The following is a 60,948-nucleotide window of genomic DNA, read 5'->3' as shown; positions in this document are numbered from 1 at the left end:
CCCAGGTCTAAACGTTCCTGTGGTTCATGTCATGGGCAGGGCCCAAGCATCATTTTTTTCGGGCCCGGTACAAACTAGTAACACGGGCTGCCTCCCACACACATACCCATGGGGGTTGCAGCCTGGGCCAGGGGTCCCCCAGGGCCTCGGGGCCCCAGTAAAGTGTACCCTTCCCCCACCCCATGTGGGGGCCCTGATCCTGGGGACACCTCCTGCACTGCAGCAAAGTGTCCCTGCCTCCAGTGGGCTCTGGGGGGGGTGTCTGTATATGGGGGGGAGGGGTAGCAAAGGGGGCTGAATGCTGGGGAAGCTTCAGGCACTGGTGGGAGGGAAGGGGGGAGATCTCCCTGCCAGATCTCACGGCTCTGTGAGGGAGGTCAGACCCCCCAGGAGCGAGTCCAACTGTGGGGCCAGCAGACGCAATCTCGCTGGGCGCCCTTGACTCCGCTGGGTGTGGGCTCAGGAATCTAGCGGAGAACGGAGCCCACCCAGCCGAGCTGCTCCGGCCGCTGCGAGAAACCTCCCTCCTCGGTGCTGCTCATCAGCCGCCAGCAGGGCCTGCCCCTCTGAACCTCCACCGGGCTCCACGCATACGCCTCGTCCTGCAGCTGCGGGCTGGCGGCCACCAGCGGGGTCCCCACGGCGCCCTGCAGGCTCTGCGGCGAGACAGGAAGTCCAGGTGATGTGTCCAGCTGTGAAACGAGTTTGTGGCGCTTAGTCTGGTGCCCAGCGCTCATGCCTCCACGGGATAAAAACCACTATATAACGGGGGAGGGCTGCTACATGGAGTACAGGCATGAACATTGCGGGAGTTTTCCTTTAAATCCCCCCCCCACCCAGCCTAAATCCCATTTCACTAGCTGGAGCCCCCAGAATAGTCTGTGAGGTCTGCAAACCTCAGGTTCCTGCTGATCTACCTTTTCTCTTACAGGATTTGCAACCCAGACCCTGCAGCATCCGGCCAGGACCCCACAAAGGGACCTCTCAGATGGAGAAGACACCCTGTGGGGCTCATTTCACTAAAGTGAATCGTGACCGGTTCACACTCAATAGTGAACCAGATGCTGCTCCTGGTGGGCAGGGAGCTGTGCTTCTCCTGCGGCGTCCCTGGCGGCACTGGAGCTGCGGTGTCTATAAAGGGGATTTTCTATCAAGGCTCCTGGACGCACGGACCTCTCCGGTTCTCCAGCCCCCACAACCTCTGGGTCTCCCTAAATCCCCGTCTGGGCAGGACAGTCCCGGGGTGGACGGTGCTTCCCTCTTACCCGGGGTGGTGGCTGCAGCTGGCTTTGCTGGCTCAGGAGGCTCCGTTTCTTGTCCTTGCAGCGCTTGTTCTGGAACCAGACGCGGATGACGCGTGGGCTGAGGCCGGTCAGCTCCACCAGCTGCTCCTTCAGCCCGGCGTCGGGGCGAGGGTTGGCCGCGTAGCAGGAGCTCAGGGTCTGGAGCTGCCGCTCATTCAGGACGGTGCGGACGCGGGTCAGCTTCCCTGAGCCGCCCCGGGCTGCAGGGAGGCCCGAGCCCGTCTCTGGGGGCAGGGAGAGAGGCGGGACGATAGACCCCAGCGGGATGGACTCCGGCTGAACGCCAGGCAGGGGGGAGCAATGGTATTCAGCCTGAACCGAGGGGAGCGGCTGGGTTGGGGGACTGGGAGCAGGCTAGGGAGTTCCCAGCAGATGGGGCCTGATCCAAAGGCCCCTCCCAGCCCAGAGGAAGTCTCCCAGTGACTTCAGCAGGCTCAGCATGGAGACCAAGGACTGACTGAGCCCTCCCAGCCCCGTGGTCCCCCTGTGGCGGGGCAGTGTGCACAGACGGGAGCTTGCATCCTGGGGGAGTCAAACCCACCCCCTTGCTCTAAACTGAGGTTGGCTGGGGCTCCCCCGGGAGCAGACAGGCTGTGCCAGGGCAGCTCAGTCTGGGGTTGTGCCATCACCTCTTCCAGGGCTACCCACGGGGAGCCCCCTTAGAATCAGAGAAGATGAGGGTTGGAAGGGACCTCAGGAGGTATCTAGTCCAACCCCTGCTCAAAGCAGGGCCAACCCCAACTAAATCATCCCAGCCAGGCCTTAAAAACCTCTAAGGATGGAGATTCCACCACCTCCCTAGGTAACCCATTCCAGTGCTTCACCACCCTCCTAGGGAAAATCTTTTTCCTAATGTCCAACCTAGACCTCCCCCACTGCAACTTGAGACCGTTGCTCCTTGTTCTGTCATCTGCCACCACTGAGAACAGCCTAGCCCCATCCTCCCTGGAACCCCCTTCAGGTAATTAAAGGCTGCTATCAAATCCCTCCTCATTCTTCTCTTCTGCAGACTAAATAAGCCTAGTTCCCTCAGCCTCACCTCATAAGTCTTGTGCTCCAGCCCCCTGTTCGTTTTTGTTGCCCTCCGCTGGACTCTCCAATTTGTCCACATCCTTTCTGCAGTGGGGGGCCCAAAACTGGACACAATACTCCAGATGTGGCCTCACCAATGCCGACTAGAGGGGAATAATCACTTCTCTCGATCTGCCGGCAATGCTCCTACTAATGCAGCTCCATAGGCATTTAGCCTTCTTGGCAACCAGGGCACACTGCTGACTCATATCCAGCTTCTTGTCCACTGCACCCCCCAGGTCCTTTTCTGCAGAACTGCTGCCTAGCCCGTCGGTCCCCAGTCTGAGCTGTGCATGGGATTCTTCCATCCCAAGAGCAGGCCACCCAGCCCAGCGCTTACCTGATCGGTGCCGCTTGGGCCGTGTTGATACTGGTATCTCCGGCCCTGCCGCCTCCTGCCCAGGCCACTGGTGCATGAGGCAGGACAGCCCGTCTGGCCGCAGAGTGAACTGCTCGCCGGGCAGCAGCCGTTGCTGGCAGAAGGAGCAGCGGAAGCAGGCCTGGTGGTATACAGCCCCGCGTGCCCGCAGCACCAGGTCGGAGGGCAGCAAGGTCTCCAGGCAGCGGGCACATCTCCTGGAGAAATGCCTGGGCAGCGGCAGAGAAGGGGACGCTCAGATTGGCATAGGGTGTATAGAGAGAGGGAGCGCATTACAGCGAGCCTGGCACGGATGGGCCTGGGGCACGGGTGGGGGGGCATCGTGGACAAGAGGAAGGCGCAGGGCTGATGTGAAGAGGCGTGGGCCAGAGAACGCCGCCCTGCCGGGACAGCTCGGTGCTGCGGCGTGGAAACCACCGACCGGTGGCCATCGCCGCGGAGGCCAAGGGCGGAATGGCCCAGCAGTGCTGAGCCCCTCTCTCGCCCTGACGGGACAGGGCAGAGGCACAACCCTGGGGCGGCACAACACGGGGGGCAGCTCAGCCAGCTGCTACCCATCATGCACCTGTTCTGTGGGGCAAGGTGGGGTTTGTCGCCCCCCCCCCCCCCCCCCCGGGGGCTGAGTCCCTGGGCTGGAGTGGGAGGCTCCCCCCAGGTCAGTCCCCGGCGAGGCGGGGCGTTACCTGCGGTAGTCGGCTCTGCAGTACACGCGGCCCTCGTGCAGGAAGCAGGTGGGGCTGTGAGCGAGGCTGAGCCGGCAGCAGCTGCAGCGGAGGCAGCCCACGTGCCACTCGGCGTCGGGCGCCACGCGGAGGAGGAAGGGGCCTCGGATCGCCCTGCCGCAGCCCGCGCACGCCGGGGCCGAGCCTGGAGAGGGCGGCAGCAGATCCTGCACTAGAACCGGGGCGCTGACAGGGCCCGCAGGGTCCCCTTGCAAGAGAGAGCCCCCTGCCTTTCCAGACCCCTGCCAGGCCTGCGTGCTGACCCAGCTCTTTTAGGTGCCTCTCTTTCGCTTTAACCACTAGGCCCTCCTTCCTCTCCACGAGGCAGGACGGCCGGGTTGGGTTAATCAGAGAGGAGCAAAACTGTGTGGCTAAAAGAAGAACCAACCCGGGCCGTCACCCGGGCGCTCTGGCGCTGGAAGAAGATGATGGCTTCGTTTGCTTTTTTTAAACAGGGGATCTGGCAGAAGCTGCGGCCTGAATCCAGTTCAGCTCAGCTGTCGCCGGGAAATCTGTTCCCACTGGGGGCCTCCGTGACGTGAGTTTGCTGGGCCTCAGCCCAATGCCTAGTGGACAGGCGTCTCCAGCACGTGCACCTGGCGCTGACTGGCCCCTTGGTGAGAGCGTAAGCGGAGAGGCCACAGAGCGACGGGTTCTTGGCGATGGAGCTGCCCTTTCCCACTAGCAGGGCTGAGCCTCAGCGGCGGAGGGAAGCTGGCTCTGGGGTGTACCTGCCCTGTGCCCCTTTGCTGTGGGATGGGGGTGCGATCAGACCCGGCCCCTGGACGCTCTCCCTACTGCTGCCCAAGGGGGGGGGTGTTTCCTCCCAGTGGCTGGGGGGACCTGAGGCCAGAACGCAACTGCCTCTGTGCCATCCGGGGCCCGATTCCCAGCCTGTAGGCTCTGCCCACGACACCCGCCTGGGCATTCTCAGGGTCACTTACCCGGGGAGCCCCTCTGTCCTTCCCTCCGCTCCTCCTTCCCAGAGGGGGGGGGTCCCGCCGGCCCCCCTTCCATGAAGCCAGCTCCCTGCCTTCTCTTCTAGGCTTCTTCCTCTCCTCCGCCTGCCATCTCTTCCTCCTGTCTGTGGCTCTTCCCTTCTCTCCTTCCTTTTCCTGGCCCCGCTCTGCGCCTCCTGCCTGGGGGCTTCCTCCCCCTCTTGGCTTTTCCCTTCACTTTCCCTGGCCCAGCCCGTCTCGTTCTTCCATCTTCTCCCTTCCCTTCACAGTCTCTCTCCCTGCCAGTCCAGGGGGGTCAGCCCTCCTTTATACCCACTCGGCCCCCATCCGTTAGGCTAATTCCCTGACAGGCCGCCCGCCCCTTCATTAAGGAGACACCGCGAGCTGCCTCCCTCTGATGAAGATTACCCTTCACGTTGCACAAACATCACTCCCCTTCCCCGGCATCCTTAGGCTGTGCTGGGTGCGCTGGCATTTGAAGGGCAGAGCAGAGATCCCGGACACACCAGGGTGAAGCGAGACGAACCCCGTCTCTGTTTGTCCAACCCTCGCATGCACCTTCCTCCCCATCCCCTCTCCCCCACTAGCCAGCACCCCCCACGCAACCCCTCGCCCCCAGGCAGATGCCCTGCCCCCTCCGCCAGCATGGGGACAGCACAAATCACACGCTTCCAGTCCCCTACGACTTCTCTTAGTGCAGGACTAGCTTCTGGGGTGGGGCCCGTTCTGGCTGTGCCGCCAGCCCAGGCCCTCCTGGAGCCCTGCTCGAGAAACCCTCGGCCTAGCGCTTCGAAGCATCGCCCTGTCCATGGCCAGACAAAAGCTTCGGCGGGCTCTGCCCAGCTGGCACGATCCCGACTGTGACAGCCCCGGCAGTGGACACGAGCCTGCAGTCCCCGGATCCAACATAAAACGTGACGGAGTCGATTCAAATGGCTCCTTTACAGGCAGACAGCTAGATTAGATGGTCAGGCAATAAAGGGGCCTGAATTTCAACAGCAGCTCCCACGGACAGCAATGCTGGGCACGGAGCACTGCTGAAAATCAGCCTATTTCACTTGAACGGGAACTGAGCTCTTCGGAAAGTCTGGCCAAGACCCCGCTGGCCCGTGGGGCTGATCCTCCTGGCTTTGAAGCGGGGCAGCTTTCAGTTCTGATTCCGTCTTCCTCGCTGTGTCCTCGCTTTCTCCCTCCATCCCCTTCTTCTCCACCCCTCTCTCTCTCTCCTTCATCATCCTCCTGCATAGGCCAAGCAGCTTCTCTTGCAGTGGAGAAAAGGCAGGCCGAGGCTGGTGAATAGAACGGGGATTCTTTGTTGAGGCTGCAGGATGCAGACAGACCCTGGGGCTGTCTCTGGCTCCCTCGGGGCACAGCCACGTGCTACAACAGAGGGGCGCCCTAAATCCTGCCGTCGTGAGACTCCGAGGCGTGGGGCCCAGCGCAGAAGAGTGGGTGAGTGGCTGATGTGGTCAATGTCGCTGGTAACTAGCCCATCACGCTCATGCGCGTGACCTGATTGCCATGTAATAGAATCCAGACCATGCACTGAACTTTAGGGGGTTAAGAGCGAGGGAAGGGGCTGGGGGGATCCCAGTTCTTCTCCTCGAACTTGCTGGGGATTATACAGGACAAAGCAGAGGTGGGTGAAGTGGCAAGCAGCTCTTTTGTCTCTGCTTTTGCTTTTTCCAACCCCCCACTGGGGGTGACTGGAAGAGTCCGAATCAAATCACAGCGTCAAAGGGCCGCCTCTCCCCCTTTGATTAAAGGTGCCGTCAGGCCGGTCACTGTGATTAATATAAATAAATAATGGGGAGCTCTCTTTGCCTTGCAAATTAAAACCACGCCTCAGCCCCTCCTGCCTTTATTGGAATTAGGCAAAGCAAGAGGTGGATTGGTTGGGGGGAGCGGACACAGAGACTTAAAGTCCAGGAGAAAATTACTAGGCGTTCCTTTCTCTGCTCGTTAGCATATGCATCCATCACCCAGGCAGGAATGAATCCCAGCGTGCTTTTAATTACCTGCTCTGCGTTGTATGGTGGGAGAGATGGAGGAGGGAGGGGAGAATGTCCTTTGCTTGTTACAGATCAACCTCTGAATATTAAATCCATGTCATTATTAGCCCTTGGCTTCAGTGAGTCATGGAGGAAGGCGGGGGCCCGGGGAGAGGGGGCTGGCAAAGTTGGAGAAGAAGACGAGGAAGGACTTTGCTAAGGTCGTCGTGCAATGGGGCGTCTCGTGGCATGACGGAAGGGGATGGGCCAGGTTAAGACGGCCTTTTCTGCATGGAGGCTCGAGTTTATGCGGGACATGGGTCCGGGCTTCAAAGGGCTGGGCCGTTCGGAGGCCTGGCTTCGGTTCCAACCCATCTCTAGCCACAAGTGCCAGGGGATCTTGCTGGGCTCAGCTTAGCACTTCTGGTTGCTGCATTGCCTTGCACGGTCAGCGGCACACGATTAGGTAGGAGCCTTGACTGTCTTCTCAGGAGAGGCCCCAGGCTGGAAAAGCAAGGGGTCGGTATTGAGGGGCATCGATCGGCAGTGCTGTGTGAGGGGAGAGGTACGATGGCAGAGTTGCAGGAGAGCCCAGAGCGGGACTAGCAAGGGGGCGAGGGGGCTGCAGATCAAGAGTGAGGTGCTCCTTCTCCAATACTCCGTTGCCGACATTCATTGCAAACCCCGATGCCTCCACGGTCCCTTGGAGGTTTAACAATGAATACGCGGCGAGAGAAAGTGGCGCGTGCTCGCCAGCCCTGCTGAGTGACACTGCAACCATCCCTGGGCCACAGCCTGACGATCCGAGAACACGCCTGCTGCATTTCTCCACAGCTGGGGAGGGATGGGGAAGGCACATCAGGGTCCGAGCTCTGTGCAGGCTGACACGCTCTCTGCACCCCCAACATTTGGCCCCAGATCCTCAAGGGAATTCGGGAAGGGGGTGGGGAGGAAGCTGTGTTAGAACAGGCCCGATTCTGCTCTCATTGGCCCATTGGGAATGGGGGGCCGGTGGAATTACACCCTGGTGGGAGGAGAATTGGGCTTGGTGACTCTCACCCAGAATTAGCCTGTGCCCAGTAGATCACTCACCTACCGAATGGTGAGCTAATGGGGGTTTGGTCCTTCGTTCTTGGTAGACCCACCATCCCCAGGGGTGCTGGGTTTAGCTCACTGTATGGAAAAGAAGCTATTTGCTTCAGGTCATCCCGCAGAGCAGTGACAGAACCAGGAGCGGAACCCAGGTGTCCTGAGTGCCTGGCCCGGGCTCTGTCTAGTGGGCCACCAGTGAAAATGCTGCTAGGCGGGGCAGCTGAGAGTGGCATTGGAGGGCGGCGCGGGGGAGGTTCTCATGGATGAGTAAGGCTGGATTTACAGAAAATAGAGTGCCCGGTGTTATTTTGCACGTGGACAGACATTTGTGGCTATTATTGTTGCTGTGTGTGTCTTGCAGGGCCCTAGTCATGAAGCAAGACCCCCCCCCCACTGTGCTAGGGGCTGTACCAACACAGAACAGCAAGACTGCCCCTCCATTGCCTGCCAGGGAGAACAGGAGTCCATCTGCCTGAACCATCATGACATCCCCCTCCAGCCTTAACTAACCCTGGATGTCGAGGACATGCCTATGGTCCTGGTCTGCTTGGCCCAGCAGTGAGGAAAGAGATCATCCCTCAGAATAAATCTGATCCCCTTCCAAAACGGCCAGCCTGCCCTACCCCTAAAATGTAGGTGTACCTAGCAATGTTGCTCAGGGTGTGAAAAATTCCCAGTCCTAGGAGACCTGAGCCGACCTAAGCCCCACTGTAGACCGCGCTAGGTCAGCGGGAGAATTCATCCGTCCAGCCCCGCCTCTCAGGGCAGTGGATTAACTACGACAGGGAAAAAACCATCTGATGCTATCGCAAGCGTCTACACTAGATTGCAACAGCAGCGGAGCTGCTGCTGTCCTGCTGTGGCACTTGTAGTGTAGACAGACCCTCAGTGAGAAGGAGCCTGTTGCAGGGTCAGTCTCTGGTGGGAGTGAATCTCACCCCGGGGGTGGGACAGTTACTGACCTCAGACAGAGGGGATGGGGGTGGGGGATGGCTGAACACAGAAACCAGCTGCTGTATAACTGGTAAGCAGCACAGGACCCATCGGGAGGGGTTTGTCGCATAGGCCGCCTCCTTCCTGCCTGGGGAGGCGTTTCAGCACCAGGTCTAGGAACAGCTCCATGAGCCGATCCCACGGGCCGCAAGCTGAGGGAATGGTACAAACATGCTGGGTTTGCCAGCTCTTTCTCCACGGGGATAATCCTACATCTCTGCGTCCCCTTGTGTTTTCACTCCCACCCGTTTGCTGTGCTGCTTAGCTTAGCCCATGGGTGCGTGGAGGCAGAGACAGCCTTTCCCTAACGTGGGCACGGCCAGTGCCTCGCACAATGGGGCGCCCTCGGGTGCTGGGTGCTGCACGGACATAGATTTGGGGCCAGCCCCCTGACAGCCTGACAGAACTCACAAGATAAATAGAAAGTGGGATGGAAAACAGGGCACGGAGAGCCTAAGTGACTTAGCCAAGGTTTTATAGGAGGATGGTGGCAGAGCCAGAAATAGAACCCAGGGCTCCCCAGGACCTGTCCCACTAGGCCACACTGAGGGATGCTCCCTCAGCCTGGGTTTCCCAGGGGAACAGAATCCCCCTCCCCATGGCAACTGCCTGTCTGCATCACTCTGTGTTCCATGGAGGAGGAACGGCAGGTGGGGACCCTGGCCAGGTACATGGTGATGGGAGCAGCAGGAGAGGAACAATGAAAGGGAAAGAGGGCAGACCCGGAGGGGGAAGGAGTCAGAGCAAGGATGTTTGTGGGACTCCAGCAGGAGGAGGCGCATTGGACCCCCACGCACACCCAGAGATGGGGGGACAGTCAGGGGTGACTGGGGAAGCCTCTAGACACCTGGGGTGAAATCGGGGCTCCACTGAAATCAGTGAGAGTTTTGCCATTAACTTCAACGGGGCCAGGATCTCACCCCTGCTCTCCACGGTCTTCTGATGGTTAACGTAGCCAGCAGCCTGCCTGACAATGGGACTGATTTTAAGGCAGCGTTTCAACGCAGGGGATTTGCAGGCTAGAGATGCCCTTACAGAAACTGCCACAGCTTGAGAGGCCTGAAATTGACATAATCATGTGTTACGGACAAACCCGCTAAGGCTGTAATTGTTGCTTTAATCTTGTGTGTTTTAGCCCTTTTAATCTGTATTAGTCTGATAGGCAAATGTCAGCTGTTGGACAGGGGCTGGGTAATTACTGTGTCTGCGATGAAGATTAACCAATAATAGGCCACATTCCGAGGTCTTTAAACATGAAAAACCACTATTGATTTCGGCGAAGGCTGTGCTCCGTGAAGGACCACATAATCACCATATAATCCTCCTCCTTGACTTGCAGTGGCCCTGAGAGCTCTCACCGAGATATTGGAGCCCGATTGCGCTAGGTGCTGCCCAAACACATATGACAAACATAGACAGTGCATCTAAAAATAACGTGATAACAATAATTGGATGTTTTGCTAAAGATCTGCTCTAGGAATTATTTTGGGGAAAGTTTTATGGCCTGTATATGCAGGAGATCAGACTACATTATCTCTGTGGTCTTTTCTGGCTTTGGAATCTATGAGATATGTATGGTTATATATTGTAATATATATAATGGTTGTGTTATTTATGTAATATATATTATATTGTTTATTTCATAGCTGATGCACCTAGAGAGTCCTGTCATGTCTCAAGGTCGTATTGTGCTAGGGGCTGTACACACATATAATAAAAATACGTTTATTATCATGATTGATTCTGTCGCCCTCTCATTGTAGCATGTTACTCCGTGGGGCTACTTAAGGTGATTCAAGGTAGCAGAACCGACCAAACACAATGCATTTTGCCCCGAGAGCCTTCTGATCACCATGTAAACCCCTTGGATCTGTCAGTCTCTCAAAAGCTTCTTTATCATCCCCTCAGACATGCAGTAACACGAAGCTGGCACCTGGAAGCATCTTGCATCATCTGGAAAGGAACTAAGCTCTGGAGCATTTACCGAGAAGCCGATTGCTATGGTAACTCATGCCCAGGCCTGGGACAGCGCCAGGGAGAGACGCATCAGTTATCTCGCCCGGTCAAAAGTCAATCACCAGATCATCTGCAACAGGTGAGTGCAGTTCTGCCCCGTTCCTAACAATAAGAGTGATCTCAGCCCTGCGTCTCCCTGCTTTCTCATCGCGTTCTCAGAAACGAAACCTGTGGATCAGATTCTGATCTCATGTACACCAGTGTAAATCTGGAGTCACTCCTTTGGCGGCAATGGACTGACTTTGGAGTCAGTCTGGTGTGGGTGAGATCAAAATATGGTTTAAGGTAGCTCTTGGATTCATTTAAATCCTGCTTCCATTATCGGCATATTCTACATGTCTGTTACTCTTTGCAGAAAATAATAATGCTTGGCACTTACATAGCAGCTTAGTGTAGGTGAGTGTTATTAACTAACCTCGTTTTATTGTTGTGGCCCAGAGAAGGGAAGTGACTTCCCTAGCTACATAACACATCAATGGCACGGCTGAGTATACAACCCATGCATCCTGACTCCCCAGTACCCTTTTAAGGTTCCTGGTGCCCTAGCTATAGGGTTTGTTCTCTAGTTTTCAAACCCATAAGCAGTACAGAGTTTAGCAAGCCCATCGACTTGTTTTGTAGGGCTCAGTCTGACGTGCGTGCAAAGAGCCAAAAGCAGCTAAAAAAAAAGCTAAGCAAAAGCAACCCATAGGCACAGAGAAGAAGGCCACGCAAGGAGTCAGTGACAGAGCTGGGAGCTGAACCCAGAGTTCCTGAGTCCCAGTCCAGTCCCTTAACTAGAAGACCATCCTTCCATGACTGACTTATTGCCTTCTCCGGCTACTGTCGCAGAGGGAATGTCTCTCCACAGGTAAACCATCAACATTTGGCACTGGCTAGATGGGCCATGTGGGCCAGTGGATGGGTCACAGAACGGGGAATCAGGAGCCCTGGATACTATCCCCGGCTCTTGCATGGACTTCTTGCGTGACCTTGTGTAAGGCTTTTAATCTCCCTGTGCTTCAGGGTATCAGTGCCCAGGTTGGAGCAGCCATGCGACCTGAGTTACTTGCACGGCACTCCCTATAGGGGTTGCTAGGACATCTGGGGGCACCTCCCATGGTTCTCCGTGCTGCAGTAAGCTGAGCCACGCTATGAATCCCAGTGAATTGTGGGAGAGCTAGGCTATCCTTCTGGGCACACCAGGGGAATTGTGGGAAGACACTGGAGGACTTATCAGCACTGGAGTGGTGCTAGCCCACATCCACATGGAAGATGAATCTGAACTCTAAGCTAACCCCCAGCTGGGCCAGCTCCCCCAGGCTGAAAGCACCTCCACCCTCAGGTGAGAGGGTTTTCTGTATGATGCTAGGGGCAATATCCAAGTAAGGGCCTGGCCTAACTGCTGTATAGACAGACCTTCAGTTTCCCCACTGCAAAATGGGGTTACTCGTGCTCACCCCCCTTTGTAAAGCGCTTTGAGATGCACACAGGAAACGTGCCCATGGAAGTCCCATCAATTATGGTCAAAGGGAACATGCACAGAGGTGGCATTCCCAGCATGGGCAGGTATACACAGCACCTAGAAATAGCGGTATTGGCTGAGTACATATCCAACGGGTCAGGCAGGATCCCATTAAAACCGATGACTTCCTTGGGAACAGGATTAAGGCCTAGATGAAGCTTGGGTTGAGAAGGTCTGAAGAATGGGACTAAAGTGTCATGTTTGCTGGGTGTTGGGTTGTTGTTGCAGGATTTCAGTATACTGGACGGATAAATTGCTTTCGAAGACTCACAGGTCCACAGTCCCTGGTAAGATGCCAATTTTGCTGCATGATGAGCTACTAACCAGAGATTCAATAGTATGGTTCAATGGTAAATCTAGGAGGAGTGGATGGCCCAGGGGACTGGCAATAGGACACTGAGCTTTTCCCCTTTGTAGGTCTCCAGCCTGAGTCTGTCATGTCCATCACGTGTAGGATGTTTGCTGGCCTCAGAAATAAGTTGTTCTTAGTTCAGGTCTAACAAGAGAGGATTGTTCTAGGGTCCCTAACATGTCATGAAGGGGTGTACCCTTTGCCAGCATTTTAAAACCGAGTGCTGAAGTCTGTTTCGTGTATCTTTCCACTGGAGTCTAATCTCAGCCTCACACTTGACTTCAGATGCATCTGTTCTTCCAAGACACTGTTAGGATGCTCAATGGCCAGAATCAACCCAGTGGGTTAGTGCTAGGGAGAAGCCAACTTATTTTTTTCCTAATGTCACACCCACTCAAGTACTGCATCTTCAAGAATCCAACCTGGAATTCAGCGTCATCACACTGGCGTGTGAGCAAGTTCAAAGCTGCCTTTCAAGATGTCTGCTTGCATCACGGGGCTTAAGTGGTAATTTTCTCCCCCTGAAATCAACGGGAGTGAGGTGCCTAAATACTTTTGAGGATCTGGTCCTAAATCTTCTAGGGCTTCAGTCAATAAGGCACTATCCTTTCAGCTAAGGACTAGTGAGAAGCTCCTTTCAGAGCCCATCTTTCATCAGCAAAAGGGGTGTTGTTTAATATTTAAGGCCCGGACCCAGTGTCAGATTTGCAAGTGCTCAGTATCCACAACTGAGGCCAGATTTCCAAAAGATCCCGGCACCCAACATACGCAGCTATGTTAAAAATCTGACCCTTCGTGTCATGAATAACCTCCTCCCTCTTGCTCTCAAATCCCTGCTGGCCCAGGCAGAGAGCATCTCGCAGCAGAAAGTGCATTCATGGCTCTCATGTGATGTTGTGCAGCTAGGGTGGTGGGTCTCCTTCAGAAAAAGCTGCATGGTTCACAGTTTACTTTTCTTCCTCCCCAGTCTTAACGCCAAGACAGGAGGAACTGTCTCGATCCAAAAAGATCTACCAAGGTTTTGAAGAAAACAGGTGCGGAGAAATTGACTAGAATGGATTCTGTGTCGCACGTGGATCCAATTGGATAGTTTTTAAAATTTGGCTCCATTAATATTTGCATGAATTAACCTTTGATTTGCTGTGAGGCCGTATTATTCAGTCTGTCTATCTGGGCAGCCATTGTTATCATGGTGTAAGTTCACAGATTGGCAGATGGCTGGATGATGGCGAATACTGGAAGTTTCGTGAATTTTCGCACAAATGTTTGTGTGAAAATTCACACTGGAAAAAGAGGTTATTTGTTATGCCCATGCTTAAGAAGGCTCAGCCATCCACTCAGGGAGCAGAAAGAATGCCATGTGATCTGAGCTCACCAATCATGCAACAGGAGTACCAGATAGTCGTAGCAAACAGACAAGACAGTGAAAATGGATCTGGCCAAGCCTCGAGTTGGAAGGCATAATTTCTGGCTTGAGGAGGCATACCCACACTAGATCCGGTGCAGCTAGCCCACTAAAAATAGCAGTGTGGCCACGGCAGGAGGAATGGTGGGAAAGGCTGCCTGCCCCGCGTGCATACCATCTGAGATACTAGACACGCACGTGGGGAAGATAGCCTCTCCCGCCACTGGCACCGCTGCGGCTACAGATGGTTTTTAGCAGGCCAGTGCGAGCAGAGTTTGCACGGGAATGTCTCCTTGAGCTGGGAATCACAGCCCCAACTCGAAGTGCAAACCTGCCCAAGGAGTCTTTGGAAGTGTTTGGCGAAACCTGACAAATATGGATGAGTGCATGGAAATCGGGGGTGGCTCACGGCTGATTCGCTACCCACACAACGGCTGCATTTGTAACCCAGTGTTATTTCAAATGAGCCACTAATGGGACTTTCAACATGGAGTTTATGAAACCGAGCCCTGGTCTACACTACAGAGTTAGGTGGCGTCTACACTAAAATGTCGCTCCTGCCCATGGGTGGCGCATGCACCCCCTCTTTGGGGAGGCTAGCCCCTTCCCCCGCCCCTTCTGCCCAAGGCCCCACCCCCACTCTGCCTCTTCCGGCCGTCCCCCTCCCCTGCTTTTGCCGGCTCCTGGAATAGCCCCAGCTGGTGCCCAGAACAGCCCTGAACCCCAGCTGGCCCCTGAAGCAGCACTGGCCAGTGCCCTGAGGAGCTCTGAGCCCTGTTGCGAGCTGCATGGGACGAGCAGTGGGGAGGGGAGAGTGGAATGGAGAAGGGAAGAGGTGGGTCCACCACGGCCCAGGCCTATTATACCCACCGCCCATGCTCCCACAAACGTAACTCGCCCGCTGCGCCGACTTAGTAACTCCTCCTCCGCGAGAGGCGTAGCGCTTAGGTCGACTCAGTGTCTGTGTGGATAGGGCGTTGCTGCCATCGACTGTTGCTGCCTTTCAGAAGCCATCCCACGCTGCCCCACGCTGCTGGTTAAATCGGTGCAAGCGGTCCTGAGGAGGACGTGCACCACCGATGCCCAGAGCAAAGTGCGGCCATGCGAAAGCCACTAAATTACTGTGGCAGCTGTATGTGCACATAACTCAAGTGGACATCATTTTGTAGTGCAGACGTGCCGTAAAGCGGCAGGAATAGCAGAACCCATTTGAACTGTGAGCGGTTCAGATCTTGCAAGTTAAGCAGCAGTGCTTTGGTGCAGTGGTTGCGTGGGTAACCTCTAAAAACATGGAGGGGGGGGCAGGAAATGCTGATCTCACGAGTGCCCAAGGTGTGGAACTGATGCCCCGGCGTAGCGTGGAGGGAGCGTAACGTCTCATGGCAGCAGAAAAGAGACAGATGGTCTGGATGAAGCAGTCATGGACTGGGTATTGCACACCTGGTGCACTACACATGAGGACCAGACCTGCAGCTTGGAACACAAAAGCTCCGGGGAGAGAGGGCGAGATCCTCAGCGTCCTTATCTGATATTGACCCAGATTCCTCCTCTTGCTTCAATCAGATACAGTATCCTTCTTCACGTCCAGCTCTAGAGAGATGCATAGTTTTGCTGTGTGCTGTTAAATTGCTACCTCATGCTACTCCAGAGATGGCTGCATTCCAGGTCGCTGGGTGAAATGCTCCCTGTCTTGTTTGTTAAGCACTTTGGGATCCCGCAGGTTTGAAGGTGCTGTGTAAATGCAGGGTGCTGTGTCTTCATGGCTGCTAACCAAATCACAACCCTTCCCTCTTCTGCCAAACACAGGCCTGTCCCAAGATGGCCCATTAGTGCTGCCTCCAGGCATGCTACGGCTTCCCCCAGGGTGAAGGAGCTGGCGCATCCAAAACACGTCCACAGTGCCTGGGAAGCCGACCGCCCCGTCTACACCACAGTACGTACATCAGTGGTGCTGGGAACCCGTCACCCATCTGTCTGCAACATTCTTTACGTTTGACAGAGGCTCCTTCTTGACAACAGGGGTATTCGTATGTGTGGGTGCGCATCTGTGTTGGGTTTTTACCCCTCTTTGCCTGCATCAGATGTGACATTTTCGACATCAGGCTCTACAGCCTCCAATTCTCCTGCCACAGGGGGGCGTAACTCCCACTGATAATTTTGGCCCTGATTCACCACTGCTCTCTGTCTTGTGCATTCATGTGCACCAGTGCAAAGTGGACGTGAAGCTATTATTATTACTAACTATTTGTATTGCAGTAGCACCTAGACGCCCCAACTGAGACTGTACTAGGTGCTGCCCAGACACATGGTAAAAGACAGTCCTTGCCTGGAAGAGCTTACAGACAATGGGGTGGAAGGGGAAACGGAGGCACAGAGCAATGACGTGATTTGTCCAAGGTGACCCAGCAGGTCTGTATCAGAACCAGGGAGAGAACCTAGATCTCCTGACTCCCATTCTCAAGACCCTAGTCACAAGACCACACCACCTCCCCTTTGTGATGTGGTATTATTATTATCATTTATTATTTGTACTCCGTAGCGTCTAGAAGCCCCAGAGCTCTGCTGTGCTGGGCAAAGCATTTCACCCCCACTCTGCACTGGTAGGTGCAAGGCAATGAAGAATCAGGCCCTTCATTTCCTGTAGGAAGAGAATTGTGCTATAGGGCCAAATAACAGAAAACCCATGAACAGTGAACAGCAACATCCAGCATAGCAAACAAGTCGTTTTTTCTACAGGGCCCCAGGTAGGCATGATGCTTTGCAGACAAATAAACCCCCAAGAAAATATAACCTCTGTTTGATGTTTGAAAGTCTATTAGCAAGTCCCTTTGAAGCTGACTCCCTTTAGATTTAAAAGTATGGGTATCTTGGGGGGAAGAAAGGGGCATGAAGCGGGACACATGGCAGCCAGCATGTCATCATACCCAGAGATAGCAAAATTTCACATTACATGCATGGATAGCCGCTACGTTAATGTGACGTCTGCTGTTGCTTGCCCGGAGTTAACTATAGTCTTGGAAACTTGCAGCTCACGTTTATGCTCCATTTTTCTCTTTACTCCAGTAAACTCAGCATTGAAGCAGCATCTGGTTTTTGAGTGAAGTTGCTGCTCGTTTTGTTTTTCCTTTTACCCAATTTCCCGTCTGGGTTGAGTGACTTCCCCACTGTCACACAGTCAGTCCCCTGTGTGCAGCACCGCCTTCAGCTGGGTGGAGTCAGAACGGCCCACGGGCCTGTCATAGGCCTTATACAGCTCGTGGAAACTTTCCTGTAGCGCTAGTGAAGGCGCCTGTGCTGTTGTAGCCCGGGGATCTGAGGTCCGATCCCACTGAGGATATGCAATTCCAAACGGCCGCAGTGTGCACCGCCGGGGAAGTTCGGGGTTATGCTATGCAAAACTGAAATGTTTCATTTCTTTAAAAAATCCACAGGCAGGGGAGCTGGTCTGGAGGAATTCAAAACGGAGCCGATCCTAAATCTAAGCATTTTGGTTTCAGGTGAGCAAAGGAGCCATGACTGCCACTGCCGGAGAGCGTACCGTCCATCTGGCTAAACCAAAGAAACGGGACTTCTCGGCCAAGCTGGACCTCCCACTCCCGTCTCCACGAAGCATCACACAATTTGTTAGGACTGAATACTTAGCCCGTAAGAGACCTTGCTCTCCTCCTTGGTGACAGTTACACGCCTTTCACCTCCAGGTCGCTCCTGCTGCGCCACAGTGAGATGTCCCATCAGCTGGAGCTGTGCAGCAAAAGAGAGGAAGCAATCTCTTTTTGAGAAACATCTGCACCTTGGGAGGCCAACTTTCCAAACAAAGCTCATTGTGTGTACTCCCAAGGCTGTGTAGCTTCTCCTGCCTTCCTCCAAGTCCCTTCCTCCCTCAATCAGAGAGGCGGAGGAGGGGCTGCTTTTGTCACTGGGTGATAAGCTGCCAATGATTAAACCCAGAAGCAAAATCAGAGCCCTTCCCTTCTGCTCGGGAGATGGCAGAGCGCTTCCCCCCCTCCACCCTCAGGCCTTAGCCAGTGTCTCTTCACAGCAAGTGGTTTTAAAATGTCGCCTTTAAAATTAGTCAGTGTCTGTAGACCTAATGCACGATATTGGTGCTGAGTGTTATTCCTGTTGCGAGCAATGTTGGCTAGTGGTTAGAGCACAGAACTGGGAGGTGGAGGGGGCAGAAGATCTAGTTTCTAGAATCAAGCTGGGCAGGTGAGTCAATGTGTTGCCTTGGTCCCTTCTGTGCCTCGATTCCTCCATCAACAAAATAGGGATAATATACATGCTTCACAGGGGTGCTGTGAAGCCTAATGAATGAATGCTTGTAAAATGCCTCAGGATCCTCGGAGGGAAGGGGCTAGAGACACTTAGGAACTGCTTAACTAAAAGTATATAGTCCAGTGCAATTCAGAAACCTCAAGAAATCTCCCAGTGTTGAGCCCCAGATTAAAACATTAAGTGTTTTCTCTCTCTTTCCCCTATGCTCTGTTCTCACAGGGCCAAAAGCGGAACACCCGTCCTACCTCCATGACAAACCAGTCCAGTGGCCTGTGTCTGCGGGCGCCAGGAATGCCGTCATGTCACCAAGGCTCTCTGAGCTCACCCGACCCAAGGTCCGCAAACAGATCTTTGAGGGCTATGATCCTTACAGGATCTCCCATGCTGCCCTGCATGTGGAGGCAAGTGCCCGTCTGCAGGAACTTAGTATCCCTCAAAGAGTAAGAAAAAAGAGGTTGTAAGTTCTTGGGCTCCCCTGCATTGACTTTGACTGCCTTCGCTTGCACATTAAAAACTCTGCAGCGCAGCTCTGAGCATTGCCCCATGTGTTGTGTGTTCAGGATTCATTGCGGTAGGTAGCAGGGGGCTTGGAAGTTGTTGTGCGTGCTGACTGTGATGGCAGTCCCTGGCATGCTGGGAAGGGAATCGTTGATTGGAAAGTTCCCCACTGTCCTCTCATGCAAGCACAGATACTCTGAGAGAGCCAACCCAGCTATTGGCTTTGTGGCCATTAAATATAAGGTTAAAACTGGCAGACTGTCACTGTGGTGTCAGTATGAGTATCCATGTCTCGCAGCGCCCACCTCCTGGGTACAGCTGGATGAATGCTGCAGAGGAGTATTAATTGGAATACAACTTGTGAATTTGCTCACATGGTACCTACGCCCCCTTCGATTCAAACATTGGAGCCAGTGCGTTTGCAAGAATATTCCTGGAAAGGGAAAATGTCAAAAGGTGAATGTGTATACGCACGGCTATATGCGCCCTGGGTGCTCGCACAGCCAGCTTACATGCTCTTTGCAGGTTTAGGCGTCAATCAGTCAAGGAGGAGAAGCAATGCTGCGTGACGCAGACGACCGATTCCACCATGCAGATTCCAGCTCGGAGGTACTCAAAGCAAAAACACAGCAAAGAGTGTGTGAGCAGGCTGCGGACTGAAATACGTCCCCATAAACCATTCATCAAATCATTCTGAATGACAAACAAAATTGATCAGTCCATACATGGGTAAATCACAAAGAGAAAAAGAAGCTAAATTCTTAGAATGGACTAGTTCCCATACCTGTAGTCCTGCTTCAAAATCCAGACGCCTCTGCTTTCACAGTGACAATCCCAGGTGCACAACATGGTCCAGAGTAAGAGAAAGCAACAATTCATTTAGAAAGGTGTTTGGAAGCAATATTTGGTTGAGTTCTTTTCATACTGAATAAACAGTGTGTGTAATCTGGCGGAGGCATGCAAGTCGAACTGGACAGGTATGATATGCCACGGGATAAAGGTCTGCTGAAGTGCTCTGGTTCTAGGTCAAGGGCCACTATCATCCCTTCAGAAACACTTGATAACACTTTGTTTCCCAAGCTCAAAACCATGAGTGAAAATGAATATAGAGCAAATTGCTGGGACGCATGGCATGAAGTCCTTCCGTAATAACTAAATGCTAGTAAAGCTTCCGTACGCACATCTTCGGGGCTGAATCTTTATTGTTAGTGACAACTCTGACAGTCTCAGGAGAAACTAACCTGAACGGAACTGTTCTATTAGCCTTCATTAAACGGTGATATTGGGTAGCGAATATGATGTCTCTTCCACTGCTCCCCAGCAGTGCTGGCTCCTCATTAACACACCCCTTGTGAGGAGAAGCAATTGGCCTTCTGGCTGCAATTGTAGGGATGCAGGGGTCCCTTCGCAGGCTCCATTTGCTAAGGAAAGCCTTAGAAACGCATGGAGTTAAACAGAAACTGATTTCATTGGATGGTTTTGCTGTGGAAATCTGTAGGTCATGAGCATATTACAAAGAACTTGAAGGATCTTATGTAACAACTGACAGCTGACTCCTAGGACAGCTGTCACAAGAAACCATTGAATAGCATGTCACCTTAAGATAGGAATACCCTTCAAGTACCCACCCCAATTAACTTCTCTTCTGTGCGCGTCTTCTAGTGAAATTAACCATGATCCTTTTCCCAATACTTTAAAATAAAATTATATTCTATGTATAAACAATGTACAGGGTGTATATATATATAAATTATACATAATGTGTTAATATCTCTCTCCCCCCACCTGTTGCAGTGTGGCCTAGCGGCTGGAGTAGAGACTTGGGCTCTATCACTGGCCTACTGGTTGACTCTAGGCAAGTCAGCTATGCCTCAGCTTCCCCCTCTGTACAATGGAGATAATAATACTGTCGTCCTTTGAGGCCTACAGTGCTTTGAGATCGAAGAGCCGGGGATTGTTGTTGTTCTCCTCAGGCCTTGGGTAATGTTTTCAAAAAATGCTTCAGTGATTTAGGCACCTAAGTCACATTGACTTTCAATGAAACTCAAGCACCCATGTCACTTTGGTGTTTTAGACAATTTTACCTCTTGTCTAAACAAGACACATTCAGTTTCAGAGTGTGTTGTACTGATTTAGCTTAAATTGGTATATGGCATCTGGAATAAGAGTGTTCAAGCAAAGTAGTTAAACCAATTTAACTAAACTTGTTTCTAAACTGATTTAGTTAAACAGGAACAATTTTCTCATGTATACAAGGCCTCAGATTGTAAGGTCTTCAGAGAAGAGTCAGGGGTTTGATTCTCACTGAGTTGGAAAAAATTTTGAAAGAGAAAGTAGTTAAGGACATTGAGGTTAACCGTAATTGGGACAAAATACAACATGGCTTTACAAAAGGTAGATCATACCAGACCAATCTGATTTCCTTTTTTGAAATGATGATAGATTTTTTTAGACAAAGGGAATGCAGTGGATCTAATTTACCTAGATTTCAAAAAGACATTTGATACGGTTCCACATGATTAATATGAAAAGTGGAAAGTGGATAAGGAACTGGTTAAACGGGAGACTACAGTGAATCATACTGAAAGGTGAACTGTCAGGCTGGAGGGAGGTTACTAGTGGAGTTTCTCAGGGATTGGTCTTGGGACCAATCTTATTTAACTTTTTTATTACTGACCTTGGCACAAAAAATGGGAAAGTGCTAATAAAGTTTGCGGATGATACAAAGTTGGGAAGTATTGCTAATACAGAGAAAGACCGGGATATCATTCAACAAGATCTGGATGACCTTGTAAACTGGAATAATAGAAATAGGATGAAATTTAATAGTGAAAAGTGCAGGGTCATGCACTTAGGGACTAATAACAAGAACTTTTGCTATAAACTCAGGACGCATCAGTAGGAAGTGACAGAGGAAGAGAAGGACCCGGGGTATTGGTTGATCACAGGATGACTATGAGCCACCAATCCTAGGACCAGACGAGGTATTTCCAGTCGAGATAGGGAGGTGTTAGTACCATTATGCAAGGCGTTAGTCAGACCTCATCTGGAATACTGTGTGCAGTTCTGGTCTCCCATGTTTAAGAAAGATTAATTCAGATTGGAACAGGTGCAGAGAAGGGCTACTAGGATGATTTGAGGAATGGAAAACCTTATGAGAGGAGACTCAAAGAGCTTGGCTTGTTTAGCCTAACCAAAAGAAGGCTGAGGGGAGATATGATTGCTCTGTATAAATACATCAGAGAGATAAATACCAGGGAGGGAGAGGAGTTATTTAAGTTCAGCACCAGTATGGACACAAGAGCAAATGGATATAAACTGGCCATCAGGAAGTTTAGACTTGAAATTAAACAAAGGTGGTTAGATTCTAATCATCAGGAGAGTGAAGTTCTGGAAAACCTTCCAAGGGAAGCAGTGGGGGCAAGAAACCTAGCTGGCTTCAAAACTGAGCTTGATACATTTATGGAAGGGATGGTATGATGGGACAGCCTAATTTGGCAATTGACTGATCTTAGATTACTAGCGGTAAATATGTCCAATGGCCTGTGAAGGGATGTTAGATGAGGTGGGTTCTGAGTTACTACAGATAATTCTTTCTTGGGTGTCTAGCTGGTGAGTCTTGTCCATATGCTCGAGGTTAACTGATCACCATATTTATGGTTGGGAAGGAATTTCCTGCCAGGGCAGACTGGCAGAGGCCTTGGGGGTTTTTCACCTTCCTCTGTAACATGGGGTGCGGGTCACTTGCCAGTGGATTCTCTATACCTTCAATTCTTTAAATCATTATTTGAGGACTTCAATAATTCAGTCTTAGGGTGGGGTCTATTACAGAAGTGGGTGAGTGAAGTTTTGTGGCTTGTGTTGTGTAGGAGGTCAAACTAGACGATCATAATGGTCCTTCTGACCTTATAGTCTATGAGTACCTTCTTTCATCCTTTACATCAGCGAAAAGTGGGTATAAAATGCTAGCAAATCTGAAATCTTCACTCACAATGGTGGTAAAGTTTTACACTTCCAGGTATACACAAAGTGCAAGATTGTGGACAGTGGGTTCTTATGTCTCCCTGTGTCTGTGGACAGCGCCTACCCACTTTGTGAGTGCTACGAGAAAACAACATATAAAAAATATTACCCATGCCCATCAGCTAATACCCTGGTATTATCCCTCTAAAGTTCATACTGGCCTTGTGAAATGGACTCATTTGTTTCAAAGTTTGAATAGAAATGTTAGCCCAAAGGTTACTCAGATTCATGGGCCAAAATCAGTGGATTGCAGCAGAGATTAATTTGGTCCCATAACAGAAAATTAAAGTTTTCATATCCAGTCTCACCCACCACCACAATTCAGCTTGGATCCCAGTTGGCAACCAAAGGAAGAACAATTCCACAAGACTGAAAGCACCAAACTTTTCTCCCAACTTGAACTGTTCCAAACAAGGGAAAATGTTAACCCCACTCTGATTTGAAAAAGGTGGCATTTTCAGAGATACTTCTACAAAAAATAATCTCCACCCAGCCCAGTGGCCTGTGTTTGTGCTCTCCACTGAATAGAACCACATCTCCTTATGTGCGGGCAAGGTGCTGAGAGTGCTCAATTTTCATTGAAGTCATTGGAAGTGGAAGATGCTGAGCATTTTGCAGGATTAGGCCCTAAATTCAGAAGATAATTTTTTTCTGATCTTTTCAGACCAAATTTATTTTCTCAAGATGTTTCTCTTTAAATCTAAATGCAGCTGGGTTGGATATGGGGATGGACATGACCTAAAAATCTGCTCCCACCTCTAACTGTTTTGATAACCCCCCCCCCCCCCCCCGTATTATCCCGTGAGGTAATAATGAGGTAAACTGCCCAACGTTCCTGTCAACTTTCTACAGAACCATTGTCTAGCAAAGCCTGCAAACAGCTCCCATGTCCTCAGCCCTTAAAAACTGCCCCTTCAAACTTCAATTATGCACCTCCAGCTCCACCTCAGTCTTTGGTTTGTTATTAATCATGGAATCTAACCCATAGAAGGGACCGTTAGATCATCTAGCTTGACCCCTTGGATAACACTGGCCATTAAATTTAATCCAGTTACTTCTGAACTGAGTCCAGCAAATTGTGCTAGGCTAAGGTATAGCTTCCAAAAAAGCCTCATCTTGATTTAAACACACTTCCGGGCCTGCAAACTGCCATTTTGTTACCACTATTGCAAGTTTGTGTCCCTTTAGCTTCCAAGTCATCCCCTGAACATATCTCTCTCCCCTTTGTTTTCCTCTTTCCCCCAGTTAGGGTGACCAGATGTCCTGATTTTATAAAGACAGTCCTGATGTTCGGGGCTTTTTCTTATATAGGCACCTATTAGCCCCCACTCCCTGTCTCGATTTTTCACATGTACTCTCTGGTCACCCTAGCCCCAGTCCCTTTATTCCTGAGACACTCAGCCCCCTTTCCCCAGACCCTGTAAACCCCTCCAATTCCCATGCCTCCATCTCTAACCTAATTCACTCTAGCTCCCCATCACTTCCCCCACAACTCCTTAGCCAGCCTCCATCCCCAACCCACCAACTTCAGATTCCCACCTTTAACCCCCTCCAATCCCCACGCAACCTCCCCCTCCCAGCCCCCTCTCCAAACCCTCCGCCCCAGCCTTCCCCTCCCTGCCCCCCAACCCTCATCCCAGCCTGCTCCCTGCAACCATCCCAACCCAGACTCTGCCTCCTCCAACCTCCTCACCCCAAAGCCCCCCACGCTTTGTCCCAGCCCCTTTCTTTAACTCCCTCCCCCCCCCAGCACCTCCTCCCTCCCTTGACCGCCCTGCCCCACTTATCCCCTTCCTCCCCCTGCCCTCACCCCATCACTTCACCCCTTGCGGCTCTCTCCATCCACCCCCCAGCCCCCCACTCCAACCTCCCCTCCCTGACCCCCCAGCCTCCCCCCTCTCCAGTCTACCCCCCCACTTCACCCCTCCCCTCACCCCATCACTTCACCCCTTGCGGCTCTTTCCATCCACCCCCTAGCCCCCCACTCCGACCTCCCCTCTCTGACCCCCTCTCCAGTCCACCCCTCCCCCACTTCACCCCTCCCCCCAACCCCTCCAAGTCCAACCCCCTCCCCATCACTCCGCCCCTTCCCCTAGCCTCCCACCTCCTAGCCCCCCCCCCCACGCTTTGCCCCTCCCCGCACGTGCCCATTGAGTCCCCCCTCCCCGTCCCACGTGCCCCCCCCTCCCCATCACTTCATCCTCCCCCGCCCCCTCCCCTCACGTCCCTCTGTCATCTACCCGCCTCCCTCCTGGGCGCCGCAGCCAATGAGCGGGCGGCCCCGCATCCGGGGCTCCCCCGCCCGGCCCCGGCCCCGCTCCACACACGGCTATGGCGGAGGTGAGTGCGCCGGAGGGGCGGGGGAAGCTGGCGGGGGAGGGGGAGCAGAGCTGGGACCAGGCCCCCCCCCCCATCACCCCACCGGCCCCCCCCCTGAGGGGGGAGGGGCGGAGCCCCAGCGGGGGAGGGGTGGCTGCCACTCGGGACCACGCCACCCTCGGGGGGCTCATAGGGACCCCCCCAGCCCCGGCCCCCGAGGCTGCTCCGTGGCCTAGGCCCCAGGCGGGACAGGAGGGCCTGGGCCGGGGGGGCAGGTGGGGCTGGGGGCCAGTAGGGGGCAGCCGGTCCGGGGAGCATCTGGGGCTGGGTGGTACCAGGGGCCGGAGGGGGTAGCTGGGGCTGTGGGGTCTGGGAGGAAGCTGGGGGGTACAGCCTGCGCTGTGGGTAGTGGGCCAGGGGGCACAAGGGGGTGGAGGTGGGGCGGGAAGACTTGGGGGGGGCAGCGGCTGGGGGTTGTGGAGGGCAGCCTGAGTGTGGGGGGGGCTCAATGGAAGGGGCTTGCACTCTTGCAGTGGGTCGCTGTGTCAAGACAGCAGCACCCTCCCCCCCCCCCACCCCTGTAGCGACACCAGAGCGATGTGGGGTGCAGAGACGTTCTGCCCGTCACATCACCGCGCCTACGCTGGGGCATCCCCCGGGATCCCCCCCACCCCCCGTCGTCTCTTGATGTCCCTTTGAAACATCGTCCGCGTTGCGTCACACTGGTTACATGGGGCGTCAGGATGTCAAGCTCCTTATTGAGACACTGACTTGGGAAAAATGGCATTGGGAAGCTGCCCCCCCCCAACCCCTGTTGCATCGCAAGCTTTTCTTGAGCACCACTCATGGAGGCATTCTCTCTATGACAAGGAGAAGTAATTCGTGTCACGTTACGACGTTTGCATCAACATGTCACATGAAGAAGTTGTCCCCATCGGTGCGAGACAGTCCCCACTGCATCTTGCCATTCCCAATGGATGCAGCATCCCTGTTGCATCACAATGTTTGTTCTGAAACGTCATTTTGAGACTTCACTGTGGCATCGTCAAGTTTACCCCAGCATGTACATGGAGATGACACCCCAGAGCACTGTGACAACATCCCTATGATGAGATGTGCATCCCAAGGGAAATTTAGGACCAGTTACCATCCCACAGACTAGACTTGGTATATGTGGGATCACCACAATGAAATTGTGACTGCGATCTGGGCAATGGTTCCCCGGGGAAGACAGGAGATGGATCATATGGCCTAATATTTCTTTTCCATCGTTAGTTTTATGGACTTGCAGAGGAAAAGCTCACTATGTGGAGGTTACAAAATGAGTGAGATTCAGACATGCGTGATGGGAAATAGTCAGCAGCACTCTTTCCCCAAAACATCAAGTAAGGTGTACAAGACAGGAACAACAAGCAGAATTTCTGTAATGGGCCAGCACTAAGGGATACACTTTACGTGGCACGAAATGTCCTAAACTGGCCTGGAAAATCATCACTGTTATTAAAGCAATGAAATCTGAAGGGAAACCCTCTTCTTTCTCTTTGTCTTGCTTGTGAGAATAGTTCCAGCCTGAGGTATTTTCTTTGCTAGTGTTCTGGACATACACACAATCACCATTGCACTTGAACAGCTTTGACAATGCATGAATTCCACTTCTGCATGGAAAACTCCCTGGCTTTCTTAAAAATCTTTGTTGCTGTATCTTTAATGGAGTTCCTGGAATCTTGACTCTGAAATCAGTGAAGATATGCTCGAGTCTTTTAAGACTGATCAGCAAGCAGCTGTGTGCATAAATGCTGTGCGAGGAGGGTCAGTTTCAGGCAGAAGAAGCAGTGATTTGTGGAGAGAGAAGCTGTCAAGAGTCCTAATCCCGGTGGCCATCCAGTTTTGCAGGCAGGAGGACAACTGAGCATCGGCTCAGGCGCTATCGGAATAATCTGAGATGACCACCATGAATTTTGGAAGGTGATCAGAACTATCAGCATCACAAATGACAGAAGTATCTATATAATCATGTATAAGTACTATTCTTGACCTAGATGTAGCCATTAATACCTTGGAACCATCTCTGTCTGTTTTTCTGACCCATGAATACTTGTTAGCTTTTCTGCTCCCTGTCTGACAGGAGGATTTTAAGCATCAGACGGCAGCTTTTTCTCACTTTTTCTCATGCCATTAACAGTCAGTTCAGCCAAGAACTTTTCACTCCATGTTGTCACTACACCTTTGAGTCTGATCTTGTTTCTTCACTCATCGCTTTGCTCTGCCTGGACTTCTGTCACATGGTCTTTTCGATCCAAAAATAATTATGGTATCGGCAATCTGTATGCATCAACTTCAGCCATGTGTCTGTTAGGATTTAAGAATTGGCCATTGGCTCTGCCTGCCATCTCTGTAGTCCATTCTTAATCCACACACACCGTTGTGATTTGATTTACTTTCATTATTAATATTGTATTCATGTGATTTTCAGCACAGGTAGTTTCCATGTCCCTTAATGTCCTGTTATTACTTCAACTTTGAATCTTTCTTCATCCTCATTAACATGAAGATGTTCATAAGTATTATTGTGTATCTTTTTTACTATTAACCAATGGTACTCTTCATTTCACCTCATGGTCTTCAATACAATGTGTCCTCATTTATCCAGTGTTCTCATTGACCTCTTTTCCAACCACTATTTCTTAACGGAACAATATTACTTAGTACTTATATACAGTAGCAACTTTCATCTTTGAAATGTTTTGAACACATTTCCTTACTAATCCTCTGTGAGGTAGTACAGTCAGCAATTAGATTGTCTCAGGAAATGGGAGACTAGATTGAGGTATGTGCCCAAAGCCATAGAGTGAATGATTGTAGACCACACCTTGGTCATCATCATAAAACCAATGTTATTTACAGGAAGGATATCTATTAAAATATTCGTGTTCTTTATCGTGTCCCATCACCCCCAAGAGATGGACATCTCCCCCTTCTGAGGTATAGAGCCATCTCCCCAACTGCAGAAAACACAGAAATGACTAATCTCAGAATGGAGGCTGTCCAAAATATTTTCACCTCTTTCTTTTTTGTTATCCCATAAACTCCTCCCTTCTCTTAGCGCACACAGTTACTGGGCTGTTTTCTGCAAGACGACAAGATAGTCTCCAGAGGAACTACACTGTTGCTGTATAATCAGACACTAGGGAATGGTGAATTGCAATACACATTGCATGTTCCACTTGAGGCTACAGGCATCCTCTTTGCATTGTGCCTAGTAGACGAGGGAACAGGAGTTCCAAGGTTCCTTCAGATCTTGCCTGTCTCATGACAATTCCGCATGCTGCTTCCTAGGCGACCGGTTGTAGAAATCATCATCATCATTTCTACAAAATAACTTGCGCTCCTGCTGGATTTACACATTTTTAAGACCTGAAAGCATTAGTTCTAAGCCAGCAACCTGATTTCTTGTTGGGAAGCCTTGTATGTGTGAGTGAGAACATGAATTTTGTCCCATCTATAGTGGGGGGAGAAGAGGCCCACCATTTTAGTTTCAACTAATCCTTTGTTTTCTTCATAAAATAAGCTGTTGGAACCTAGTTCTGCAAGGTGCTGAATGCCCACAACTCTCATTGACTGAATGGAGGTTGAGGATGCTCAGCACTTCACAGATCAGGGCCATGATATATATTAATTAAAATGTAGAAATGCCAGTTTGAGGACTGACACCACAGTTCTGTTCCATGCTACGATGCTCTCAGTCAACATGATTGAGTCAGTTGATTATTCATTTGCTCCCTTCCTAGGTCTAACAAATATACAGCAATCCCAGAAATAACAGGCATTCTGGATTATTAGCTGGACCGCAGCCCACGTCGCTGCTTGAACTTCTGATTGAACACTGACTGCTGGAAAGCAGATGCCCACACTCACATCCACCTGTCCCATCCGTTATCCATTTTGCCCTTGCTACTTGCAACCGTTGGATTCCCTCCCTGCCTGCTCATTGTTAATGCCATTTGTGACCATTCAGAGTCTTTTAAATGCTTTGGGATGGGGAAAGACGGTCAGATGTCCTCCTTGCTGGGAAGATAATTTCTGATTCTACCTCTTGATGGATTGCTCAGTGTTTAAGAAAGTGCAACATTCAAACTAATGGGCCATATGCTTTCAGAATAAAGCTTGTAGCCTCCTAAAATCCTCCTCTCATGGCAATATAAGTCCTAAGGACTTTGGTTCTCAGAAAAAACTGGTGAGTGAATAGATACTAGTGACGTGATGAAGAAGAGGCACTTACGCACGCACTTAGGGATTCTGAAGTGAATGTGATAAATACAGGACAAGGGAGGCTTTGGGGGTTCCTTGAATACATCTGATCAGAAGCTCTTACTCTGACCTCTGTAGTTTTTCTTGGTTTTTAAACTAAGTGAATTACATTTGGGGCTGGAAATGTGTCACATTAGTAGGAAGATGTTTTTTATCCATGTTCGTTTTCTTTTTGAAGGCCTCGGTTGGCAGGCAGAGTCCGAGGGTGGTACCGTATCCAACCCACAACCTATGTCCTGGAGAGCCTGGCCTTCAGACTGCAGCAGGTACCAATAGCTTGAGTGTGCTTAGGTTTGTTTCTCCCATCCTACTCCGATTTCTTCTCCATCTAGTCTCTTCCCCCTGACGTCTTCTGGGCATGCAGATGAATTTAAGTACATGCTCACACAGATAGAGTCTTTTCAAATTGTGCTGCTGCAGTCTGGGGCCAAGCGTGGCTAATGGCCAACTTTCTAATCCCTGCAGTTGTGTCAATGGGCTCAGCTGACCACCGATTCACCCTAGCTGAGATCCTGTCACAGAATTATGGTGTACGAGAAGAGAGGGAGGAGGAAGAAGATACACAAGAGAAAGAGAAGTCTTTAGAAGAACTGGAAAAGAGCTTCAGTGCATCTCAGGTAAAGGCAGCAAGAGAGGGGAAGGGGAATTGTCTGTTGGATTTCTTGTCTGTCTTGGCAGATTATTGAGATCAAAGGTCTCCACTGAACCAACACTCAGGGAGAGCTGCTTGCTGGGCCCTATATTTAAGTCTCCTAAGCATAAGGCCTTGCTTTGACATTTGGATGTGGGGGATCGGATTGCCCAAGGGACCAGTAATGAGCTCTGGCATCTTCCACTTCTAGGGCTGCCCCGTTCTCTGTGTAAATCAGGGATCTAGTCTCCAGGGCTGTTAGCTGGCACCTCTTCACCAGCATGAAATCCAGTGTAAAAAAAAAAAAACCGCCCTTGAACCTGTTGCTTTGGGATAAATTCCCAGGTTTGTCCACAGCTTGGGGAAGTAAGGATTGTCGTTATGGTTTCCTGCATGATAAAGCAGCGCCAAAGACAGATCAGAGGAGCAGAGTTGCCCTGACTGCCTCTGCATATCTCTGTGTTTACTGCAGCTGGTGTTGTGCTCGGTGGTTGTTCCATTCCTGATGAAGCTTTGTCCTCCTCTCGCTCAGAGCAGGGAAATGCCATTCGAGGAGCTGCTTGCACTGTATGGCTATGAGGCATCTGGTCCGATCTCAGAGCAGGACAGCGACAGCAGTGATATCCCTCGCAATCTGCCAGACATGACCCTGGATAAGGTAAGGGCAACTTCATGGCCATTTGCTAACTACTGGCAAGTGAAGGAAGTAGTGCATCCCAGGGTGGTGTGGGGCCTAGAACAAGGGGTGTCTAGTGAGTTAATCATTCAGGGGGCTAATATATTCAAGACTCTTGAACTCCAGTCAGTGGGAATTGGCTAACCTACTGATCCCAATGTGCAACAGGGAACATCAGCTACAGAGGAGCTAACAGAAATAGGGAATTCAGAGGAGACCAAAGAAATAGTGATGGTTACAGAGAGCAATGAACTACAAATCCTATTTGGAATGTAGTTTCCTTCTCTTTTGCATGTGTTGTGAATCTAGGGAGATTTGCAGGAGGCCTCATCTCTGCCTGAAAATCTGTATCCCCCTCTAGTCCCAGGAAGGCCAGGACTCATGCCACTCTGTAGAAGAGCCACTGGAAGTTTATTCCCTGCCAGCACCTCTGGAGGTCCCCCATTCTGGGATGGGCTCTGCGGAAGGTGCTCCTTACCCCTCCTCCCTGCAGCATCTGCAAGGAGCCACTCTCCTCTTGAGCCTCACAGTGGGATCCTTAGGAAACAGGCTTTTGGGGATGTAGGTAAGGAAGGTCTATGGAAAGCCCCGCTGGGGTTGAGATGATGCACGGAGGCAGGGATCTTGGCCAGGGATGCTTTACTCTAGGCCTCCCCTCCCTTTTTTTTTTTTAATTTAAAAACATTTTTCACTTTCTTGTTGTTATTAAAAGGAACAAATAGCGAAGGATTTGCTTTCAGGGGAAGAAGAGGAGGAGACGCAATCTTCGGCCGACGACCTGACTCCGTCCGTCACGTCCCACGATGCATCGGACCTTTTCCCAAACCAGTCTGGCTGTATGTGTCACTGATTTCTAACGTACCTTTTGTACTTGGAGGTGGCTCAGGAGGAAGGGGCAATTTTTTAAATTATTTCTAAAGTTTTGGTTCCTGAAATTCCTTTTGACCAACTTTTGAGGTTGGTCCTGGAAGTTGGAGATAAACTCAACCCTCCTGATGTTACTGCAGGGCACAGACAGAATTAGACCGTAGTGATAAGAGGAGTTGAATTTTATGGTTCAGGGTGTGAACTGATCAGCTGTAGGCTCAGGAAGAAATTCCCTCCAGCTGCAGCTTGTAGCCTCAGGGAGGTGAGGACTTCTGTTACATGCCCAGCGTGGACTTTTGGGACAACGACACAATCGGTGAAGTGGATTGGGATGTTGGGGTTTTTTGCCTTCCTGAAAAATATCACTGCCAGATGCTTCCTCTGTAGCATCCACTATCAGAGTAGCGAGACTGCGGGTCTCACCTAGTATGACAGCAAGCAGGATTCCTGAGTAGGAGGACCGGTGACCTGATCTAGTATGGCTAGAACGAGTTGTTGCAGATTAGTAGAACCAATGGTCTAATCTAGTATGGCAACTCCTATATTCCTCTGACTTTAATATTGGGGGGGTTTGGAGAGCCAAAGCAATGGAGAAGCTCAGTATAGAATGTTGATTAGGCGTCTACCCCAAATCCTGCAAAATTTGGGAACTGTGGCTCTGCCGACTGACCACTGCTCATGTGGCAAGGACCTGGGTTTTTTGCCTACAGAAGAGAATAAAAGAGAATGTGGGTAAGTGGTTCTGAAGAAATGGAGCAGGCTCAAAACAACTCCAGGATGGGAAATGAGGGGAAGGAGAGCGAATCTAGAGGTATTGAGTGTGGATATTAACCAGCTTGTAACTGAACAAGTAACTTCTCTTTCCTCAAAGCAAACTTTCTCGCTGATGAAGACAAAGAGCCCTGCTCTTCTCCATGTGCTTCCTCCTCGGCTGAGGATTCTGAAGAGGATTCCATCCCGTCCGAATGCAAGAAGGTGAGTGATCTAAGCAGAGGTGCCTCCCTGGGGAGCTAACGCTCTGCATTCAAGTTTAAGAGAGCCATGCAGCTCAAGGAAACCGTGAAACCCAAACTTGGGGTGCCTCCTTGGGGACCTCACTGTAAGGCTTCTGTTCTCTGGGCCTTACGTTCCGTGCAAGACCATGACAGACGTACCGTAAAGCGCACCCTGTAAGCTATGTCTACGCAACCGGTGTCTGGGAATATTCTCACAGTGAGGGGGATGCTGTACTTCAAAATTAAAAACTGCAACTCTTAGCTTAGGGGAGGGGAGTTGTGTTGCTGCATGCCCAGGACGGGACTCTGGAGAACTATCCTGTGGAAGCAGAGAGTAGACTCCTCTTTAGATTCACAGCAGGCTGAAGAAGAAGAAGCAGCAAGCTGCTGTATCTCCTTCCCTCCAGCCTTAGATGATGTAGGGTCTGGGTATAAATCTTCAGCATTGAGACCAGGCTTAAAATCATAGTGTCTGCAAACTATAATTTGTTTGAAAACCCCTTCATAATTTTTCTAACGAATAGGTAGGATCCCCCTAGTGCAAACACTAACAATGTGGTCCGCTGGTGTGTTTAATAATGCAGGTTAAGCTTTGTTCATCTCCAGGTCTCTGAGATGATTCCAGTACAAACACGTAACACAGTCGCCTTGTATTTATTTCCTTCTCTGTGATGATTTTCAGGAAATCATGGTTGGACCTCAGTACCAGGCTGCTATTCCTATACTCCACGTAAACAGACTCAGTGAAAAAGGTGAGAGACCTTCCTTGCCCTGACAGTAACATTTGTGCTGCATCTTGGCTGGATATGGGGTCCACTGATCTGGATAGTTGACAGAGTATTGACTCATTAGCTGACGTTTGCATCTCTAGATATAATGTCTGTATGTCTAACAATACTCATTCCTCCAAACAGAAGTGGGGCTTTTAGGAAGAAGTGTGGAATAGTTGTCACCAATGTGCTCTCGTTTGATTCACAGTGTGATCAAGTATTTTACACAGGACTGTGCATAGCCCTAAAGGAGCCAGCAGTCTTAGCTGTTTGCAATGCAAACACAGGTGCAGTTTGCTTTACATGATCTGGCAGTTTGTACGCACTGCAAGATTACAATTAAGGTAGAAGATGAAAGTGTCTTTAATTTTTGGAGTCTCTGATAACAGTTTCATAGACTTTAAGGCCACAAGGAACCATTGTCATGTTCTAGTCTGATCTCTTGCACGCCACAGGCCATAGGCCTTTCCTGAAGTTATTTCTGCTTCAAGTCCAGTAGTTGGGGTTGAACTAGAATGGATCTGTTGGAAAAACATCCAATTTTGATTTAAAAAATGCCAGTGATTGAGACTCCACCAAAACCCTTGGCAAATTACGCCAATGGTTAATTACTCTCACTACTAAAAATGTGTGCCTTCTACTCTGAATTTATCTAGCTTCAACTTCCAGCCATTGGTTCTTTTATACACCTGTGTTCTTTGAAGAACACATTGTCTCTACATTTCTGGCATTTCTCAAGGCAGTGAAGCACAGCACAGTTAAGATTTTCAGATCATTTTATTTTCCATACTTTTTGGTGTTTGGGTTTTTGTTAAAACTTTGACTTTCCAGGGTTTCTAATGTATATGGGTTTTGTTTTTAGAAAAATGCAGTGTTCTCTTAATTTTGTTCCTGAACACCTGTGTTTTCATGCTTAATTCCAAGTGATCAAAGTTTTTAGCCTGAGAATTTTCTTGCTTTTTCCCCCTCTCTGCACATCTCTAAGTAATCACCAACAGGAGCTTATTTTTGGGTTCAGAAGCCATAAAGTGATGAACGCTGCTCCTCCCCTGCCATGAGTCTTATATTTAGACCTCTATGTCTGCCAAACTCTTTGTCTTATTTGCCTCAAAATTTTCCTGAAAAAACCTGATATGAAGCATGTAAAATTTCTGGTGGATTGGTCTGGGTGTGGCAATGTTGGGGATATGAGTCTCAGACATGGCCAAAGAAAAGGTAATGCCTCTCAGTAATATTGTATTTGTGTTTCACTTTCATCAACTGGCAAATGATACCATTTATCTATACATTTTCATACAAAATCCCCAGTGTTGATCACAGTTTCCAGTTAGAAAGGATCTTTCAGAAGCGGAGAGGCATTTTGGTTTTCAGAGTATGTTCAATCATTTATTAGCCCAAGACTCTGCACCTGCCAGGTGGACCTGAGATGTAGTCTGCTACGTGAATGCTGGCTCTGTGGAAATGACTCACTTCCTCCTTCATTCTCTGTGCCTGGTGGACCTGGGCAAGTTAGGTTAAAGGGTACACTGCCTACTAGTTTTAGGCTCAAATTTAGGACCCTATCCTACAGGATGCTGAGTGCCCTGAACTTCCACTGAAGTTAATGGTAGCTGAGGGTGCTCAGCACCATAGATCTGGTGTCACATTCTCCCTTGCCCTCACCATGTGCTGCACGTGAACACCGGTGCAAAGTGGATGTAAAATGCGACCAGACCACAACCTTTCCGCACTCACTTTGCTCTGGTATTAATGAACGTGCCAGGTGAAGGGCTGTGGAGAATCAGGCCTTTTGACTTGAAAAGCAAACAACTAAATAAATGAACTGTACATTAGGTGCCAGTGGTTATCAAGCCTTATATCTGAATAGAAATGTTTCCATGACTTTTGTTTTAGTTCATTGCAAAGTCTTTGTTTGCTGTTTGCTTTGTTTTCATTTAAACAGTTTCCTGCATTGCTGTGAATGCATGAGAGCGCAACAGACAGCTGTGTGCTAATGTGAGAGATGGGAAGGGGCTAGAATCCCAATGCAGTGCACTCCTGCTAGTCTGTGCTGGCAGAACAGCCCACAAGAGGTTATTACAAGCCTGCACAATTTTGTGCCAGCAGCTAGGGGGATTGACAGCCCAGGCCAGAATTTGACAGACACGGTGGTTGCTTAAAGCCACCTTTGCTGTCCCACTCCTGTGCCCAGAGCAGGAAAGGGCACAGCAGAATCTGGCCTAATAAAGCCACATGCATCAATTGACAAGATGTCCTCTCATAAACCCACAGAAGTCTTGAGTGTCAAAAAGCCTCCCCAACCACCCTTTCAGGAAAAGCTGAGCAACCAGAGAGTCCTTCACCGTGCTCTGAAAGCCAGCAGTCTTGGGCTAATCAGACTAAAGAGAAAATCGGGAATCAGCAGCTCTCCACTCTCCCGTTTCAGGAGGGAAAACACCCTGGCTCCAAGTCTAAGGACCTCCACTTGAGCGTCCCATCTGACCATAACTGCCAGGCTGGCTCCCTGAGACTTCCTTTCCGATCCACGCACGGCCCACCCCTTGACAGCGAGGGTGCTCTCTGATTGATCAGTTCATTTCAGACATGCCCTGATGTTCCCATTAGCCTATGAGAATGAAGATCAGCTGCTGTGGGACCCAAACATCCTCCCTGAGACTGAGGTGGAAGAGTTCCTGTACCGAGCAGTTAAGCGGAGGTGGGACGAGGTCTCCAGTGCCAGTCTGCCAGAAGGAGAGGTGGTGAAGGACAATGAGCAGGTGAGCATAGGAACCGGGGCTCTGCGTAGTCACCAAATTCTCTGGTGTCTTGGTGTGTGGACAGAAGTCAAGTAGCGCTGGCCATGGGGGCAGGAAGGATCAGCAGGGAGTTTCAGAATTGATCATTTATTTATTTCAGCAGGGAGGGAGGGAATCTCACAAAGATCCTAGATGAGTGAGACCTTCCTTCTATCTGCTAATCTCCCTCTGCGGTCCATCACACCTGCTCTGTGGATCAGACAGAGGGAGCCTTTCTTGCTGAGCCTGCTGCTGTCTACTACATCCTGCTGGGCTGAGGAGCGAAAGGAGAGCTCGGGACTTGACTCAAATATTCCATATGGGTTGTGTTGCCACCAGATTGCTGAGCTGGCCCGTTTAGACTAGTATTTTACTTACAGCTGACTGAGGACACACACACACCTTCTGTCACTAGACTCCTCCCCAGATAGCGCCGTGCTTTATAATTTAGAGCCTTGAACGGTGGAGCAATCCTTGCTGATGGTCTGAAGGGGGGCAGTGTAGATAAGTGGCTCCAGAAGAGACCATCTTGTCTGGGCAGGTGCAGTGAGCCCCAGCTGAGTTTGTTAGTGGTACACGGGTCCAGTGCATTTAATCAGCAGTTCTCTGTTGCATTGCATAGGCTCTCTATGAACTGGTTAAATGTAACTTCAATGCAGAAGAGGCACTGCGGAGATTACGATTCAACGTGAAGGTCATCAGAGGTGAGAGACCCAGGTGTTTAGATTCTCTTGCATGCTCTATCCCAAATGTCCAGATTCCTTCCGCAACTCCAGTAGTCCTTGAATTTCTGTCTGTCTCTCAGTAACCCTGGGGTTCTATGAACGCCTAAAATCCTGTTTCCTTGTGCTGCAGATGAGCTTTGTGCCTGGAGTGAGGAAGAATGCAGAAATTTTGAACATGGGTTTAGAGTCCATGGGAAAAACTTCCATCTGATACAAGCTAACAAGGTAAAGATTCGTGTTCCTGTGTCACAGACTGCGAAGAGCTGCAGGAGTGCATGGTAGTGCTGGGAGCATACGTTACATTTCACTTAATCTGGGGAAATTAGGACTGCTGAGTTCTAATCCCAGCTCTATTGCTGATTTGCTGAGTGGCCTTGAGCAAGCGCATGAGTTCAGTGCATGTAGTTGGTACTGTTCACTGCTTGATTTCTCTCGTCTGCACAACAGGGAAAACAATACTGACTTCCATCAGAGATTGTGAGGCTTAATTCATTCATAATTAGCTGAGGATCTCAGAGTGCTTTGCAAACACTCTTCACCCATCCAATGTTTCTGGGTGTCAGTGATTGTGGAGTATGGGTAGTTTGTAGAGTTCAGTGGGATCCTTTGGAAAGAAAGATGCTTTATACGGGGAGTCACTTGATCCAAAGAATAGGGCATGAGACTGAGAGTCAGGCGATTCTTGACCCTGCCACTGACTCACTGTACAACCTGGGTCAAGTCACTTGAATACAGTTCGTTGTCCCCATCTACAAAGTGGGGTGATGGTGCTGACCCTTCAGGGATTCTGACTGATCACTCCCTGCAGGTTCGCACCCGGTCAGTGGGTGAGTGCGTGGAGTACTATTACATGTGGAAGAAGTCGGAACGCTATGACTACTTCACACAGCAGACTCGCTTCGGAAGAAAGAAGTATGTCCTCCACCCTGGAGCCACGTGCGTGGAATATTCTCAGACTAAGATTAGTAAACATTATTTCCCAGCGAGGCTCCCTGTCTCAACCCGTTCCCTGCTTCAGGGACTTTGATTTTAACGCTCTCCACCATAAATCTCATGAGATGGAAGGTCTCCCAGTTGGGAGGATCCTGGGGGGCTTGAGGCCAACAGACACATATGTTGCATAGAGAGTGCAGCCCATTGTCCCGCCACGAGAGAAAGCAGCCATTTGTCAGTTGAGCTGGGTGGGCATTTTTCCAGGAAATATTTTTCATTGGAAAATACTGATCGCAACCAAAACTTTGTGGGAAAGGGTCGGTTTGGGTCAATGTCTCAGTTTGAAAAATTGGGTGGGAGAGAGTTTCAAAATGATTGAAACGTCTTGTTTTGACATTTTTTTAACTGAAAACTTCTGGTTTTTGTGTGAAATGATTTTTTGGATAGGAATAAAAGCTAATTATAATCAAACTAGTTTTTGAAATAAAAAAAGGTCGAAATTGAAACAAAATGTTTTGAAAATGTCAAAACAAAATTTTTGACCCAAACCCAAAAATTTCTCGGCTTGTTGGTTAGCAAATGTTTTTGAGATGTTGCTTTTTTGTCCCTCTTTGGGATAGGAAAAGATATCATAATCTTGACAAGTTTCCAGGGACAGGAAAACTATTTCCCACCCAGCTCTGTTTGCCCGCACACGATAGCTGCAGCAGGCCGTTATAGCAGCTCTGGGAAGCGGATAGCTCACTGGGGAGAGTGGTTGCCTGTTACATACACTGTGGGAGGAAGTGAAGTCTGTAGGTCTCTGGGGTGCAGGGCTTAGCAAGTATCGGAACACAATAGGGCCCAGTTCTGATTTCACATATACTGGTTTAGCTCCATTGGTTTCAGGGGGGGTTGTGCCAATGCAAGAACAGAATGGGGCCCCATAGACCTTGAGGGGAAGGATGTTTTCTGCACGGCAAGCCTGTTGCCACGTTGCTCCCTGCGCATGGTGCTGAGAACCTCCTAGTTACCTCCTGCATTGTCCTTGGCAGTGTGTTAAGGGGGTTCTTGATTCCCCTTCTTAACCCCACCAAGTGGATGGTCACAACGCCATCTCTCCCCCTGCAGGGATTATGTGGATAACGACTTGGACGGGGGTGAGGTGGAAAATGCCAGTCGTGCTCGGAGCTCCCCTCCGATTCCCTCTGCCACTGGCTGCCTGGACTCTCACTTCAATCAAGACCACCTGGCAATTGAGAGCACAGGTAACTCCTTTGCCCTCCTCCTGGGAGCTGGGAGATGGAGGCCTGCCCTTCCCACCGCTCTGGGATATGGAGCATCCATTCGCCCTTCTCTCTTGATCTGCCATCCAGCCCTTGCCCTTCTCCCACGGCACATTTGCAGGTGTGCACCAGTTATTGCAGCTCCATAACTTCCACTGGTGTGAACCAGAGCCTGTGAAGACACTAGCACAGCAGAAAAGGGTTGAATGCTAAGGGAGGCCGCGTCTCTTTCCCTAAATCAGCCCATCCCAGTGTCAGCGCGTGAGGCTGAATTACCATTGTTGGGAGCTCTGCGGGAAAATCTAAAGGAGTGGGGAATAATCTGCCTCTCCTACCATCTCTTAAAGCTGGGGCTTTCCATATCCACATCTGGGGGGAAACACCCTGGGGTGTTTTTGGAGGTAGGGGATCCTAGCATCCTTGGAGAGTCACATCACAAGATCACCTTAATTTCCATAGAAGCACTGATGTTCCCCCCCATATGCTGTCTTACCCACCTCCCCACTCCACACATGGGAACCGCAGTAGCAATAACAGTGATAAACTGACGGATCTCGGCCGATACCATTAAGGAGCGAGCAATCGTGGCCATGTCCAATCTAACTAGATCGTTATGGTCAGTGGATGTGAATAAGACCCTCTCTAGTGTAGAATGGACTCACTCTAGCTTTCTCTCGCCTGCTGTCCTCCCCCTGTCTCTCTATCCCTCCTCCTCTTCTTATGCTATACAGAGCCTCTGAGTGTTGAAAGTGCAGCCTGCAGCTTGGGCAGCATGAGCGAATCAGGCCAGGCTTACGAGTGCAGCACCCCCTCGGAGACAAACTGTTCCTTTGACCCTGTAGAGGACACGTCCTCGGGCGGCATCTCGGCCACTTGCACACGGCATCCAGTTAACCCTTCGGAAACGGGGCTTTACCAGCTGCCGCCAGCGGGACCAGGCCTGGCAGACAAGCAGGAGACATTGCAGAGCTCCGGTGAAACGATAACTATGGACTTCACACTCCCCGGATACATTAACGAGGGGTTGCCTTTAATTTCCAGCCGTGTGGATTTGGACAGGGACCCAGAGGCAGTGGTGTCCCCTGCTCAAGTGTCCTTATCGGTCACAGATTTTGGCATCATCGGCGTTGGAGATGTAAATAGTTTCCTGGCTGCTCACCAGGCCTGCCCGGGGCCCATGGCTCGGTCAGAGCCTTTGTCACAGTGAGAATTTCCAGTCATGACCTTGTGAGAGACCGAGCTGCAACTTTGACCCGACTGAGTGAATTCCCTCGACTTCCCTGTTCCACGGGGCCAGTTTGGAGCTGTCGGTCGGAATCTGTCTTTCCATCCTCCTTGATGTTTTGGCATCTGTCCTTCCCAGGCTACAGTGAAACCAAACGCCTGCCTGCTTTAGTGCTCTCCGACACACGTGCGCAAAGCTGATGGGAGGTTTTAGGGGGGGAAGGAGTCCAGGAGCCCCGTCCCCCTGGGGTCGCCACGAGCAACACCGTGCGGTCAGACAGCCTCTGCCCTGAGGATGGTGGAAGTGTCCAGTGACACCAACAGAGAGTGCTTTCTCTGGGGCAGGCTGGTTGCAGAGTGGGATGTTATTGAGGATGGGGACGTGTCGTTTGCACTTTTGGGGCTGGGACAGAGAATATAATCGGAGGTACAGGTGCTTAGGAAATGGACATGAAGCACAGTCAGTCCAGGCCGGAGGGACTGTCTGGATGCAGAGATGGACGCATTGGTGCTGAAGGTGGGGTGGAGAGGCGTGGCCAGTCACCCTCGGATTTTGTGTTGCAATAGAAGTAATTCTCTCTCCTTTTCTTTTCTAAGAGCGGCAGCGTGCCCGTTGAATTGTTAATCTGGGGGCACGCATGTGTGTTGAGACTGTTTTCAGACCTAGGTCTCCATCGCTCCCCTCCACTGCCAGGTCCAGATGAGAAACAGCCTGTCCCATCCCTTCCCAGACCACTGACTGCAGCTTCAGCTCTTGGAAAGTAACATTTAGTGGTGGGCAGCCTGTCTGCACGTTGCCCTCCTCTCTCCTCTCCCAACACTAACCATAGGTTGTGCTGCTCCATGGAGAACCAGAATCCAGGAATAAGGCTGCGCTGGTAACAGGGAGTTTCTAGTCAGACTGGCAGTGGACGACATGGTCTGTAAAATCCCTGCTTGCATTGCAAACGGGTTAAATCCGGATGAACTGCCTGCAGGACTGCCTGGCTAGTTTCAAACTGATCTATCAGCTAGGGAAAGAGAGGAGTGATCTGTGAATTGGATTGTGGGACTTACATTAGAATTCTACAGACGTTGATACAGAAGATAGGGTGCTGCCCTGAGCATGAGATATATGTGCCTGGGAGATGGATGCACCAGTCCAGCTATCCTGTGCTAAGCAAATGGCCCGCACCAGTGTCAGACAGGTGCATCAAACCTGGGCACTTCCCCTGGTAGCTGGTGCAAGCACAAGGCATGTACCTGTGTGCCCAAAAGGAGAGCTTTCAGCCCTGGTAACCCATCTGAGCACATGGCAGTCACCCCTGGCAGGACAGCTTGTCTCCTCTGAGCATCTTCTTTGCCAGCATGTGTGAGCACCTGGCACACGCTTCAGCCAGGAAGGTATGACCTGCTAGCACATGGCGTGCAGCCCTGCCAAGATGCTGCATCAGCCCTGGTGTTCAAAAATGTAATGTAAAGAAACTATATTTTGTAAGAGAAAAGAACCTGTTAACCCTTGTGAGTGACGTCAAGAAAATGACCGAGGGGACTGAGATGGCAGCAGGAACGGCAGCCGCTGCTTAAAGTGCCAAATGAGACGGGGCTATCTGTGGATTGTGGCAGCCCGATCCCTCTCCGCTGCTCTGCACTATCCAGATTTGGGGGTTGCTGCTGGCTGAATTCTCCCCGCTCCCCCAGGAGCACAGGCCCGCACACGGTGCGTCTACGCGTACGGTGGCATGTAGAGTACAGACACTGCACACCCAGCTAGCAAGTGTAGATGGTGAGGTACCGCTTAGGCGAGTGGTGTAGAGTTCCGGACACGCCTCAGCGCCCAGGGTATTTACCCTACGCAGCTGTCTACTTGCCCACGCGGCGCTGCCCTCTAGGCCGCTGTTTTTACCAGTGTAGCGTCCTGCTGCCTCCCTGCCGCCGGAGCCTTTCCCGGCCACAGCGAAAGGCTCTGGCAGTGGGGAAAGGCTCTGGCAGCTCCCGCCTGCTGGAGCCTTTCACTGCAGCGGGTGGCTACACGTGTAGGGCCTGTGTTCACTCACAGTGGACCTAGCCGCGCGCACACATTTCTCTCTCCTTTTTCCGTTGAGGGAATACTGCTTCCGGCCCGTCCATTCGCGACTGCAGTGGCACATGCTCCCTTCATCCAATTGCTTTCCCTTTTTCGTGGGAGCTGCTTTCAGGCCAGCACCCTGAAGCTCGTTCTGTTGCTGACGCATCTGAAAGGACATCATCAGCCATCGTGGGCTAGGTCCTCCCTTGAATGAACCTGGGGAGGCCGTGTTCAGCTGCGCACTGTGAGTGTGAAAAGGGTGGAAAATGCTACTGGGCACAATGCATTTTACACCCACTTCGCACTGCGGTCAGTGCCTCCCCCAGGTGCAGGGTGACATAGAATCAGACCCCGTCTCACATAGCCCAGACCCCAGATTTGTTTCATCCACTCTGTCAGGGACTCTGCCTCTGGCTGGCTCAGCCGAGGTGGTGAACTCCAAAGTACAGCTGCTTTGACCATGCAGTCAGTTTGTGAAACAGAGGTGCTAACCTGGAGGTCGCCCCATCCACTGCTCCCACCTGCTGGAGACGGGACACAAATGTGAGCTGCCTGCGCCTGGCCCAAACCCCTCAGGCTGTCCTTCTCTTGTAGGGGTTTTTCCTTTCTGAAGGGAGAAGGAGTGAGTGGGATGGGAGGGCGTGTGGAGAAGCTCTGAGGTTTTTCCAAGGAGGGGGTGCTTCCAGCAGCTGAGTAAGTTGGAGGAAATTGACAAATGTTTTTTCTTTTGTTTGTTTCATTTTTAAGCCTAATGAGGAATGGGGGGGCAAATGTCTCTTATTTATGTTCTTCAATGTTGTTTACAGATTCGAGCGGGGTCTTAAAGCGAATTTTTCCACACGACTTGTCCGGGGAGGGACAGCAAAGGCCGGGGAGGGGGAGTCAGGTTTTGATTTGGTTTGGTTTGGTTTAGTTTTTCTTACGAAGCACATTTACTTTGAGTTGCCGGACTCTCACCCCTCCCCTGGAGGCCCCGCACTGTGAAGTGATACTGCCTTGAAAACCCCTCGCCGTTATTTATTTAATTAAAAAAAAAATCTGATTTGAAAATGAACCGGGGGCTCGTCTTGTTTTCCGAGGCTTTGGGCTGTTCCAGCCCTTTGGGTGGCTGTAACGATAAGGGGGATAAGCTGCCAGCGAGAGGGGCTGTTGGCTTTTTTTCACTGCTGTGCACCAGTGAGAGTGGCAAGTCGGGGGTTTCCTTCGTCTCCCCAGGCCAGTGCTTGTGTTAGCAGGAGATGAGTGTCATGCATGCGGCGGGCGGAGAGAACTCTCCCTAGAAGTATTAGGCAGAGGAGTGGCTCTGTTTGCTCAGCAGTGGGTCTTCTCCAAAATAAGGGACTTTTCAAGGCACATTGAGGATTAATCTTAACAGGCGGCCGCTGTGGGTGGTCTATTCCTGTGGCTGCCAGGTTGGACTGCGAATTCACATCTGCTGTGGATCCATTAGGGCCCATAGTGCAGGGATTAATTTGATGGCCCTGAGAGTATCATGATGAAGGCCATAAAAGTACCGATGATAATCCCTAGCACTTTACAAAGGAGGGCAGTATCCTTATCCTCCGGTACAGATGGGAAAACTGAGACACTGAGCGGGAATGTGACTTGCCCAAGTCACCCAAAGCAGAGACAGGGATGGAACCCAGGTTTCCTGAATCTCAGTCTAGTGCGTTATCTACCAGGCAATGCTGCTTCCCTTGAAATGGGATAGTATGGTAAAACAGCCAGGTGGCAAAATAAGGTCCAAGTTCAGTGAGCCCTTCACCTGCCTCCAGAATGGATGCCTGCCGGCTCTTAATCCTTTCTCTGCCACTCTGTCCCTCAAAAAACTGCATCCCAACTCTTAGATTTACAGCTAGGCTCTCCCTCTGCCTGGTACCGCCTCAGTGTACAGCGGTACTGGCTTGCACAACAACTTCCCTGCTAAGAAAGAGGAAGCTGAGATGTCTGCCTCCCAGCTTCCTGCGTCTTCCCTTGCAGGCTGTGAGGGGCAATTGAATGTGCACGTGAGAGGGGAGTCAGAACAGCTGTAGCCTTGGACAGAAACAATGAGGTTTGGCGCCAAGTTCTGTTAAATAGTGTCTGAAGCGCTCCCGCTCTCTCAGTTCAATAACTCCTTAGCTGCTGGGCAGTGGGTGTGGATGCACTGAAACTCAATCCAACCCTTGTAAACAACTTGTATCGCAATCCACTTTAAATAGCAATGCTTTCAGTGGGGTCCGTCCCCAAAGCAGGAGAACTATTGCACAGCCTACAGGGCTGAGTTCTCCGTTCCTGTCTTAATCCAAAATCCATGTTCAGGGATTTTGGGCCAGGTGTTTAAGCGCCTAATGATGGGGCTAGGCACTAGTGGGATTTTTAAAGATGCCTAGGTGGCTGTCTGGATCTATAGATGTCGAAACACCTTTACAAACCTGGCCCTTCAGCCCGAGAGTGATGAGTGCATTAAAAAGAGAAAGATCTAAGCAGAGAATGTATCGCCTCCTCTTCATCTGGACCAGCCTTGCAAACCTCCACATGCCCAGGACAAGTCACTTTCCCTTGATGTGTGAGTGGAAGTATCATTCGTTCTTTCATCATTGTCCTGGTGAACGGTGGCCAAGTCTGTTTGGAGCCAGGGCTGGTAAATGTTCATGGCAGTTCTTTGCAAAATTAATTCTGATCCTCTGTTATGGGGCTGCTGCGCCCCTGCCCCTTCCTGGTGTCTCTGAGAGCAGCCCCTGAGCTCAGCCTCTTGCCTTCCCTGTCGTAGGGTGGAATCCCACAATCCTTTCATGCTTAAGCCATGTCCCACCTCTTCAGGGTGAGAGGTTGTGGGTAAAAGACGTGGTGCACCCTTCATAGAGATCCCAGTGTCCCATGAGCCACCATCCGGTGCACTGTCTTGTGGGAGATTTTTTCAGTGCATTGTGTGATGTTAGCACTGCACTCAGGGAGTTATGGGAGCTTGGGGTCAAGTTCCTACAAGCCCCTTTCTTCCATAACATCATGTCTTTTCCAGCTCATAATTGTCATGCTGTTTTTGAAATTCCCCCTGTTCTTCGCGCTGCTTTTCAATCGCTCTGCTCCCTCACCATCAGAAACGTGGCTCTCACACAGGGCAGCAGAGAGCTCAGATCTGTTTTAGATACAAGGCGCACCGAGGTGGTGGGAGAACAGCGGTTTGATGCCCCGAAGTGAACCCTAGGGGTCGTCCGGCCATCCCCAAACTCTGAGCAAGGTCAGAGCCAAATCCACCCTTTGCGGCAGAGCCCTGGCCCTGGGATGGGCAGAACCAGACCCTGGGATGAAGATGGGGCTGCTCTGTGCGGGGGCTGGGGTGCGGATTCCAACGTCGCGCTCGTCCCCAACGGCTCGGGCCAGGAAGTGAAGGAAACCCCCGTGTCCCGCTGACCCCGCAGGAGAGGCCGGGGGTGATGGGGCAGTGTGGAATCTGGCCTGGGTGCTCGGTTGGCGACCCAGGCTCCTGGGGAGGGAGCAGGGGGGATCAGGGCCTCTAAGAGGGACCAACCCACCTGCCCTTCTGTGGTGTCTGCAGGACAGAGGAGAGGAAAAAGCAGCTGCAGAACACAGCTTTCGGGTGTGGGCTGCTCTCCCCACACCTGGGCTTATGCCATGGTCGCGCAAACCCAGGCTGCCTTGAGTGGCTGCTCTGTGGTGTCAACAGAGGAAATTGCTTGGCCCTGCTATTCTCCTCCTCTTCGTGTTGATTGGTCAGGGCCGAGATTTCCCTCCCTCACACCCAGCCCTGCTGCTTGAAACCTGTCGCTGAGAAGCCCTCTCCTCCGCTGGCCAGCTCCGGGGTTGCAATCTCTTCTTGAGGGGACACGGACTGCTCTTCCCAAAGAGCAGCAAAGGTAAGTGCTACCTTTAAGCTGTCACTGTCCATGAAAGAAGGTATTGGCAGATCCAGGGCGGGAGGATGCAGAGCTCAGGGCATGGCATCTACTCACAGGGAGACTCTGAAAAGTGCGAAATGTCTCAGTGGCTGCTAGAAAAGTGAATGAAGCAAAGTGTGTGCATGTGTGAGAAGCCAGGGAGTGCTTGTGTGTCCTAGAGGAGGATGAGCACGTGTGTCTGTGTGTGTGTCTCTGTGTGTGTGTGTTAGGTGCAATATGGGTGGCTGTTAGGAGAAACGGATGTCTGTGCATAGTAGAAGTGTGGGTTACACTTCAGGCTATGGCTCCATTCCTAAAAGAGTTAAAAGTGATTAATTGCTCGTATAACTGTGTGGCCGACACAAGAAGCGTGTGTTCTAGCTGCTCATTGCCACGTCAGTAGAAAATGTCATCGAGGGTTATAAGCCATGGTTATAAACAACTTGTTGGACTCTCAAACATTTGATCACCCATTTTATTAACCCTTTAAGAACTATTTGGAAATGGAATGTCAATGCCCAGTGGGACGGAGCGGGTTGTATTTTTGGGACTGTCTGCGTGTATGAGGTGTCTCGAGGAGGAGAAGTGTGTGTACAGGTGTTAGCAGAGGAGGAAAGGGGTCTGAAACATAGTGATTTGGATTTAAAAAAAGAGAAAAAACCACCCTTCCGTCTGGTCGCCTCCCCACCCCTTCCCCAGTGCCCGTGGTCCCTCGTTCTCTGACCTTTGATCAAATGTGACTTTTGCTGGTTTGTTTCTCTGATTTTTCTCTGGCTGCGTTCCGGGCTGTGAGTGAAATGAGCACAAAGGAGGTTTTCCTAGCACCACATCCCATCTGGACAAAAAGGCACCAGAGTCACACCAGGAATCAGCCCATCAGCCCCGATCTCCTCCCCAAAGAGCTCATCCGACTCAACCCTCTCTGAATCTGCCCAGTTCACCTGCCTCTGTGACACACCCCACTCCAAACTAGATCTTCCCAGATTGCCACGCCCCCATCCCCCATCCTTTGGCTCCCCAAAGCTGATGGTCAGGGTCGTTCTGCCATCATTAATTACATTAGGTGCAATCTATTGCATATGCGCTGTAAATCCCATGCTGTGGGGTAGTTAGTGACCCCCATTGTCATCGTTTCTCAGTGTGTTTATTCTCACAGCGTCCCTGTGAGGTAGGGCAGTGATCTCCCCATCGTGGTAGAGATGGGGAAACTGAGGCCCAGAAAGACAAAGTGACTTGCCCAAGGTCACTCAAGGAGTCTGTGCTGTGGAAGGCTTGTGGAAGGCTACTGCCCACTGACTGGTGGAGCAGGTCTGGCACAGATTTCTCTTAGTGACTGATCATTGCTGTGAAGTGGGTGATGGGCTATCAGGCTGCACGCCAAAGGTGGAACTGCAATCCCGGCCACCGCCACGGGGTTATCCAGATATAACGGGGCAGAATTTGGTCCTTGTAATGTATCTGTCTATCTTAGCGTCTTATACTGGTGCCTATCACTGGTATCTGAGTGCCTTTCACGTAAAATCAATAGACGGTGTCAGCGTCATGCAACAGTTCCCTGGCACCCGAAGCGTCTGCTGATCTCTATGGGTATCCCAGATGCTCAGCTCCTTTATGGATCAGTCCTTGACTGGGACAAACTTCCTCCCGAGGAATATCATTAGGACAGAAACACATCTCCATCATCCTGTACCACATCCCTGTAATATGCCACCCCGGGCTCCATAACCCCAGTCTCCACCACCAGCATCTGCTCCCCATCCACGGAAGTTTTAAACAAGGGGCGTCATTGCGAGCAACGATTATCCATTTGGCACAAAGCTTCCGGTCCCAGCAGAGTAACCAAGCCGCCCTGTGTTTCTCATCGGTGGCTGTCTTTGTAGCTTTATGGCTTCCGCTGAAGACTTAATCGCTGGTTGGGGACTGGGTAATATCCTGCCCCAGTTCTCGGTGGATGTTTAAAATTCACTCCTAGTGCAGCCTCGTGTTAATTGGCAGGGCTTGGTTATTGTCTGTCGTTCTGATTGTAAGTGGATTTGTCTCCACGCTCCCTCTCGACAGAAATATCAGGGTAGTTATCGGTTCCTGGGATTTGTATTGTTCTTCATTGTTTGGTTGGGGGTATTTTTCCCCCTTAAAGAGGGAGGTTTGCTTGGAAAAATGTAAGAAGTAAAATAAAAGGCAGGAAAGTCACTTAAACATCAGCAGCGGGGCAACTGCTTCCGTTGGAAACGGGGAAGACTGGGAGGTCAGCTATGTCGCTGGACCAGATTCAGAAGGGGTGTGAGCTAGCTCTTGCTGTGCTAACAGAGTGGTCTGGTGGTTAAAGCCAGAGGGCTGTGGGGGCTTCAGAAGGCTGGGGTTCAATTCCCAGCTGCGCTACTGACTGTGTGTGAGACCTTGGGCAAGTCATTTGATCTCTCTGGGTCTCAATGCCCCACCTGCAAAATGGGGGGAAAATAATCTGGGCTGTCTGTCTGTCTTGATCATAAACTCTTCAGAGCAAGGGCGGTGTGTCTACACAGTCTCTAGCGCACTGGGGTTCTGCTCTGGGCCTGGAAGCTTTAGATGTGAGTGTACTTCAGCTATCCCTCGCCCTAGGACTAATTTAGCCATATTGACACCTGTGCGCCAAGATATCTGTGCATCCCCTCTGAATTCATCCCTTCGTGTCTCCAATAACAGCAGCTTCCATCCAGCATCTTCCTTCAATGCACTTTACCAAGCTGACTCTGAGCAGCCTTCCATTTAGCACTAGTCTGGAAACACTTCCAGCGTCACACCAATCTGACATTTAACTTGTCTATTGCTAACGCTGGGGCCCGACCAGGACGAGATGGGTGCGGATTAGCCGGCTCTTGTGTTACATGGTGCGTGTGCATCTCATTTGTTTTCATTTCCAGCAGCAAACCAGAGGGAAAGTACATTTGGTACCTGAGAATGCTGATGGGAAAGCTCTGGGCTTTAGACGGATCACCTCCTCTCGCTGATCCCTGCTGTTCCTAGCAGACAGCCCCACAGGAATGAGCTACAGGGTTGGCCTATGGGAGAGATCATCCTTCTCAAAAATCAACCTCCCCCACAGCGGGAGGCCGTGTAGGGAAAGATGCAATCGCATTGGCAAGCAAGTACTCTAGTCCATGTTTCTCACCCAAGGGTACGCGTACTCCTGCGGGCACACAAAGGTCTGCCAAGGGGGTACATCAGCTCATCTAGATCCTTGCCTGGTTTTACAACAGGCTACACAAAAAAACACTAGTAAAGTCAGCACAAACTAAACAAACTTTTATAGACAATGACTTGTTTATCCTGCTCTGTATGTTAAACACTCAGCTGTACATGCAATATTTATATTCCAGTCAATTTATTTGATAAGTATATGGTAAAGTCAGCAATTTTTCAGTAACCGGACGCTGTGACGCTTTTGTATTTTTAGATCTGATTTTGTAAGCAAATAGTTTTTAAATGAGGTGAAACTTGGAGAACTTACACAAGACAAATCAGACTCCTGAAAGGGGTACAATAGTCTGGAAAGGTTGAGAACCATGGCCCTAGTTCCATCAGGAGGGGCAGTAAGGAATGGTCTGGGGGTGTTAGCTAAGAGGCAGTAAGCAGCTGCTCCATTCCCAGCTCTGCCCACCCGGGCGTGGGGCAGGAGGTGGGGCAGGATGCTGGCAGTGGGAACCGTTAGAGCTTCTCCAGTCCCAGTCCTAGCAAGACTTGCTGTGTCGGCACTGGAGCCGGAACAGCACCGTCAGGGCCGGGGGGAGCACATGGCAGCGCCAGGTTCACCAGCTACCAACAGGAATCGAGGAAAAGAGAGATCAGCTGTGCTGCTGCTGCTCTTGGGACTGGTGAGCAGGCCTGCCGCGGAGCTGAGCCGCTGGGTCAAATCACCGTAATCCACAGCAATGAGCAGAAGGGGCGGCAGAGGGAGGGCACAGGGACCTGCAGCCACCTGGACAAACCAAACAACCCCAGGGCTTCCCCCTTCCCAGGGGCTTTGAACTGGCAGTTGCTCGCGTGGGGCCTGATCCAAAATCCACTGAAGCCTGCTAGGGTCTTTCTGTTGACTTGAGCGGGCTGGATCAGGTGCTGGGCTGGACCGTGCGTGTCTGTCTGTAACAACTTTTTGTTCCTGCACCAGAGACCCAGGGGGAAGCTGGGGTTTTGTGTATGCTCCCATGCTGGAATTTTCCTTCTTGAACCCCGGGCAATGGCCGAAACGTTCCGATTCAGGTGCCATAAGGAAAGCTTTTCGCTCTGTATTTAAGTCATCTCCCCTTTACCTGGGCTCCTACATCTCAGTTAGGAGCATGACTTGAAGCAGACGAGTCTGAAAAGGCTGGCTAATGTTCTCAATCGTTCTAGGGACGCAAAGTGGTCCGAGGCTCCGGAGCCACCAGGACTGGGTGCTGGGGCTCTGGGGTTTTATTCCCAGCTCTGCCACTGACTCAACAAGCATCCTTGGGCAAGTCACTTCCCCTACTTCACGCCTCAGCTTCCTTGTCTAACAATGGAGCAGTAACATGGCCCTCGTTCACAGGGTGTGGGGGGGAGGCAGCGAGTCTGTAATTAGTGTCTGAAGTGCTATCCGTGTCAAAAGAGAGCCACGTGAGTGCAAAGTATTACAATGACTAAAGCTTCAGTAGACATCTGGGCTTGATTGCCCATAAAACTTTCGTCTATAACAAATATTAAAATCGTTGAAATGCCAGTAACTTGCTGTACTCACTGGAGTTCATCATTCAGGCAAACTCCCCTTTGACCGAGCTGCCGTCTAATTAGAATTTAATTCTAGCCAGGAGCAGGAGAACTCTGACTTTTGGGCTTGGATTTTAATTTTCTTTCCCCCCACCCCCTCCCAAAAGCTTTACGGCCAAAGGGCCAGTGCATTTCCTCTGCTTCCTGTTGGAGTCTGCGGCTGATGTTTATTAAAGCGGCCGAGGGAAAAGAATAGTCACCAAATGCACCTCTGGGAAGAGAAGCGCAAGCAGGTCTCGACGGAGGGCAGAGAGACCAGGCTTTCGTGCGAAGCTTCCATCTGGTTTGCCGATGTCCCAACCCACGGTGGGATCTAGTCTCAGTGAGATCTGCCGGACGACGAGGGGAACTGGTCGGCCCAGGGGCTTGCTAAGCAAAGGATGGCTTCAGTCCAGTCTTTGTCTCCCGCTGGCACTGACAGACCTAGCAGCAGCATTTCATCCCTTCGTGCTGTGCTTGGACGAGGTTAATGTGGTTTCCAGCACTCTAGCCACGCTCTGCAGTTGGCTGCTGTTCAGCGAAGGGGGGTTTAAACCCATTGCTGCCTGAGCTGGAGATGCTACTAGGGACTCGTTTAATTACAGCAGGGCTGCTGATGGCATGCGCCGCTCCAAGGGCTGCGTTCCTGGTGTCAGAAACCTCCCCTGGGTGCCATCAGCCTGAGGGCAGCCGTCCCAGCGCCAGGGAAATGCCTTCTTGGCCGGCATCCAAAATAGGCTGCTTTTTCTTTTGATGCCCTCCCGGGAGCGCCCACGGGGAGGCGCTGTGTCTGCCCCCCACAGGCTGCTGCCTGTTTGCAGGCTACTTCCTAGGCAGGCTGACCAGACCCTGAGGCATACGGTGGCAGGGTGGGACTGCATTAGTGTCTGTGGCTCGGAAGCCCCTAATTCTACAGGGCTGGTGGATCCGTGCAGATGTGAAATCACCGGCCAGGCTTCCCCAGCCCCCAAACTCTCCCTGTGTGAGAGAGAGCAAGGAGCATCCCATGGGGCTGCACCCCCCTGTACACACTGTAGCGCCTGGAGGTCTCAGTCAAGATCAGGGCCCCTGTGTACAAACATACTGCGAGAAGCAGGCCCTGTCCCAAAGAGCTTACAATCCAAAACGCCCAGACGGACGCCGGATGTGAGAGAGGGAGGATTAGCCCCATTTTACAGTGGAAGAACTGAGGCACACAGAGATAAAGTGGCTATCCTATTTATTTAGGTTCTTATCCCATGCCCATCACCATGGTATCTGGGCGCTCCTTACAGGTTCGTGGCATTAAAGCGGCTCCTGTGCGTAACTTTCTGGACTGGCTTATCCACAGCCGGGGGGACTTGGGAGGAAATTCTTGCTGAAACCTGTTGCCTTGCTGAGACACTTGCAGCTTTCTGAGGGTCAAGGCCTCCTCTTACCCTGGTGTGAATGGGGGATACGTTAACTGGCTTCAGTGGTGTTACTCCTGATTCACACTGGGGTAAGGGAGATCAGGATCAGACCCCCAGGTCTCCTTTTATCCTCTTTCTCCTCCCACCCCCCATTTATTTTTTTTAAAAGGTTTTCCACCAAAGCTGTAATTCATGGAGAGACCTTGAGAATGGGGCTGAATCTGATGCTGTCCTGGATGTTCTCACTTGTCATCGCCGAGTCAGGTAAGAAAGAGAGAAGAGGGGGCAAAGGGTGGGGAGGGGCAGGAGCAGCGGGGTGTACATTAGAGCAACCTCTGGGCTGCTCTAACACTCACTGGCGTCCATGCAGCAAAGCCAAAGGATACAGTGAATGCAAAAGTGGCTTAAGGCCACCTTATCCCCCTGCATCCCCATCCCTTTCTCAAGCGCAGGAGAGGAATCACGGAGAACCGACCCCAAAGCAGGCTCAGGGAAACGAAGAAATACTCAGAGGAGCACAAACAATTTTGAACAGAGGTGGGAAATGGGAGCAAGGGAAGAGGCTGAATGGGATGGAGCAGGTCACCTCTGGCCCTCACACTTGCTGACAGCTCTGATGAGTTTGTTTATTCCAGCTCAAGATGCTTTAGTAATGTGATGGCTTTTCTTCCACGAATTACTGCTATTTCCAGGACCTCCCTTTGCTGCTGCTGTTTTGTTTCTCTTGGGCAATTCTGCTGTTCTGTTACATATTTGAAGCAACCCCCCGGTCTTTCTGAACCAGAAGGTACATTGTGTATGTTACTGGCGTAGGGCCCAGCCCCGCTCCCAGGCTCTGCAGGGATTTGCTTTTGATTAACGCTGAAAGGTTTTCAAGTTCTTGGTGGAAAAAATATGCCGGGATTAGCAGGCAGGTGGACGTGGCATCCCAACACTCCAGATTGGCCCTGACGGTGGGGAAATAAAGTACCTCCCACCACGGAAGTCCATTCTTCCCAATTAGGCCGTACTGGTATGTTTGGAGAAGGAAAAAATGCCATTCCCACCTATCCAGCAATGGATGGAGCTTATTTAAGCTATTACACTATTTCAGGAGATTTCTATGCTCCGTATGGGAGGAAGGGGCAAATCCGCCGAGGCTGGAAATTGATATAGTTTGAATATACATCACCTGAGGATCCATCTCACTTAAAGAAGGTGACATACACCCCTGGGTGGATGGTCATCACCAAGTTTCCACCCCACTTAAATCCCACAGGAGGTACCTAGGTGATGCATGGAGCTTATGCTAGCCCTCTGTACAGGATGAATATTACCTTATAGTGCTTTACCACTTCAATGGGCTAATTCAATCTTTCGATGCCCTTGTGAGTTAGACAAGTGGCTCTTGTCCTCACTTATATAAAGAAAAACGTGCCTCATTCAAAATGCTGGGAATGCTGAAGTGCCAGATGCTATCAGTTTTATGTATTCTTTACGATGTTAGGGCAGGCAATGCTGCTACAGAGTCTTCCAAGTTCTTAGCGTGCGAGCAAGGTTTTAGTCTTGGGAGAAACGTTTGTGATGTTTTGGTTACACACACGGTCCTGGGTGGAAGGAACTGTGGGGGAGTTTGCTTTCAGCTTTGGTCTCTGGTTAACGGTCAATCCCTGAGGCAGTTACTCCTGGAGAACCTGGCCCTTGTGTTGGGCTGAGATGCCTGGAAGAATCAAAGCAGGGCTGGGCCTGGATGGCAGATCTCCACAGAAAACGTAGGTGGGGCTCTTCTTTTGGAGTTGGCACTGAATCCTGGCATGATGCCACAGGGGGCGCTGGGCAGCTGGAGACACTCTCTCTTTCAGATGGGAGGTAAAAATAAGGCTCTGCCCGGTTGTGTTCATTACAGATCCTGCAGGTCTTTGTGCAGCGGAGGGAGAATCTTCCCTCATCTTCTTTCCAGTGCTGCCGCCTGCCCGTAGAACCCTGCACAGCTGCGAAATTCTCTCATCCAGGTGGAACAATGAGCCTCTAATCCAGCCAGCTGTCTGCTTCCAGGCAGGCTCGGCCTACAGAGGAGCAGGGATGTGTGCGACAATACCTTGCGAACTCTCTCTCTCCTGAGATGAGCCCCGCTCCCACACGGCCAGCTAATCCTTTCTCCCACCCACTTGAGAGTCCGGGTACTCACTGGGAGCCATGGGCAGCTGCAGTAAAGACAGACGGCAATCTGGCTGTCACGGACACTGACACCTGCTCGTGTTGGAGACGGGGTAGGGGAACTGGCTACCTCTGCCCCTTTGTACCATCAGGTGCAGAACGGCCCCTTTGCTTTCTCTCCGTGTGACGTCGGCGTCCGTGCTGCTGCTTTTCTCCATTTCCTAACAGATGCTGGAGCGGATCTGCTGAAGTGAAGAGTGTGGAGAGAAGAAAGGACGCCGTTGCTGGGTCGGGGCCAGGGAAGGCAGCCAAACCACTCCGGCACTGGGGACGTGTCTCTGGATACAGACATGTCTCTGGCTGAGTTGCATTGATCTGGCAGGCTGGAATAATGTTCTAGTCGTAGGCTCGGAGGGCCAGAAGGGACCATTCTGACCATCTAACCTGAGCTCCTGTTCTAGTGCGGCTCTTCCAGTGAGGAGGGCAGTGTAGTACTGAGCGCCTTCCAGCCCTGTATTCAGTGACGTCACTAATGTGGTTTGTCTCGCACCCGCTCCCCAGGAGTGACCTGCGTGTACGGTGCAGGGGTTGCTTTGGGGTGGCCAAACAGCAGCTTGCAAGCCGCATGCGGCTCTTTGACGGCTCAAGTGCCGCTCGCGGAGCCCCATTCTCCACCTCCATGGGGCAGAAGCCTCAAGACTCTGCTCCCCACCGCAGGACAGATGCCCCACGATCCAGGATGGAGACCCACAAGGCCTCTAGCTCTTGCAGTAATTAGCTGTGAAACAGTAGGTAGGGTGTACATATTTTAAAAAACGCACGTGTAAAAGTTGTGCGTGTCTTGCAGCTCTCGAACATCTCAAGGTTATTGTACGCGGCGCCAAGGGTCAGTGAGTTTGGCCACCCCCCGCTATGTATCTCCCTTTGTATTACGACACACTCAGAAGCGACGTTCAAAGAGCATTATGAAGGTGGCAAAGTCAAGCAGTCAGAAGTTAGGAAACACCAGGATTCGGGCAGCCTGAACTCAGCCCTTCTGTGCGTGTGCTTCATTGGCCACGTTTGGGAAGCCCGTCCGCTCAATTAGAAGACGTTGCTCTGTCACTTTGGATGTGACCCAATAACTTTGCCAAGAAGCAATTCCAAAGTCTCAGAGAACAGGCAGGATTCTGTTTGTTTTGGCGAAAATCAGAAGAAACAAAAGAGGGACGTGGGGGACACTAGAAACCCCCGGGATCTGGTTAGCAGAGCTGCAGCATCGCCCACCTCTATCATTCTTGGTAGGCCGAAGAATGGGGAAGGGGCAGCAATTAACAAAGTCCTGAAGAACAATAACTCTAATTATGGCACTATTGAACAATTCTCTAAGGCAGCGTTCAGGTGCTGTAACGGTCCTTCTTCCTGCAATCGCCTGCCTCATTCACTGCACACCTTCCATCTTCTGCAACAAATGAGACAGGGCTCCTGCAGACAGCAGCCTCTTTCACTGCACAGCCCTTGTTTATGCCCTGCAGGTCCCCCCGACGCAGGCAGGGGCTGCGTAGGGGGAGAAATGATTGTGTAATTAAAGACTGTATCATAATGCTTACGCATGGGAGGGGGGCAAAGGAAGGTTGCCTAGGTGTTAGTGCCCTGCTCTGGGGGATGTGCGTGGGGTCTTTAATAAGGGCAAACGGTCACCCCCTTGGTTCTACGTCTGATCTAAACACTGTTAATGGTGTGCCTGTGAAATACACCTCTATGCAAACGAGAGCGGGGTGATCATTGGCCGGTGTGAACAGAGTAACTCCATGGACGTTGACAGAGCTGTGCTGATTTACACGGGCTGGGAACGGGGTGCTCTCGGAAACTTTCCACGGGGGATCCCAGACTTCACCACCAACCCCAGCCGCTGGCCCCAGTGCCCTGCCTTCTGAGTCCGCACCACGCTCAGACCTTGCTGGGTTGGAGAGTGAGCCTGCCCCCCGCTCCCCCCGCTGTGGCTACTCCTGTCCTGCAGGGCTCCCTGCTCAGGGCATTGCGACTTGGTGCACTGGGTCACAGTGCCACTCTGGTTTGGCCCATCTGCTCCCCTGGATGAGTTGAGTGGCTCTGCGACCCCCATGTGCCAGGTTGCAATGCTGCTCAATTTGGGGGCCTTCTCAAATGGGGGGTCTGGGGCAAACTGCACATTGTATGTATGTCTGCAAGTGCCACTGGCAGGGGATTTGGCTCCCAGACTTGTTTCTTTTTCCTTCCACCACCCCTTTCTGCCTCCCCCCTGTCCCTGGCTGCCTGCAGAACAATCAGATGTTCTAGTTGATACTGGACTTTGATGAGCATCCTTTTGTGACAAGCTGCAAGATGGCAAGTTTAGTAGCTGTTACTACAGACTGGACCGTGTGTCCTCTGTCCAGCTCTCTGCCTTCCCCAGGCTGGGCACATGCAAAGGGGGATGCAGATTTATCTGACTCTTTAATGAGTGAGTGGCTGATGTTTGATGAAATGATCAAAGCAAAACCGTATGTGCCCTTTTTGAATAAGGGATTGGACATGATTTCACCAGCTTTTAGGCCAGAAACTGCCTCCATTTGGACAAATGCAGTCTTGAAAGTGGTGGGGCCTCAAAGCAGATCCTTGTACTTCGGTTGGGGTAAGCAGTTGCTAGGATCTAACTAGAGCCTGAATCAAGCACATTCACGAAAAACTCATTGAGGGCCTTTCTAGATTCTTTCCCCAGGCTCTACGTACTGTGCACAAATGGGTACTGCACCAGCTAACTTCCGCTCTGTTCACATCCTTCAATAGAGTTGGCTGAAAACTTTGCAGCAGAACAGTTTTCGCTCGGAAATGCCATTTCCTTTGAAAGTTTTGCAAAACTGTGTCGATTTCAATTAAATTTTGGAAGAGGAAAAGTAAAAACACTTCATTTAGACTGTTCTGTTTTCTTTCATTTTTTTGTATTATGTTTTAACATGTTTATGTAATTTATAGGAATGTAAGAAGAGGTGTGTGAATTTTGTATTTAAAATATAAAAATCAAAACAATGAGGTTGAAATAAAAAATTTGATTCAGGACCATCAAAACATTTCCCGAGTTTCCTTTTTCTGGGAAATGTTGGAACTTTGACATTTTGTCTCAATTCACAGTGATTTCCCTCCCTCACCTCTCCCCCCCCCCCCCCAAAATATCGGAATTTCCCACTCAATTTCCAGTTTTTAACCAGCTCTGCACATTAAACACTTTTGTGCAAATCTCTGGAAACCTAACAATCATTCAGTGTTACCAATTCTTGCTATAACTGATGGTTTTTCCTCAACATCCTTACTCCTAGACGTAGAGGATTGCATGGGAATCTCACCTTACTTTTTTTTAATGCAAGTATCTAGCCCTCAAGGTTGTGGAGAATAGTTTGAAAATGTGAACTCTAATGGCTCAAAACCCAGCTGGCGAATAAAAAGAAGATGATAACAAAAATCAGGAAAGTAGGAATGATTCATTTGCCTAGGCAGCATCATATTGGGCGATAGAGATTTCCAGGAGGAAGTGACATCCAGGATAGAAAAGGCTTCCACAGCATTTACTAAACTCAACAACGTATGGAAATGAAAGATGCCTAGCACTAGAACACAGCTGCGGATTTTGAATTTGAACGTAGTTGCAGTGCTAACATACAGCTCTGAGAGCTGGAGATCCACCAAAATGTCAGAGAGAAAACAAGATATCTTCTATAAGTGCCTCCGAATGATTCTGGGTGTCGGTTGGAAAGCCGTCATCACCAGCAAAGAGATCCGAGAAACTACCAACCAGCAGCTCATCTCCCGCGGAATCGGAAGGAAGTACTGGACATACTGGCTCCAGATGCCAACACAAACTCGCCGTGAAGGTGTCAAGTGGAAACCAACTGGTGAGAGGAAATGAGGGCGCCCAGGAGAAATCTTAAGAAGAACCTATAGCAGGGAGAGCGGAACAGTTGATCTCAGCACCATAGAGCAAATGGAAGCAGCAGCTAATGACAGAGGATGGCAGAGATTAGTTTCTTCCCTGTACACCAGTATTGGAGTGGGAAGAATGTTAGGGGAGGAAATGTATTATGAGCTCTTACATGATTTTTTTAAGCCAATCTTAAGATTTTTGGGAGCCTGACTCTTGGTGTTTTATATAAAGGATTGGGGTAGGTGATTTATAATACTTGGAACTTTTTCACTGAAAAATACGAGCCTTAATCCTCGCAAAATCCCTGTGAGACAGTCAGTGTTTCTGTTCCCATTAGAGGCCTAGTCGTGACGACTGGCTGTACGCAATAAATCACATGCCAGTTATTTGGCGGGTTACGTGACATTTATACATTTCATTGTCCGGAGTGTGTTACTTTTGTGGTGCCTTTCCACTTCCTCAGCCCCGATTTGAACAAATTGTCTGGGCGATGGTGGGGAAATATATAAATTTCTCTACAAAGATATTTAATAGCAGCCCTCCTAGTTATTCGCCTCCCGCTCTTTGTATGTTTTATCTATTTCGATTGCAAACTCTTTGGGGCAGGGAGTGTATCTTGTCCAGCACACATATATATATATATCTGTCCATTTCCACTGACCGACGAAAGGCAAATGAATGACTGTTTGGCTTTGCAAAGGAAATTCACATTGAGGCCCTTTTCATGAGCCTTCCTCATAAGAAATTGGCGTGATATGCCAGCTAGTCACCGTTTGCTTGATGGAAAACAAGCTTTTGCAGATCATTGGCTTCCGAGTGGTGAACAGACTGTCTGTCTGTCTGTCTAAGATCAACAGGGAGGAAGGTTTCAGTGGGCAGTCCTAGAGATGAGTATTTTATCATGAGGACTTTATAGAGGGGAAAACTGTCGCACAGACTGATTCCCTACCATGAAAACCTGCTGCAGAGAGCAGAATACACCCTGTCAGTTTCACCTGCTGTCCCCGCTTAAATCAAGAGTAATCAGGAAACCTAGCAGCTCCTCTTGTTTTAGGGCTTACCTGGTAATTGCACTGGTCAGGTCAAGCACTGAGCATGTCCCCTGCAGCCTGTCACTGCAGGTTCAGCATCCTAGAAATGGGGATGGAGCAAAGGCTAAACCGAGCCAAGAACAAAGCCCAAAGCGGGCACATTCTGGCTTCTCAGAGTCTTGGGAGCCCATAGAGAAAGTGCAGCTGCTTGAGGGAGACCCTTCCCAGCTCCCCACTTTTGAGCTGTCCTGTCTTTCTCCCCAGGAGCAAACAGCACGTGGCATGGCCCTGGCAGCAGAGTCCCTACTCCGCTGCCCAGCTGTGGCATGCTAAGCCTGCACCCCACGGTGGCCTGCCTCGGCACCCTGTTGACGGCCTCCTGCTTCCTCGACCCCAGCTGCCTGCAGAGTGGTCCCCCCCGCCTGGGCGATATCATCTGGAGACTGAACGGAGAGACCAGGCAGCTGCCGCTGAGCCAGAGCATTGCAGGAAACGGCACAGTGGCTGCCGTCACGGTTCTCTGGGCGGAGCAGCCCCGGGGGCAGCTGAGCTGTTACCTGCCTCATGGGAGCAGTCTGCACCTGCTGGGGATGGCTGAGTACCAGGCTGGAGGTGGGTGCAGTTCCCTTCGCTTCCTGGTGGGGGAAGGAGAGAGGTGCTCTAGGTTTGATAGGAGGGCTGGATAAGGGCCCATCCTGGAAAGCACTGAGGATGCTCAGCTCTCATGGGCAGCCGTGAGGATAGGGGGTGCTCAGCCTGGTTAGCAGAGGTGCTGAGCCCCTGCCAAGCCCATTGGTTTGTTCTGGAGTTGTGGGCAGGGCTGGCTGGAACTTTCCCATCAGCTGGAAAGCGATGAGTTGTCCAAAGCAAAAGGTTCCAGGCAAATGTTGATTTTGGTGACGTTTCAGGGGGGCAGCCAGCGCCCCGTTCCGATGCCTTCTCAGGATGTGACATTTCAATTTTCCGTCTCAAAACCACTGTTAGTGTCACGTTTTGAAATGTCGTAGTTGTTGGTTCTCACGCGTGCACGTTGAAATCGGAGTGAAACGTTCTGATTGACCAGAAATGCGCTTTTTTCTGTCCCTGCTTTTTCCCGGGATTACATTTCCCGGGAGGTGTCAAGTTTTGGTTTTGTTCTGGAACGGGGAAGAAAATAATAGAAGCCAGGGAGCTTCCCATGAAACAGAAAATCCAGCTGTCGCCCAGCTCTGAAGATGCTCTGGGATCAGCCCCAGCGCCCTGCGGTCAGAGCTGGCCCCTCCAGCCCCAGACTCAGGTTCTACTGGCTATTTCTTTTCTCGTTCTGAAGTCCCGCCAGGAGATCTGCAGGTGGAGTATTGCGTCAGCCTCTGGGAGGGAAACATCACCTGCTACTGGGACCCCGGGCCAGAGACCTACCTTCCAACCACATATACCCTCCACATCACCGAGTGAGTTCTCCGTGTGGCTGTAAGCGTGAGGGGGGCAGGGGAGCGAGAGGGGGGAGGGATTGATACCCCAACACCTGAGGATCAAAAGAGATTGTCCCTATAAACTGCAGATATAGCTATTGCTTCCCCACCCCCGGACATCCCTGCTTAGAGCTGTCCAATGCTGGCAGGTGTGAGGATGGGTTGGATCTGCATCCTCACGGGGGAGGATCCATCAGTCACACTCTTGGAACCGGCAGCTGCTAACCTGGGCTCTCTCCCTCTCAGAGAAGCAGGGCCCTGCCTCTGGAAGTTCAGAGACGCCGGGA

The 60,948-nt window shown here is 51.0% G+C and overlaps 3 protein-coding genes across 3 annotated transcripts in view; 2 read left to right on the top strand and 1 right to left on the bottom strand.

Moving 5' to 3' along the window:
• Positions 1-467: 467 nt before the first annotated feature.
• On the bottom strand, positions 468-15,878 carry LOC137162425 (insulin gene enhancer protein ISL-2-like). The gene is made up of 5 exons (XM_067562235.1): positions 15,779-15,878; positions 3,438-3,621; positions 2,716-2,963; positions 1,266-1,528; positions 468-656 (listed from the first exon to the last, which is right to left on the bottom strand). The coding sequence occupies exons 1-5, from the start codon at positions 15,876-15,878 to the stop codon at positions 468-470; spliced, it is 984 nt and encodes a 327-aa protein (XP_067418336.1).
• A 9,021-nt stretch (positions 15,879-24,899) lies between these two features.
• On the top strand, positions 24,900-43,032 carry MIER2 (MIER family member 2). The gene is made up of 13 exons (XM_067558773.1): positions 24,900-24,924; positions 29,390-29,477; positions 29,677-29,828; positions 30,375-30,500; positions 31,231-31,354; positions 32,257-32,360; positions 33,063-33,132; positions 35,755-35,906; positions 36,547-36,628; positions 36,780-36,874; positions 37,458-37,561; positions 38,693-38,829; positions 39,579-43,032. Exons 1-13 carry the CDS (start codon positions 24,916-24,918, stop codon positions 40,052-40,054), a joined length of 1,719 nt encoding a protein of 572 aa, XP_067414874.1. The 5' UTR covers positions 24,900-24,915; the 3' UTR covers positions 40,055-43,032.
• Positions 43,033-51,012: 7,980 nt separating this feature from the next.
• Positions 51,013-60,948, top strand: part of LOC137157406 (granulocyte colony-stimulating factor receptor-like) — a 19,922-nt gene continuing 9,986 nt past the window's right edge. Inside the window, exons 1-5 of the mRNA XM_067554669.1 lie at positions 51,013-51,063; positions 52,297-52,391; positions 59,475-59,822; positions 60,520-60,640; positions 60,908-60,948. The exon at positions 60,908-60,948 is cut by the window's right edge and continues 141 nt beyond it. Of these exons, the coding sequence (XP_067410770.1) occupies positions 52,337-52,391; positions 59,475-59,822; positions 60,520-60,640; positions 60,908-60,948 (565 nt within the window). The 5' untranslated portion in view covers positions 51,013-51,063; positions 52,297-52,336. The remainder of the gene's footprint in view (positions 51,064-52,296; positions 52,392-59,474; positions 59,823-60,519; positions 60,641-60,907) is intronic.

This window comes from Emydura macquarii, unplaced genomic scaffold (assembly GCF_026122565.2).
Source record: "Emydura macquarii macquarii isolate MOO-44397 ecotype Brisbane River unplaced genomic scaffold, CSIRO-AGI_Emac_v2 contig_306, whole genome shotgun sequence".
In the NCBI taxonomy this organism is placed as follows: domain Eukaryota; kingdom Metazoa; phylum Chordata; order Testudines; family Chelidae; genus Emydura; species Emydura macquarii.
Note: the sequence above shows the minus strand (reverse complement) of the source record. Positions and strands in the feature narration are given on the sequence as shown.

Coding starts and splice junctions, on each gene's coding strand:
- LOC137162425 (XM_067562235.1), bottom strand. CDS start 15,878: ATGTCACATCTGATGCAGGCAAAGAGGGGTAAAAACCCAACACAGATG. Junction 3,622..15,778: donor AGAAGGAGCCTCTGTCAAAC/GTAAAGAATGTT, acceptor CGCCCTCTCCAG/GCTCGGCCCCGGCGTGCGCG. Junction 2,964..3,437: donor TGCAGAGCCGACTACCGCAG/GTAACGCCCCGC, acceptor GCCGCTGCCCAG/GCATTTCTCCAGGAGATGTG.
- MIER2 (XM_067558773.1), top strand. Junction 29,829..30,374: donor AGAGCTTCAGTGCATCTCAG/GTAAAGGCAGCA, acceptor CCTCTCGCTCAG/AGCAGGGAAATGCCATTCGA. Junction 36,629..36,779: donor CAACGTGAAGGTCATCAGAG/GTGAGAGACCCA, acceptor CTTGTGCTGCAG/ATGAGCTTTGTGCCTGGAGT.